This window comes from Dipodomys ordii, unplaced genomic scaffold (assembly GCF_000151885.1).
Source record: "Dipodomys ordii isolate 6190 unplaced genomic scaffold, Dord_2.0 Scaffold79, whole genome shotgun sequence".
NCBI lineage: Eukaryota > Metazoa > Chordata > Mammalia > Rodentia > Heteromyidae > Dipodomys > Dipodomys ordii.
The window spans coordinates 5,267,150-5,337,064 of NW_012267295.1; the positions used below are offsets into that span (position 1 = coordinate 5,267,150).

The 69,915-nt window shown below is 54.7% G+C and overlaps 2 protein-coding genes across 2 annotated transcripts; one reads left to right on the forward strand and one right to left on the reverse strand.

Moving 5' to 3' along the window:
- The first annotated feature begins 7,376 nt into the window (after window positions 1-7,376).
- On the forward strand, window positions 7,377-14,160 carry Mb (myoglobin). The gene is made up of 3 exons (XM_013024841.1): window positions 7,377-7,516; window positions 12,128-12,350; window positions 14,014-14,160. The coding sequence occupies exons 1-3, from the start codon at window positions 7,422-7,424 to the stop codon at window positions 14,158-14,160; spliced, it is 465 nt and encodes a 154-aa protein (XP_012880295.1). The 5' UTR covers window positions 7,377-7,421.
- A 30,671-nt stretch (window positions 14,161-44,831) lies between these two features.
- Rasd2 (RASD family, member 2) lies at window positions 44,832-53,713 on the reverse strand. The gene is made up of 3 exons (XM_013024847.1): window positions 53,612-53,713; window positions 49,445-49,724; window positions 44,832-45,432 (listed from the first exon to the last, which is right to left on the reverse strand). Exons 2-3 carry the CDS (start codon window positions 49,713-49,715, stop codon window positions 44,903-44,905), a joined length of 801 nt encoding a protein of 266 aa, XP_012880301.1. The 5' UTR covers window positions 49,716-49,724; window positions 53,612-53,713; the 3' UTR covers window positions 44,832-44,902.
- Between the last annotated feature and the right edge of the window lie 16,202 nt (window positions 53,714-69,915).

Below are 69,915 nucleotides of genomic sequence, written 5' to 3' on the forward strand. Positions count from 1 at the left end.
CGGGAAGGTAGGAGGGGGAAGAGAAAGGGGGAGGGGAAGGGGTGGAGGGGATGGCCCCTCCCTGTCCCCCAGGGGTTGGGGCTTCGAGGGGCTGGGCCTTCCGGGGCGGGGTGGGTGGGGCCTCCAGCCTCCCAGCTGCTGACTTTGGACCTGGATGATCCACCAGGCCCCTCCCTCCCAGCCTGACCCCCTCTTGCCCCTCACAGGTGCCTCCCCTCGTCCGCAGCTTCCTCTGCCTCTCCCCAAACCACCGCCCTGGCTGCGATCCCCACCACAGACTCTGATGTCTGCCTTCCCCAGACCATCTATGATTTACCAAAAAAAAACGCCACAAATTCTCTGGCTGGGTGTGGCTCTGTGGAGCCAACCCAAAGCGCTTGAGTTCCAGCACCCCCTACCTCCATCCCCCCCCAAAAAACCCAGTCCAGTGTTGATGGTCTCGGGGCAGTGGGTAGGGCCAGGGTTGAGGATCATGCAGGAATTGGGGTAGTACTACAATTTTGGGGGTATTTTTTTCTTGCGGGGAGGGAGAGGGTCTGGTTATGTAGTCCAGGCTGGCCTCAGACTCCCAATAATCCTGCCTCAGTCTCTCCAGTGCTGAGATTACAAGCGTGCATCATCACACCCTGCAGAGTGTCACAGACTTTCTTGCCCTGGCTAGCTCTGAACTGCAGTCCTCAGATCTCAGGCTCCTGAGTAGCTAGGATTACAGGCGTGAGCCACCGGCGCCCGGCTAGAAGGTCCTTATGTGGCATGTGATTGGACTTTGAAATACCACCGATAGATAAGGACAGATAGATGGATGGAGATAGATGGATAGAGGGGTGGATGGACAAATGAATGGATGGATAGACGGATGGATGGATGGATGGATGAGAAGATAGATGGATGATGGATGGATGAATGGACAGATGGACACATGGATGGATGGAAGCCATGTCTCATTGGAGAAAGAGTTCAAGAGGGGACCTGAGAAGGAGCAGATTTCTTATAGGCAAAGCTGGTCCTTGACAGAGCACTGTGCTGAGGGCATGCGGATGTGGGGTGTGGGCAGTCCTGGAAAGCAGGGTTGATGTGGCGTTAACTTCTGGAGGATAGGCTGTGTGTCACCAACTTCTCGTGTGTCAGGAGGGGCGATTGTGGCTTTAGATGGTCAGACCAGGGCTCTTGCTTGGCTTCTTTGGCTCCAGGCTGGCACTCTACCACTTGAACCACAGCTCTACTTTGGTAGTTAATTGGAGATAAACGTCTCAGGGACTTTCCTGTCCGGGCTGGCCTTAAATTGTAATCTTCATATCTCAGTCTCCTAAGTAGCCAGGATTACAGGTGTAATTAACATGGACTGCCCCCCCTCCCTCGAATCGCTTCCTAACGCAGGACCCCCAGAGACAGGCATGTACCCGGCCGCAGGCAGAGGTGTTTGAGGAACTGAAGGTCAGACCTGAGCCCCCACGAGCTTGTCCGGCTCATCCTGTCTTTCCCCATGGTCTCCCTTCTCACCCCCTTTCCCACATGTCTGCCCCTGGGCTTTAGCATAGGCTGCTTGTGACCTCAGCTCTGCAGCCCCTTGTATATTTAGTCACCCCAGCTGTCCCCTCTCTCATAGCCTCTCTATACAGCCAAGCTGCCTGCTAGCTCACCAGAACCTTTGTTCAGACCTCTGCTCCACGCGGCCTGGAACCTCCATTTGACAGGATCATAGCTCTCTCATCTTGTAATAGTTTAGAAAGCCATCTCCAGTCTTCTAAACAAGGTGCTATGAGCAGAGAGATCAGAAAGACCCCATCTAGCTTAGCTGGCAGAGAGGAAGGAAAGAACAAAGAAACCTGCAAGAGTTGGTGGTGCTTCTCCTTATCACCACTAGATGGCAGAAGCCTCCCCATTGCCAGCCACTGGGAAAACGGCCTTGCGGGCCCAGAAGCCAGGGAAGGCCCTGGACAAAATCCAGACAATAAAATAAACGTTGGAAGAGCCGATTGGCCTGGCCTTCGCTGGTGCTGTTGGGAGATGAGAGGCTGAAAGGGAAGGATCCCAAAATTAGACCACTCCTGAGCCATGAGGCTGGGGTGGTTGGGTCCCTGTCTCAGGCCTGGCATTTTCTAGCTGTGTGTGTTTAGAACAGGTGCTTAGAAACTTACTCTTGCTGGAAATCGGCCGACTCCTCAATTGGGCCTGCCAATGCCCCAGAGGTAACAAAAAGAAAGAAAGAGAAAAGCTCGGCACATCGGCCTCCCCTTTGTCTCTGTCTCCTCTCTCTGTGTTCCTGGACCCTGGGGTCCAGGAAGGGCAGGTCTGATGGATAACATATTCACAGAGGACCTAAATGACTTCCAAGGAGAGGGACAGACCACCCACCAAGCAGCAAGGACCTGGAGACAATGAACAACCCGCCACCTCTGATCAGATTTCCAATCATTACCTTTCACTCCTGCCAGGATTCTTTGTCTATTTCAATCTAAAGCCCACTTCTGGGTGGGGAGGAGGCCTGAAGTGCTCACTTTGTCTTCTCTGCAGCTGCCCGTGCCTGTAATAAATCTCCTTTCTCTGCCCTTCACCACGCTGGGCTCTTTATTTGGCATGTTGGCACGGTGGCCCGCGGCGGGGCATGTGAAAGCCAAGTTGCTGGGCCTCGGCCTCCAACTCCAGTTACGACTTTGGGCAGCTTTCTGGCCCTCCCAGTGCCTCCATTTCTTCCTGAGTAGGGTGGGGCTCCTAAATTGTTCATTCCACAGAAAGGGTGGTTTTGAGAAAACTTACTTGAGAGCACCTCACAGAGTAAGAAAGGGAGAAGCCGTCCCCCCTGGCCCTTCCCCGAAGCACAGAGATGGGAAGGTCATGCCTGTGAGAGCCTGGAGGACAAACAAGGCCCATGGGGCCATAAAGAGGGACCGCGAGGGTCTCGGGGTGGGACAGGCCTCCAAGTGGAGGGGGCCTGGCCCCCCAGTGACAGGTGCGGGGTGGGGCTGGGCTGGGGTGGGAGAGGGGGAGGAAGGCCGGCTTCTTCAGGCCACACCTGTTGCCCAGGGCATGTGGCTCCCATGTCCCTGCCAGCCCTTCTCCAATAAGGCCCCCTGGGCCTTCAGGGAAAGGAGGAGCCTGCGTGGAGACTGTATTTTTAGTTCTCCGTGCCTTTCCGCTGTCCTATAAGACGCCCCTCCCCGCCCCCAGCCCTGGCCGCCTGGCTGCGCTCCGGGAGGACAGCTGGGGAGAAGGGAGACGTGGTCAGTATGCTGCTGCTGAGGGGCTGGACAAAAGCAGCTGTGGGCGGTGGGCTTAGGTCGGGGGCTGGAGCGAGCTGGGGGGGTCCCCTGCCTGCTGAATGGAAGTCTTGGAAGGCCCTGCCACCTCCACGCCCGCCCCACACAAGTCCTGGCCGGGCCTGGTGCTGTCCCAGGAGGGAGGACTGAGCCAGGAGGCAGAGGCTGGGCAGGCATGGGGGGGAGGGGGAGACGGGGAGGGGGAGGGGAGGGGAGGGGGAGGGGAGACCTCTGGCAGGAACCCCCCCCCCACACACACACAGAAGAGGGCAGACCTCCTTTCCTAGGAAGACATGGGACAGGCGATCAAGATGGAAAACCTTGATCTTGGCTTTAGGCGCCAATGTTCTCTATGTGTCCCCATGTCCTTGGTCCCCCTCCGTGAAGTCCTATGGAAAAGTCTCCCAGATTTGCCGTAGGCCGCCTACCGGCTGCCCAGTTCACAGGTCAGCGAGACTGGACTCTTGGCCTTGGAGAAGACTGGCGTGGGGGACACAGCCCGGCTCACACCTGGGCAGCACGTGCGAGAAAGTCCCATGGGGATCCGCTGCCTCTTGGGCAGATGGGACAAGACCCCCAGCTAGCCTCGCTCCTTGGGGCTGGGGTGGGTATTCTATGGGGGCCTGTGGCGTTCCTTGTGTGACAGTCCTGGCTGGTCAGCCGGCAGCCCAGGCCAGGGTGTGGGGAGAAGGTACACATTTGCTCCGTATCACGAAGCGTTTGTCCAGCTGTGGGTGGCGAGCTCACTCTTCCTGGCAGCATTCAAGCAGATGCTGCGTGATGATCCACAGGGAGACAGACATTGATTTGACACTCGTTAGCTTTGAAGTGTGATGGCCCTACAGTTCTAGCTCTTTCCATCTCTAACTCTCCATGACCCTGGAATCCAGAACCCGTTTCAGGAGTACTGTCAAGGTTGGACACTCTAGAATTTTCATCCTGGGATCTCAGACCCAAGACCTTTGAAGACTTGGGGCTGAATTCAACAAGTCTCAGATTTGGGGATGAAAAGCATTCTGGGATATGAGGGGGGGTCTGATGGGGAGAATCTTAATTACCCTCCTTGGTGTCAAAGTAACGTGTGTGTGTGTGTGTGTGTGTGTGTGTGTGTGTACAGACATTTGGATCTAAGGTTGCAGTTTTACACACCAAGGCAGCCTGGCTTTTCTGGTACATCTGCAGCCTCCCTGCTCAGCAATGGCTGACAGCAAGAATGGCAGCCTCCACACAGAGCTGGGGGGGAGGAGGGGCAGGAACGCCAGGTCTCCATAGCAACCGTGAGGCAGGCGCCGTGTTGTGGTGATGTGTAAGTACACACAGATGTTGGCGACTCCCCACTAGCTTAAATGGGAGAACTTCAAAGGTTCATCAGCTTCGAAGCCACAGGTCTCCAGGAGCGCCCCCTCTCTCCCCCCCCCCCGCCTTCCCTGTTAATGGGGCGCCTGCCAAGCCGGTGATAGCGTCACATTAAACACTTGAGCATCACTAACGGGTTGATGAGATTTTCCATACTCAGACAACTGGGGAGGCTGGAGACCGAGAAGAGCTGGGGGTTGCAGACCTGAGCCGCCCTGCCCAGCTCACCCCTTGGTTGGGGTTGTTCAGTGTGGGGCTCACAGGAGGGCTCTTCAACAGCACACTGTGTCCCGGAGAGAAAGAACAGAGGAAATAAATCAGGACCTAGCGCTGCCAATCCTGGCAGGAAGCCGAGGAGGTGACCCGGCAGACTCAGAGCAGGTAGCCTCGGCCAGCCTGGGACAGCTGGCTGCACCTCCTTCCTTCTGTCCCCTCTCCCCACCCCCACCCTCCAGCCACTAGCCAGGAGCAGGTGCCAAACCCAGAGGCCAGGCCTCTGTGACAGTGAATTTGCCTTTCCCCACAAATGTTGGCATAGAGCAGACCCTCAGTCCAGAGCTGTGGAATAAATGCATGAACAAAGGCCCATGTGAATGAGTGTATTCCCCGGAACCCCCTGAAATCCACCTGACCTTTAGCTAGTGTGCCTTGTGCTGCTACGGCCGGGCAGGCGTTCGTGGCCTGTGGGCTCAGCAATGAGTGTCGGGAAGGGCAGCCTGAGATTCCTTAGGCCCTCTCACTCACTGGCCAGCATCTGATGCCCTGCAAGGGCATGCCAGGGTCATGGGGGAAGGGCCAGCCCGTGGCAATCCTCCCATGGTCATTGGCCAGCCTCACAGGGACCAGAGAGTGGGCCGGAGTCAGGGCTGTGCAGGGCAGCGCCGTCTGAGGCTCCTTGCCCAGCCCTAGCTGGCCGTGAATTTCATCAGTTTTCATGTCCCATTTCCACCACCTGGCCAATCCTTACCCCTGTGGCCCCTGGTCCCGATTTGAAGAGGTTATCTGATTGGCCGTTCAGACATTGGCTGCCCCTAGTCAGGTGTCAGCCTTGGTCCACAGCTACGATTGACCTCAGGTTTGGGGGTACAGCCGTGTGGTCCCTGAATGCGGCTGGCCCCATGCCTCAGGCCTCAGCAGGCCAGAGAAGGGTCATGTCTCTAAAAAGAGTCGTTTGGATGGGGCAGTGACTGTTGACACAGCCAGAGCAGCCCCAGGGTAGCCAGGGAGGCTCAGCCCTCGGAAATACAGATCTTTCCCCCAGGAGGCACTGAATAAATACTTAATAAATGCAAAAGCCTTGCTCAGAGACAAGGAAGCATCGGCAGCGCAAACATCAGCACTAACTGAACCCCACGGTTTTTTCACTCCCCCGACTTACCTCCCCCAGGACCTGGGGGAGTTTTCTTGAACACAAATGTTTGATTTTACTTTGTTATCCTCAGCACGTGGTCTGGTGGCTGACATATAGTAGATATGCTGTGGTGCTTGTGGGGTGGATGATAGGCAGGTGATAATGATGGATGGGGAACTGGAGGGAGGGAGACATGGAAAGATAGTAGCTGGATGGCAGATGGATGATGGATGGATGGATGATGGATGGATTGTGGATGGAACGGTGATGGATGGGTAAATGAATGGATGGGCAGATGCAGGTATGCATGGATATAAACTAAGTCCAATCACTGTCACCTTTCCTTCCTTGCAAGGGGCTTGAACTCTGGGCCTGGGCACTGTCCCTCAGCTCTTCAGCTCAAGGCTAGCGCTCTACCACTTGAGCCACAGCACCACTTCCAGTTTTCTGGTGGTTTATTGGGGATAAGAATTTCATGGACTTTCCTGCCTGGGCTGGCTTTGAACCGCGATCCTCAGATCTCAGCCTCCTGAGTAAGCTAGGATTATAGGTGCGACCCACCAGCACCTATCTTTTATTCAACATTTGTGTCATTCAAGTTTAGTACAGGGCTCTGTGTCAGGGCCCAAGAGACACATGAATAAAACAAATACGCAAGGTTTCAAGAGCATGGCCTTGGGGACCTGAGGTCCTGGGTTCAAACCTAGGATGTTGCGGGACTGCGGCATGACTCCCTGCCCTGGCTTTAGTGAAGCAGGGATGCTGTCTGTGTCCACCGCACGCGGCTCCTGGATTAGAGGAGCTGGCAGATGCTCCGTGCTGACACAGAGCGGGCAGAGACGGGAGCCCTGGCTGCCCTCGCCCCTCGCAGACACACAGACACACAAGGGTCGCTCTGTAGGTGCATGAATTTCAGAGGTCCAACACAGGCTCCTTCTCACCGCGTTTGTCTGAGGTCAGAAGCAGGAAGTAAGACAGAAGACTGGGGCCAGGACGGTCCTGGGCTAGCAGGGTGCCTGGGCCCAGGCTTAGAACACGACAGGTCTTTGGGATGGCTGACAGGAGGAGGGTTGAGTTTCAGGCTGCTTGGCCCCAGGCCCCGCAGTGCCCTTTCCCTTGGCTTGTGAGGATCCAGACAGTAGCCTGGTCCCCTGGGCCACGCCCCCAGCCCCCCCCCCCCCGTGGCCCAAGTTGTCTCCCACAATGGCACCTGCCCCGAAATAGCTGCCCACATGAGGACCGGAGAAAGGCAGAGATTAGAGCCTGGGGGAGGAGGGGGAGGGCAGGGGACACAAGGAGAAAGGGAGGGGAGTGTGCGGCATCAGGTGATCTGCCGCCGGCATCCAGGAGGGTATAAAAACACCTTTGGACGGGGCAGCTTCAAACCCTGGCTGCCTGGCCCGGACACCGCGCAGTCAACCCACACATCGCTCTTCTTGCCTTCCTCAGACGCCATCATGGGGCTCAGCGACGGGGAGTGGCAGCTGGTGCTGAACGTCTGGGGGAAGGTGGAGGCCGATCTGGCGGGCAATGGGCAGGAAGTCCTCATCAGGTAAAAGGAAGCGATCCCTGGGTCCCACTCACCTACAGTACCCCAAAGATCACAGATGCTCAATTGAAAGGTAGACCAGTTGTCCCAGGCAGAGGAAGCTCAAACTTCCTAGGCTGTGTTCCTTTTCTTGTGCACAAAGGGATTGGATTCAGGAAAGGAAAAGGATTCCACCCAGGCTAATAGCAACAGCTGGAAGAAACTTAAGGTTCAGACCCTGCAAGCCTGGAACCCACCAGGCTTGGAACTGTAGGTAATCTAGCCACCTAACTGAGGGTTCAGAGAGGAAATGACACCACCACCCCCCAACCACAAGCCCACTAAAGTCCATAAATGTCCAGGCTGAAAAGATATGGTCTTCAAAATGAGGCCCCTCTGTATCTAGGTTTGGCTCTATTTCTGAGCAGCTGTGTGACCTTGGGGAAGATTCTCAACCTCTCTGAGCCTCAGTTTCTTTCTTGTCTAATGAAGGGAAAATAGCTGTAGAAGTGAGCATTACAGGGCTGGGAAGGTGGCTCAGTGGTAGAGTGCTTGCCTTGCATGCATGAGGCCCTGGGTTCAATTCCCTAGAACCACATAAGCAAAAAGAAAAAAAAGCCAGAAGTGGCACTGTGGCTCAAGTGGTAGAGCGCTAGCCTTGAGCTGAAGAGCTGAGAGACAGCGCCCAGGCCCAGAGTTCAGGCCCCATGACCAGACCCCCCCAAAAAAGAATGAAGAAGTGAGCATTACATATGTTTGGTAGGAGCAGGTCTGGTTGCTGACATACAATGAATTCTAGAAATATTCATTAACTATTACAAATGCTGAGCCCTGTAAGGCCTATTTGCTACCTGCGGTATTGAGTATGTCTCCAATTTGAAAGCTTGAATGGTCTCCAAACTTCTTATAAAGGAGTTCTGCATAGTCTTCCCCCCACCCCAAATCCCAAATAGTGAGTAGAGGATGCTGGTGCGGGGTTCCCCCCCCACACCCCCAGCCTTCTCTCACATCTGGGCAGCTCAGAACGCAGATCGAGGGCCTACTGGACTGTGGCGGTCGGCAGCTCTGCTTCTGGGGGAAGCAGGCCCTGGCTTGCCCCGGTGTGTCCCTGAAGTTCACATTTGCAAAGCAGTGTCTCCCCATTTGTGAGCAGAGCAAGTCTCCATCCTGACTCCTGGTCCCTTCCACCCCGGGGCTGCTTGGGGGTGGCTGGGGGGCAAAGCGATCTGGAATCACAGCTCTCAGGGCTCCATGGCAGAATCCGGGAAGGAGAGCCAGCTTCCTGTTGTCTGGCTGGCTGGTGTCCTAGACGGCTCCCCTCCACCTTCTTCCCTGCCCTCCCTGTCAGAGGCCCCGGGGCCGGGACAGGCCCCACCAAGCAGCCCTCCGTGGGGCATTGTCCGAGATGTGAGATCCGGGCCGCCCCCCGTGCCTAGGCCCGGTGCGGGGCGGCTCATCCTCCGTGCTGCGGACGCAGTCAGGACTGCATGGGAGGGGAAGACGGACTGGGCCGAGCGGCAGCCCTGCCCGCCTCAAGGCCTCAGCTTGTGCAACCTCCGGGCACCGTTCCCTCCCTCCTGGGCAGAGCAGCGAGGCTGCCAGGGGCCTGTGACGCCCGCCCGAGACAGAGGGCTCCGGAAGGTTCCAAGGGGTGCCATGTATCTCAAGCTGTGGGGGGAGGTCTCCCCCCTCCAGGGCCCCCACTGGGGTCTACTCTTGGGTGCTAACTCCAGGCAGGAGCTGATCTCTTGGTTTTTTGTTTTGTTTTGTTTTTTCATTTTTGCCAGTCCTGGGGCTTGAACTCAGAGCCTGGGCGCTATCCCCGAACCTCTTTGTGCTCAAGGCTAGTGCTCTTCCCCTTGAACCACAGCGCAGAGCAACTTCCAGCTGTTTCTGAGTTATTTATTGGAGATAAGAGTCTCATGGACATTCCTGTCCAGGCTGGCTTTGAACCACGATCCTCAACTCTCAGCCTCCTGAGTAGATGGGATGACAGGCGTGAGCCAAGGGTGTCTGGCTCGGAGCTGCCCTCTTGGTCTGGTCTAGATGCTGAGCCTGGCCTTCGTGATGGTCTTGGCAAGGTCAATGCCCCAATGCCCTGCCTTTTAACAAAAGTGAGCGTTCTGCTACATGATGGTGAGTGTGAACTGCCGAAGTCTCACTACCAGGCACAGGCCACCAGGGCCCAGACGCTGGGCAGCGGCTGCAGCTCCTGACTAACTCCAGAGGAGAGGGTGAAGGGCGGGCAGAGGGCGGCTGTGGGGGAGGGGGCGGGCCCTGCCTCACAGTGCCTGCCCAGACCCTTTCCACTTTATTGGTTTGTGCATTTCTGTTGGGTCTAAAGGTTTCAAGGCTGAGGAAAGTTTGCAAACCGCCGCTGGTGGCCATAACCACCGAGCCCCACCATGATCAGCCAGCCCATGCCAGCTCCAGGTGTCTGCCTGATCTACCTTTGTTGTTGTTGTCAGTCATGGGGTTTGAACTCTGAGCCTGGGCACTATCCACGAGCTCTTCAGCTCAAGGTGAAGTGCTCTAAAACTTGAGCCATAGCACCACTTCCGGTTTTCTGGTGCTTAACTGGAGATAAGGGTCTCACAGACTTTCCTGCCCAGGCTGGCTTTGAACCCCCTTCCTCAGATCTTAGCCTCTTGAGTAGCTGGGATTTCAGGTGTGAGCCACCAGTGCCCAGCAAGGGTCCACTGGAACTCATTTAAACCTTAGGAGGTATTGTCATCATCATCATCATCATCATCACCACGCTGAACAGAGAGGTTAAGTCACACAGTGTGAGGGCGCTGGGGACTCAAGTTCAGGCCATGTGAATGGCGCCTCTCTGCTCCTGAGGGTTCTGTTACAGGCCCCAAGGGGACCTCCCTGGGGGTGGGCTTTTCCCAGAGAATCTAAAGGGTTTCTGTGGCTCTGTATCAGTGTCCAGGGTCCCACTGGGTGTCCCATTGGCCTCCATTCAGAAGTCGGCCCCCCTCCCCCCTAACCCCTTCCCCTCCCCAGTGTGGTACCACATCTATAGGGCTGGGGCCTCTGGGCCTCTGGCGGGGCTGGGACTCCATGGCTGGCCAGCGAGCCTGCGCTCCCTCTGGAGAAGCAGGGACAAGGCCTCCACCCCGGCCCTTTTGGTTTACTTATGTGTGAGTCAAGACCCAGAAAGGGCGTGTGATTTCTTCAGTGTCACACAGCACACAGAAGCCAGAGCTGGGCCCAGAACTTCATAACCCTAGACCCCAGGGAGCCTCGATCCCCCTGTGCCTCAGGCCTCTGATCCTTGGCCCTCCGTGCCTCTTTCTCCTTCCAGCTTCCTGACCTTGGGCCTCGCCCTGGGGTGCCAGGTCTCCCATCTGTCAGCACGCATCCAAGGATCATTGTCGCCCAATAATAATAGTCAGGAGCTCAGGGACCCTTGGATGAAGGTGGTGGAGACAAGCTGTCTGTGACGTACGCGGCTTTGGACGCGGCCCCGGTGTGACTCAGGGACACTGGCCACGGCTGTGGACGGCCCTGGCACTGCGTCCCCCTAGGAGCACAGAGCTCGTCCCCCAAGGGAGGCTCTGGACCCGTCACCCCGCGCCCTCCACGCACACGTGCATCTGCCTACGTGACTCTTCCCTCACGGCCGGACATGCTCGTGCAGCCATGCAGCACGCATGCGTACACTGGGGACTGCCCATTTCAGGTTGCACGTGAATGTCTCGCTGTGACCGTGATAAAGCCTGGAACTTGACAGCCTCCTGCCTGGGCCTCTGAGCACTGGCCTCAGGCTGCCCATCCCTCCCGGCTGCCCCGCAGATGCTCCATGCATGCTTTGCAGGGGTTCTGCCCGGCTGGTGAGCCAGCAGCGGGGGTGGGGGGGAGCCACAGAGTCTGCCAGGCTGGCAACAGGACAGGAGGACAGAGCAGTAGACAGACAGGAGCCTGGGATCCTGCTGATCATCTCCTGGGCACAGCAGCTCAGGGCACAGACAAGTGTGTTTGTCACTGAGGCTGAGGCTCATGGTGTCAGCCAGGCACACCTGTGGCTCCCAGGGGTCCCCCAGCAGGTGGCACGGGCCCGTCACAGGCACAGGCAGGAGGCAGGAGGCTGCAGCCCCATGCCTGCCCGCGGGCCAGGATTGCCTTTGGAGCTGCTCAGCTCTTCTCACACAGCCCTGACTCCTCTGGTGACGTCACACCTCTGAGCCCGGGCTTCCTGTAAAATGGGGACAAGCGAATGGTGCTAAAGGGAGATATAGAAGGCGGCCGAGCACAGCAGAGGGCGTTTGAGCAATGCAGGGCTGCACAGCCCCAGTGCCCCAAACACCATGATGCACTCCACAGATAAATGTGGATCAAACAGGGCAAGCCCAGGCCACCAGCAGAGACGCCTTCGTCTGCCCCTCAGAGGCCGTGACCACGAAGCCATGTGTCCCACCTCCAGACGGCACGCAGCGCACGCGATCTCACTTCATCTTCTAGGGAGGGACAATTCATCTTCATTTCTCAGATGAGGAAGCCCAGGCCCAGGAAGGTGCACGGTCACACAGCCAGAAGGAGGGGAAGCTGGCCCGGACCCCGAGTCTGGCCACCTGCAGACACCGCTGCACAATCCCCGCATCTCACGCCAGTCCCTCTTTTGTCCCCCAGGCTCTTTAAAAACCACTCTGAGACCCTGGAGAAGTTCGACAAGTTCAAGAACCTGAAGTCGGAGGATGAGATGAAGGCGTCCGAGGACCTGAAGAAGCACGGCACCACCGTGCTCACCGCCCTGGGTGGCATCCTGAAGAAGAAGGGGCAGCACGAGGCGGAGATCAAGCCCCTGGCCCAGTCCCATGCCACTAAGCACAAGATCCCCATGGCGTACCTGGAGGTAGGGGGCCGCAGGCAGGAGAGGGCGGGAAGGGCCTCAAGGGACTCAGGGTTCAAGTCTCAGCTTGCCTCCTCACGGCTCGGTGGGCTGGCCCCCTGTTTTGTCTCCTCCTGAGACCCCAGACCACAAACAGCAGGGCAGATGTCATGTCTTCTGTTCTCATGGGAACAAGGGATGGGAACTCCGGCATGCAACTTCCAACCTCTCCACAAATAGCAGCCTTTTCCTACCCACCCACTGCACAGATGAAGAGACTGTGGCCTAGCAAGGGTGGAGTGTTTTGTTTTGTAAGCCGTGGGGCTTGAACTCTGGGCCTGGGCGCTGTCCCTGTGCTCTTCAGCTCAAGGCGAGCACTCTACCACTTGAGCCACAGCACCATTTCCGGTTTTCTGGTGGTTCATTGGAGATAGGAGTCTCACAGACTTTCCTGCCCAGGCTGGCTTTGAACTGCGATCCTCAGATCTCAGCCTCCTGAGTAGCTAGGATGACAGGCGTGAGCCATGGGTGCCCAGTCCCTTCATTCTTTATGGAAGGCCCACACATGCCACCAGACACTGAAATGAGAGGGAGGCCCAGACAGAGGACGCAGAGGGAGGCAGGCGCGAGGCGGCTCCTGTTTCGGATGTCTGGACACCAGTGGCTCTGCTGCAGACATGGGGCAGACCCGGCGGTGGGGGGGGGGTGCGCTCCTCTCAGTCCCTGGTTTGCAGTGAAGTCACCCGGGGCAGGACAGAGCAGAGCCAGGAGACACCCCGCCCTCCAAGGGCAGTGCTCACCTCCACCCCCCAGTGAAATGGCTTTGACAGACTTCAGTGGCCTTCAGATGCCCACGCAGGATCCCACTGCATCCAGGGGACGCTGTGTGGCCATCCCCGGCGCTCACCCCACCCCCACCCCAGCCCTGGGACCGGTTCTGCCAGTTCCCTGCCATCCCCCTGCTCTGTGACCTCGGGCTGGCCACCTGCCTGTCCCCTCTGTGAAGTGTTGCTGCTTGGTGCGGCAGCCTGGGCTACAGTTGGGACCAAGTCCCTATTCAAGGTAGAGCAGCCCAGTGACCTTTTACATCCGGGTCTTTCACTGCAGTCCTAGGCTGTAGAGCTGTGGACCCGCCCCTACACTCCTGGTCATTCCAGAGGCCGCCCTTCCCCTCCTCTCCCCTCCCTTCCCCTTCACCCATCCTCTCCCGCCACCCGGATGTGTGTCACACATTGCTGCCCCAAGACAGAAAGGGTCCCTGTCCCACCCAGCCAAAGCCACAGAAAGAAAACACACACTAAAGCAAGTTTCCTTCTAGACTTCCTGACTGCAGAAGCCTGGGTAGAGCTGCATCTACAGCACCCCCTTCTGCAGCCCATGTTGGAGGCATGGCCCTTTCTTTTCCTCCATTCTCCACCCCCAGTGGCAGTTGGGCAACAAGGCAGGAGGACAGGGGACAAGAGCCAGTGCCAGAGTCACCCCCAGGTCCAGATGCCCCTTCCAGGCCTCATGACCTCAGCACACAGCTTCATTTCCCCGTGCCTCGGTTTCTCCACCTGCAAAGCAAGGGTGGCCGTGTCTGTGTCCCAGCGTGGTGGGGTTTGAAGGAGCTGAGCTGTGGAGACCACACTGCTGGCCCAAGCTTGTCCCTTATGCCGACCGTCCCCCTCTCGTCCCCTCCCTGCAGTTCATCTCTGAAGCCATCATCGAGGTCCTGAAATGCAAGTACCCCGGGGACTTCGGGGCCGATGCCCAGGGCGCCATGAGCAAGGCTCTGGAGCTGTTCCGGAACGACATCGCGGCCAAGTACAAGGAGCTGGGGTTCCAGGGCTAGGCCCGGCCATCCCCGGCCCGCTGGGGTCCCCAGGCCCAGGCCCAGGGGACTGAATGTCTTGTAGCCATGTAGTGTGTGCAGAGTGACCTAGCTTAGCAGAGGTGGGCAGAGGAGGAAGGCAGGGGGCTTCCGCCCCCCCCCCCCACGTCACCGCCCGGGGTGCATGGCCCTGACTCACTAAATCCAATCTGGGCCTTTCTGATCTTCAAAGCAGCCCCTCCCCCATCCTCACCTTTCACCCCCAACCCCAGCCACTCACCAGCGTCACTGACCCCTCGCCCCACCAGAGACAGCAGGACGTCCCTTTGGCAGAGGAGGCGGGCTGCAGGGCCGGCCGCAGGCAGAAGGGACAGCCAGCGGGAAGCAGCAAATACACTCGCAAGTCTTGGGGTGACTTGCCTGTTTTAATAAATGGCTCTGTGACTTCTCAGTCTCTGCCTGGCCTTTCTGTCCCTTACAGCAGGGAAGCGTCCACGCAGGGGGACGAGGCCAGAGCCTGAGGCCACCACCTAGCATCAGCACTCACTGGGCACTGGGACAGGGAGGGAGGAGCCTCCACCGGGGCCCCAGGGAGCATTGTGTTGGGGACAAATGACTTTGGCAACACAGAGACCAGTGCCCGGTGCCCAGGCTGTGGGAACTCAGAAGAGCGCAGCAGGTCAAGGGTGATGATGGCCAGGTGGTCACAGGGCCAGAAGATCAGGGCCAGCAAGTGGGTGGAATAGGGCGGAGCTGCTGGGTGGAGATGGCTCACACCCTAATACACTGTTTATGGGGCCCCTGCATTGGAGGGGCCATCTGCACCCCTTTACTCCAGCTTTGGGAGCCCTTCTGCTCCAGGAGGGGCCTGGGCAGGAGCGGGGAGGGGAAAGGGGGAAGAAGGGAGGGGAGGAGGAGAAGCCTAGGGAGGAAGGGAGGAGGGAGGGGAAGGAAGGGGAGAAGGCAGAGAAGCCCTGAGATCCTGGGTCCTGGAGATAAATTTCAGTTTTGTTTTTGTTTCTTTTTTTTTTTTTGTCACTCATAGGGCTTGAACTCTGAGCTTGGGCACTATCCCTGTGCTCTTCAGCTCAAGGCAAGTGCTCTACCACTTGAGCCACAGCACCACTTCCAGTTTTCTAGTGGTTTATTGGAGATAAGAGTCTCACAGATGTTCCTGCCGGGGCTGGCTTTGAACCGCCATCCTTAGATCTCAGCCTCCTGAATAGCTAGGATTACAGGCGTGAGCCACTGGCGCCCGGTGAAATTTCAGTTTTGTGCTTAGTTACCCGATTGGATGTCAGAGAAACTTCTAGACTTGGAGGATGCTCTGAAGAAGTGAGATTGGGTTTGTCCCTGGGCAGTTGGTATTTTTGTTGGGGGAACATGTGTGTGTGTGTGTGTGTGTGTGTGTGTGTGTGTGCACGTGCGCGTGCGGGCAGGCATGCATGCGCACATGAGAGACAGAGACAGAAGAAAATGAAGGGAAATGGGTTGCCGTTGCTTCCACATTGGCTGAACAAACCTGCGTGGTAGAGCCCGGCCTCTCCCTGGCTGTGAGCCTTTCGCGCTGCCCCTGCTTTGCACCTGGGCAGCCATAGTTAACTGAGCTCAGTTTTATCCAAGGTTTTCCTCAGTCCCGGTGGGCTTTGGAAAATTCTAGAGGTACCCTAGGGGACTTAGGGGTGTAGCAGTGTGAATGTTTGGTGTCCTGGGTGGACAGGGGAGGTGCCTCATCCCAGATCTTCTGGAGGGTTCCCGAGATTGAGGCACAGATTCCTCCTTGTTCCAATGCCTCTGAACCCATCTGAGCCTTGGCCCCTCCTCCAGGACTTGGCCTGGCTTATGCAGAGCTGCCCTGGACTGGTTGCGTGGGGTATACACTCTACAGCAATGCTTCACAGGGAGCGAATGAGGATGGATCTAGTGTGTTCCAAGCAACCGTGCAGCCTTTTACTTCATCCTAATCCACTTGACGGGAGCATTGTGGGAGCCAGTGGGTGCCCTTAGGGGTATTCTGAGAGCTGGTGGTTCGAAGGGTTTTCTTTGCTTAAGCATTACTCTTTCACCGCCTCCCACGGTGGGTTTGAGAAAAGCCTTCTCAAACCGGAGAAGCCAGGAAGCAATTTCCTCCCAGCCCTCCCGTCTCCTCCGTCCCTCCACCTCGCTGATGGTTTTCGCTCCCTCTGCTCTCTCAGGGCCCAGCTCTACTGCCCTGGGTTGTTTTGTTCCTTGAGGCTTGGGCACAGAAACACCTGCTAGTCTGGAAAGGTGAAGGCCAAAGGATGGGCGAAGTGGGAGGGAGGGAGGACAGATACAAGCTACTGATTTTTTTTTAATCATCCTGAATTGATCCTTCATTAATTTAGCAAATATTTGTTGATTGAAGATTAAGTGCCAGGCCCCACACTGACACACAGGTCACAGCTGTGAAAAAGCAGACATGGTCTCTGCCCTGCAGAAGCTTCCAGAAGCTTCCAGAGAATGGAGTGAAGAGGCAAAGAGCCTACTCTATGCTGGGGGGGGGCAGGGTGCAGAGGAGATTTGAGCAATGCAGAGGGGGGGTTTCCAGGACAGGGGAGGAGTTCTGAAATCTCACCCCTTGCTCCGTGAAGAATTCACACCTCACAGAACAGATCTCTACAAAGGGCAGCAGCCTTGGGGCACCCTAGAGAGCAGATGTACCTGAGGTACAGGGAGCCTGGAGACCGATGAAACTGAGGGCCCAGGTGTTTGGGGACTTGGGGACAAAGTTGGGGAGGCCTTTGAGGGCCCAGTCATGATGGCTTAACATCACCGAGTCAGGCAATGTGTGAGGGTTTGTGCTCATTGGCCTTCTGTTACTGTCACAAACACCTAAGAGAGAATCCGTTGGTAAACAGAAGTCGAGAGCAGGCTCACACCTGTAATCCTAGCTACTCAGGAGGCTGAGATCTGAGGCTTACTGTTCAAAGCTGACCTGGGCTGAAAAGTCCCAGAGAGACTCTTACCTCCAATGAACCCCCAGAAAACACTGGAAGTGGCGCTGTGGCTCAAAGTAGTAGAGTGCTGCTAGCCTTGAGCCAAAGAGCTCAGGGTCGGTACCCAGGCCCTGAGTTCAAACCCCACAACCAACAAAAGAAAGAGGGGGCGGGGGAGGGAGAAAGAGAAAGGCTGATTTTGCTTTAGCGCTCTGGAGCTTCAGGCCATGGTCACTGAGCCATGGTCACGCTTTGGGCCTGGGTCAAGGCAGCGCGTGGCGGACAGAGCTCATGGAGGAGGCAGCCACTCACCTCACAGCAAAAAGGAGCATGCGGGGGAATCCAGCATCCCACAGTCTGCTTGGAAGGCATGTCCCCACCAAACTACAACTCCCAGCAGGCTTCACCCCCAAGGGCTCCACCTCCTCCCTCCCAACAGCGCACACTGGGGACCAAGGTTTTAACCCTTGTACCTCTGAGGACATCCCAAGTCCAAACCATCACGGGTTCCCCAGAGAAATTACACACACACACACACACACCATCCATCCATCCATCCATGCAACATACACATGCCTAACATGTGCACATACATAAACACAGATGCACACATGTATACACATAAACACATGCTTGATGTGCATTGTGTGTGCACCATGCACTCCCATACATGCACAAATGCACACCTGTACTCACAAATCCATACAAGCAGGTGCACATGCATGTGTGCAGCCACAAAGTACACATTCTCAATGCAATGCGTCACACACGTGTACGTGCACACCACACAGGGCTGCGCTGCACTCACTGGACTGTCCCCTCCCATCACCTCTGTGATTGCCTCTCACGGCCCTCCACGACTCGGCACCCCTGCCCTCCAGGGCAAGAGTTCCTGGTTTGCTCAGTGGCCTATTTTTACTTTTTTTGTTGTTGTTGGTCATGAGGCTTGAACTCTGGGCCTGGGTGCTGTCCCTGAGCTCTTCAGCTCAAGGCTAGCGCTCTACCACTAGAGCCACAGCGCCACTTCCAGTTTTCTGGTGGTTCATTGGAGATAAAAGTCTCACAGACTACTTTCCTGTCTGGGCTGGCTTTGAACCATGATCCTCAGATCTCAACCTCCTGAGTAGCTAGGATGACAGGCGTGAGCCAGCGGCGCCCAGCACATTTTTACATTTTTAAGTGGTGTGATCCAGAATTATTATGGCCCTAGGAGTAGGGTGCATTGCATGACACCTTCATGAGACCATGACCATAATTTATAATGTGGGCTTATCTGATTTTGTGACTGATTTTCTTCCTGGTTGGACAGGGTAGGTGGGCTCCTCCTCTACACGTCATTCATCCCTGGGCCCCCAGCCCAAGGCCAGGCCTGTCCTCCAAGCCCCAGGGGGGTGGGCTGGGAGCTCATCTTGGGTGTTTGTAGACATAAATTCAGTGAGTTTTCTAGGTTCCAGCAGGATCTTGGTTCTGAAGTTCTAACTGACTGTACTTGATTGGACTGGGTGTGCATGGTGCACGCACTTAGATGTGTGCACACGTGTGTCACCATGTGTGTGCATATTTGCATGTGCACATGTGTTTGCATGTGTAGTTATGCATGTTTTCACATGGCCGCACATAGGTATGTGTGTCATAGATATACATTTACATGTGCATGTATGTCTGTATGAGGGGTGTGTGTGTGTGTGTGTGTGTGTGTGTGTGTGCGCGCGCGCGCGCACCAGTCTTGCAGCTTGAACTCAGAGCTGGGAGTTATCTCTGAGCTTTTGTGCTTAAGGCTGGCGCTCTATTATTTAGCCACAGTCCCACTTCCAAGTTTTTGGTGTTTAATTACAGATAAGAGTCTCATAGACTTTCCTGCCCAGGCTGGCTTTGAACCTTGATCCTTAGACTTCAGCCTCCTGAGTAGCCAGGATATCGGCATGAGGCGATTTTTATGCTTATCCACATGTGCAGGTATACTTAGGTGACATGTTTGCATGCGTGCCATGTGTTTATATGTGTGCACATGCGTGTGTGTGAGCGTGTATGGACATCTTCCTATGAGACCCCGTGACAGTGCCGAGTGTGAATGTCAGTGCGACCTCTCTCCTCGCAGGTGTGATCTCGGCTTCCTGCCCAGGTTCCCGTCACCCTGAAGGGCATGTGAGCCCCTGAGGCAGCGTGGGTGACTCAGCCTGGCCGTGGTGTCTGGGCAGAGCCAGAGTGAGGGTTGGCGAGGACTCAGAAGCCAGAGCCTGGGCACCCTCTGGGCTCTGCTGAGCCCCCAGTGGCTCACGGGAGAGTCTGACTTGACTTTACCGAGCAGAGCTGGGCAATCAGTGGTCTTGGAAACTGACAGGGCAGCAGCCCAGATCCGCTCCAGCCAGCACGCACGCACGCAGTCGCCTCAGCGGTCAGATCCTGCCTCACATTTGACACTTCATTATGTCCTCTCTCCCGCTCCTGCACACGCCGCTCTTCTTAGTAAAGGGGTGGGGGAAGCCCCAGCGTCTTGCCTGTGTTGACTCTCACCACGCCATTGCTTTTGTCTGCCACAGATCGACCACAAACACAAGCGCTCTTTCTTGCTGGCATTTTGCACAGACACACAAGCCAAGTGGCTTGTTCTGTGCCTCATCCGTCACACACACGGAGGGCAGAGGGCCGCTGTGCTGCTCGTGCTGGGGAGAGGCAGCCATGGCTGTGGACCCGCTGAGTTTTGAACCTGAGTTATTTGGGGCTTCAGGTTTTCATCACTGGAGACGCGAGGGCGCACTGACCGCCGGGGGGAGGGGAGGGTGTGGGTCAGGGCATGGGGGCTGTTCAGGGATTGGCGTGCTCAGGTGCTGCCTGGTATAGTCCATTAGAAAAAAAAAACTATCTGAGCCGGGCGCCGGTGGCTCACGCCTGTCATCCTAGCTAGTCAGGAGGCTGAGATCTGAGGATCGCAGTTCAAAGCCAGCCGGGAAGGAAAGACCATGAGACTCCTATCTCCAATAAACCACTAGAAAGACCGGAAGTGGTGCTGTGGCTCAAGTGGTAGAGTGCTCACCTTGAGCTGAAGAGCGCAGGGACAGCACTCAGGCCCAGAGTTCAAACCCCATGACCGACAAAAAAAAAAAAAGAAAAAAAAAAGAAAGAAAAAGGAAAAAGAAGAAAGAAAGAAACCATCTGGGCTAGCCTACCTGGGATGTATGCTGAAACTGTGGGTCTGCTGGTGGATGAGGGGCCTGGAACCCTGGAAAAGTCTCACACACACTCCACACTGCTGCGCCTTTCTACAGACCTGCAAGGGTTGTGTCATTGTCATTACTGTCGTCATCGTCACCATTTGTTTTATATGTCACCTTGGCCAGGCTACAATGCCCAGTTATGAAGTCAATAGGTTTAAAAGTTTCTATGAAGCGTTTTTGTTTTGTGTTGTTTGGCTGTGAGTAACATTGAAACCCAGGGACTGTGAGGAAAGCAGATCACCTCCAGAATACAGCAACTCCTCCTAGCCCGCAGGTCAGCTCTGCATATGTCACACTTGGCAGTTGCTAAGCTACAGGAGCCAATTCCTTCATAGAAACTTCTAGGCACACATCCATTTGGTTGTTTCTCTGAGGACCCTGACCCCTACAAGCCTCGTCTGCTTTATACATGAAGAAGCCAACACTGACAGTTAGAGAACCTGAACCTGCCCAAGTTCACCCACCTAGGAAGCAGCACCATTGAGATTTGAACCCAGAACCTTGGCTTTCAGCCTTGGGCAGACATTGGTGGACGTGCTCTACCAGCAGATGCAGACAGCCACGGAGCCCCACGCTGGATCCTGGGGCAGACACTCTGACCTCCTCGCTGTTCTCAGGGCAGGGCTCACTAATCTGTCAGCTGGAACCTTGAGACCAAATTCTACACGGAGCGCCTGTGTGCTGGCTAGCGGGGATCGTAAGCCTGGGCGACATCCAACTCTTCGGGTCATGAACCTCACACCTTACGTGTCTCGGTGAGCAGGGTGGACCGCTGCCACGGCAGCGTCTGAGGCCACTGCAGTCGGCAGAACTCTAAGACACTTCATACTGACAGCTGCCAAGTAGATAAGTATGCTTTCAAAACATTTCATCAGGCCAGCGTGGTAGTTTATTACAATCCTAGCAGTTGGAAGGCCAAGGTAGAAAGATCATGAGTTCAAGACCAGTTTGGCTGCACAGCAAGAACCTGTTCCAGAAGGAAGGGAGGGAGCAAGGGAGAGAAAGAGGGAGGAAGGGAAGGAGGGAGGGAGGAAACAGAAAGGAAGGGGAAAAAAGGAAGAAGGAAGGAAGGAAGGAAGGAAGGAAGGAAGGAAGGGAGGGAGGGAGGGAGGGAGGGAGGGAGGGAAGGAGGAAGAGGCTTGGTGCTGGTGGCTCACACCTGTAATCCTAGCTACTCAGGAGGCTGAGATCTGAAGATCGCAGTTCAAAGCCAGCCTGGGTAGGAAAGTTCATGAGACTCTTATCTCCAATAAGCCACTAGAAAACTGGAAAGTGGCACTGTGGCTCAAGTGGTAGAATGCTCGCTTTGAGCTGAAGAGCGTAGGGACAGTGCCCAGGCCCAGAGTTCAAGCCCCACTACCAACTAGAAAGAAAGAAGAAAGATAGAGAAAGAAAGAGAGAAAGAGAGAGAGGGAGGGAGGGAGGGAGGAAGGAAGGAAGGAAGGAAGGAAGGAAGGAAGGAAGGAAGGAAGGAAGAAAGGAAGGAAGGAAGGAAGGAAGAGGACTCTTACTATTGCCCTCTCTACCTACTGCTCTGTCAATACCCCACTTCTGCTGCTGCTACTGCTTCTTCTCTTCATGCTACAGGCTTAGGCATTCAAAAGTAAGCAAAGCCAACCATGGAGACTTGAGGACCGGCTGCTGCAACCTCGGGGAGGGGGAGCACAGGAAGGAGGGTCTCCCTGATACTCACAAAGTGAACTGAGCAACAGCGCCTGTAACCAGGATGTCTTTACCAACCCTGGTGGGCTCATGCAAATGAAGGATGGTATTTGCACCAATCATGGTAGGCCTGGCTCAAATGAAGGATGATGTTTGCAAAAATCACAGTAGCCTACTATGCAAATGAAAGACGGTATTTGCACCAATCACAGCACAGACCCTGTCTCTGAGCACACCTCTTCTGCTGGGCCAAGAGGAAGTACAAGGTCTCAAACTGGCCTGAGGGGAAGTAGCAGCTGTGTTGGCGAAAGTTGGGGGCAAGCTGTTTGCTGAAGGCAGTGACTTCAGTAGCTACAGGCAGGCTTCAGATGCTGGCATGAAGGCAGGCCAGCTTTGGGCTGGCAGACCCAGTAAAGGGTCTAGCAGCAGTCAGGAAGTTGTCTTCCTGGCATCTTGGCACATTTCAAGGAAAAATAAACACCAAGGGTATTTACCAGAGACGGTATCTAACACTGCTTTCCTCCTGCCCCGGTGTCCTGCAACTCTGCTTCACTGAGAGGCTCGGTGACCCACGGAAGGCACTCACAGGTAGGCAGTGATTTGAGCAGAATTGCTGTGGTTCACAGTGTGACTTTAGCACGAGAATTCTCAGGTTCAACTCAAGGTCCTGCAAATTCCTAACAGGTGAAGGTTCTGGCTGCTCATGAATCTCCGTTTTCTCTTAGTAAAATGGGCACGTTAGTAGCAGCCACCTCTTGAGCTGGAGACGAATTCGTCTTCTGAGAAGAAGCAGTCTGTTCTGTCAAACTAAAATGCCCCCACTTGTCGGCAGTCACCATTGTATATGGTTATTTCCCTGAGATTGGTATTTTCCTGGAATTCTTTGCTTCCTAGCTTCCATTGCAACTATCATCTATGCTTTTTGTGACCAGCCAACTCTCTCCGGTATATAAAACTTTGTCAACAGAGTTAAAGAACTTGAGGGGGAGTTTTCCCTGGGCTTTACTAACCTCTTCTAATAGTAATCCTATGCAGCCTCATTCTCAGCTCTGTTCCCAGCCTGCCATGACAAGATATACCTGTGCCCCAAAAAGACAGCGTTCCCCCCACCCCCGCCCAAGTAGAGACCTTTCACTGATGGTTAGTTTCTAACTTCCTTGTTATCACCCTGATAATCAGTTGTGAGGAAAATGGGAGCCTTAGCAACAAGAAGGGACAACATCACCCCCTGGGTTGGGAACAGATCACCCGCTCCCTGGGCACACTACGCTCTGGGGGGAGGGGGGTGGGCAGGGCAGTGCACCCCTCTGCACAAAAGTAAATTGCCTCCACAGGAATCGCCTCTGTCTCTTGTGTGTCTGTTTGTTTTCTGACACAGGAGGGTCGTCTATTTCCAACAGCCTCAACAAAAAAAAAATCTAATTTTTAAAAATGGGGAAATGTAGGCAGGTGCCGTGGCTCATGCCTGTAATCCAAACTACACAGAAAAGGGGAGGTTGTGAGGATGAGGATGGTTCAAGGCCAGCCTGAAGAAGGGTTTGTGAGACCCTGATCTCCACCAAGAAAATGCTAGACAAGGGGCTGTGTGCCTGTCATCCCAGCTATGCGGGAGATATTAATAGGAGGATTACAGTTTGGGCTAGCCTGGGCAAAAATGTCAAACCCTATTTGAAAAACAAAGCAAAAAAGGCTGGGAGTAGGACTTACAAGGTAGAGCACTTGCCTGACAGATGCAAAGCCCTGAGTTCAAACCACAGTACCATCAACAACAACAACAAAAGATGAAGGAAAAAAAAGAGTAAAAAATTGAGTATACTTAAAACCCTGGAGATAAGAGGGCTGCAGAGCGAGGGATTCATAACCCAGATGTATCAGGCTGCATGTCTACTCAATTCTCCTCAAGAGCACAAAATGGCTACCACAGTTCCAGACTTCACACACCATCACATTACCTCCAGAGGCAAGTCCCTGCTTTGTTTTCTTGTGAAAGCAAGAAAGAACTTCTCACAGACCCCTCTCTCTCCACCCTGGCAGATCTTTTGTAAGCCCCCATGATCCAGGGTGGTGTCACATGTCTGTGTATGAACTAGCTATGGAGACTATTACCCTGATTGTCTGAGAACATCGAAGCCTTACAACAGCCCTTTTCAGTACAAGAAACTGCGATTCCACAGTGGAAGGTTCTCGAGCAGCCAGGAAGGGCGCATTCTAACATGTGACTCCTTCGGGTTGATTTGAGATATGAACATCACAAGAGCCCAGGGGCCTTGAGATTCCAGAAGGACTTGTGGGAGGAGCGGGAGGTGGCCCAGCTGAAGGGCACCCGGGCCGGCTGAGGACACCAGGGGCTGTGCAAGAGCAGCCATTGGACAGTGGCCAGGCTGGTCTAGGCTCAGCCACCAGTGTGGAGTGTTGGTGATGGCTGCATCCTGGAAGGCCACCACAGCCAGACAGGGGCAGAGGGGCGGGAGGACAGCTGCCCGAGGGCCGGGGCCAACGTTATCCTTCCAGGGCCATTTCTGGAGGGAGACATAGACCTGGGTCCCCATCTGGAAATCTTTTGTTTTCTGTCGGTCGTAGGGCCTGAACTCTGGGCCTGGGCGCTGTCCCTCAGCTCTTCAGCTCAAGGCTAGCTCTCTACCACTGGAGCCACGGCACCATTTCTGGCCTTTTCTGTTTATGTGGTGCTGAGGAATCGAACCCAGGCCCTCATGCATGCGAGGCAAGCGCTCTACTGCTGAGCCACCTTCCCAGCCTTGTGTCTCCATCTTGAAAGCGGAGCACTGTTGCACTCTTCCATCACCCATCGTCCTCTCATTCCTTTTCTCCCTGTGGCTCTGACATCCAGGGAGGGCCCTCTGCCTGTCCAGCCCTGGAGGCCCCACACATCCGCCCCTGATCTTTCCCAAGGCCCCAGAATAGCCAGACAACCCAACTTGAGACCCAAGAAGGGCCATAGACACCAACCAAACCTTACCCACAGCGTCCGGGCTCAGATATCTCTGGAAAGTTACTCATCCATTCCGAGGTCTCAGCTCCCTCCTCTGCACAACTGAGAGGATGCCATCGCACTGAGAAAATGGTCAGCTCCAGCTGGGAGCTGTGGCTCCTGCCTGTAATCCTAGCTATGCAGGATGCTGAGATCTGAGGCTTGCCATTCAAAGCCTGCCAGGGCAGGCAAGTCTGTGAGACTCTTATCTCCAATGAGCCACCAGAAAACTGGAAGTGGCGCTGTGGCTCAAGTGGTAGAGCACTCGCCTTGAGCTGAAGAGCTCAAGAACAGCACCCACGCCCAGAGTTCAAACCCCATGACCAACACAAATAAAAATCTGTTAGCTCTGCTGCGGAGATAGCTGGGTGGTTTGCCTAGCATGAAGCAATGGAGTCCCTTGATCTCAGACTCTAGAACTATGAGCCAAGATAAACTTCTTTTCATTACAAAGTAGCCCACCTCCAGTATTTCATTATAGGAAAGCAAAACAGACTGAAACACTGCAGCACGCTGGTATAGGACCGAGTGGTGGCTGGGAAGCTCACTGCCAGGAGTGGAGGGAGGAAGCCTCACCAGGAGGCTTTCTTCCCCCCAAGCAGTCCCTGAGCAGAGAGGATTCCTAAATAAGCTCTGAGGGAGGGAGGTGGGAGCATGGGGCAGGGGGAGTCTGCACCTGTGGGGCAGGGGTGCAGGGGTGGAAGGGAAGGTCTGTGGAGGTATCATGCTGGGTGGCTTGCTGTGGTCTCCGTGGCTGCAGGGAGGAGCTGAGGGGGCTGGCTGAGGTGAGGAGGGGACCCACAGGGAGACGGGAAGGAGACAGAGGGTGTGGCAAGTGCTTCTCCTGAGCCGGTGGGTGGGGGAAGTTGAAGCAGTAGAAACACAAGCCAGGCGTGGTCAGGGAGGGCAAAGCAGAGAGAAGAGGGGGAGGACCTGCTACCCTTTCCAGGTCCTGGCCTTGCCTCCCCCAATCCTTTGGGGGGGGGTGCTGTATCATTATTCCTCTCAGACACAGTTGCACCCCACCCCAGTGTAAGCATGAGGTTCTAAGACCCTTCCAGCATCAATGTTAGAGCACACATTGCTTCAATGCTCCGCTGTATTCCAGACACCACACACACACACACACACACACACACACACACACCATTTTAAACCTCACAATAACCTAGCAACCGATTCTTCCCCCCCCCCCCCAGGGAGAATCTTGAGGATTAAAGAGGCTAGATATTTGCCCATACAGTAAAACAGAGTGGTAATTTAATCAGATGATCTAACACATGGAGAATGCTTATTCTAGATCTGAGCCCATAAGACACACTCAATAATGCCAGCTACCTCCACTGCTTCGAGTTGTATCTCTCTGGGCATGTCCGTCCACAGAGCCTGGGGACTGGGGACCAGAGAGCTGGTTGCCTACCACTGGCTCGCTCTGAAAATATTCAGAAGACAATGTCTGTAGCAAACAACTCCTAAGTTTTAACTTGCACACGTTACCATAGTAGTGTGGTACAATTTTTCCCCCTGTTCCACTCTGTCCTCCTCAGGATGTGACTCATCCCTTTGTCCAGCATATCTGCACCACATATGCTATCTTCCCATCACTCATTCGGTACCTATCTTGGTTATCAGATCAATGGTCACAGAAACACAGTGATTGTGTTCAAGCAATCCTTCTGCCAAATAATGGCCCCAGACTCAAGAGTAGCAGTGCTAGTTTTCTTATTGTTGTACATTGTCATAGTTGATTAGTTATTCTTATTCCTTTCTTACTGTACCTAATTCATAAAGTAAACATCCTCATATGAGAGAGAGAGAGTAGCATATGTGGAGCTTGGTACTCTCCACATTTTCAGGCCTTCATTAGAGGTCTTGGGATGCAGCTTCCACAGATACAGATGTACTGCTGAAATGTGTCCGTTTTTACGGTATCTTATCTATTTATGTGCTCTGCCGGACTATGTGATTGTGGCTCATGAGTGCATCTCATGGGTTATATGAGTACATTCTCAGGGAGTGTTTGTTGAACAAATGAATGCACAATCTATCAAGCTTAATACAGTCCTTGAGGGCAAAAACTATTTCTTTCAAAAGCATGGATTTCTCTAGGCATGTTTGTCCCTACAAAGCATGGAAATTCTCCAGCCATGCTCATGTCTGAGGATCATAGGATTTTTCCATCCGTTTGTCTCTAAGCATCAAGGGATTTACCCAGCTATCTTTGTCCCTACGAACCATGGGATCTCTCCAGCCATGTTTGTTTCTAAGGATCATGGGATCTCTCCAGCCATGTTTGACCCCAAGAATCATGGGATTTCTCTGCAGAGAAGCCTTAGTCATCACTTTAACCATGATAGTCTGTGTCTCCTGCCAGCCTCCTTCATCCCCCTCCTTATCGCCAGCCCATGACCTGGGTCCACGCTCTCCTCCTCGCCCGAGGGGCTGTCTCCACAGAGACTGTCAAAGTGTTCGTTCCGTAGCTCTAGCCTCCATAGCCACACAGGCTCCCTGCTTGGCTCGGGGCAAGCCCTACCTCCCTGAGCCATTCGGCTCTACCCCTGGCTCTAGGGCCTTGGTGGTTCCCTCACCCACTACCAGGAGGGTCATTTGGTCTTGTTTAGTTCACTGCTGTCAGCTGACTGAAGAGGCCAGCTACATAAAGGATGAGAACTTCCTGCCAGTGTATCTTCCAGTGTTTTGTGGGCCCCTAGGGCGTGGTACACCTCCTCCTGCCCACTAGATGGCGCTCACAGGCCACCCATCATTCTGAATGCTGCCCTCAGGAGGAAGTGTCTCCCACCCTCCCTCCCCTCCAACCCCCTAGGACCACAGCCCCTACATCCCACAGCTGATCCGTCCTGCCACGCAGAATGGCCCTGTGGAAGTGGGACTTACAGGGGCCTCAGGGGCCAAGCTAGGCCCTCTTCTTACTCAGGGCCCTGGATCTCTGTGTGGCAAAGTCTTGGCCTGGCCTAGACCTCAGGCTCTTTATCTGTGACACAGGCCACCAACCCTCTCCTCCCTCAGAATCATGGGAACTGAAGGATCCTGGTAAGTGTGGTATCCATGCTGTCTCCTGCACATCTTAAGCTTCACCCAGCACTGTCTCACACCAGTAGTACTTTGTAACTTAGTACTGTACCTCGGGGGTCTCCTCTAGGACAAACTCTGGGCAGAATGCCTAGTGCTCTGAATCCATATCTGGCTGTTCTCTTGCTGTGTGACCTTTGACAAGTCATTTCCCGTCTCTGGTCCTCTGCTTGGCTTTCACGAGCCTCAAGAGACTGGTAATGTCATGGAAAAACCAGGATCTTGGGAATTCAGCCGACTTGGGTGTGAATCTTGCCCGTTTCTCTTCTAGTGGTGATATGGGGCCTCTCTGGTGATTACCTTCTGTTTTGTGTGTCTGTCTTCCAGGCTGAATCAGAAGTTCCCCCAGGGAACTTCGGTCTGTGTGGTTTATCACATAAACTCAACACTCAGCTCACTGCAAGTCCTCAGCAACTCCATTCTCTCAGCCGTGGCCGCAGGTACCATGCTCCAAGATGCCCCTTGATGCTCCATCCCTCCTCGGCCTTAGCCACCATCTACAGAGAGGAAAGTGAGGACCAGAGAAGTGTGGTTCTCATTCAAGGTCACACAGCCACAAAGCGGGCCGAAGCTGGGGGACAAACTGAGCTTCATGGGAGATGAGATACATGTGTTGACAGAAGAGCAAGCTGATTGGATGAGGGCCTGCAGAGACGTCCACGTCCCAATCCCCCAGCGCCTGGAAGGGTTGCTTTATATGGCAAAGGGATCTCTGTCGATGTGACTATGTGAAGAATTTTGGGACAGGACGTGATCCTGGACTCCCTGGGAGGCACAGTATAATCTGCAGGATGCTGCTAAGACAGAGGGCCAGGGCGGAGAGGGAGGGAGGCAGGCGAACGAAGCAGGGGAGGCCCTGTTCAGGGTGCAGGAATGGAGTAGCATCCATTCTAGAAAGGTTGAAGAAAGGCAGCCCGGCCAGCCAGCAGCGTTAGCCTTGAGTCTGCTTCTGAACTCTTGGATTCAGACTATAAGGTATTGGGTGCATATTTTCAGCTCCCAAGTTTATAGTCTTTTATTTGTCTTTCTTTTGCTTACTTGCTCTTCCTTCCTTCCTTCCTTTTCTTTCTTTCCTTCCTTCCCTCCTTCCTTTTCTTTTTTTGGAGTACCAGTCCTGGGGCTTGAACTCAGGGCCTGGGCACTGTCCTTTAGTTTTTGCTCAAGGCTGGCACTCTACCACTCTGAGCCACAGTTCTACTTCCAGCTTTTTGGTGGTTCATTGGCCGTAAGAGTCTCACAGACTTTCTTGCTGGGCTGGCTTTGAACTGTGACCCTACTATCTCAGCCTCCTGAGTAGCTAGGATTTCAAGTATGACAGGCACCCAGTTTTGTAGGATTGTTTTCCTTTCTTTCTTTTTTAATAGTACTAGTTGGAAACATACATTGACCAAGGACATAATACCCACACAGTCCGGCCTCTCTTCCTGCTGGAGCAGATGGTAGGTGGGACTTCCGGAGCTCTTGGTGTCTTCCAGGCCCAGCACTGGGTAGCCCGGTGAGGTGCCTTATTTGTTTAAAGGCACCCGCCTATAATCCTAGCTACACAACAGGTTGAGATCTTAAGATCACAGTTCAAAGCCAGCCTCAGTAGAAAAGTCAGTGGGACTCATTTCCAATTCACCAGCAAAACGAATATCCAGACAGGGAAGAGGGGCCCGAGGGGTAGAGCTCCAGCCTTGAGTGAAAAAGCCAAGGGAGGGAGCCAGGCCCTGAGTTCCAGCCCCAGCCCCAACACCAAAAGAACCCTTTTTCCAAATGAGGAAACTAGAGGCTTAGCCTTGTCCTCAAGGCCTGAAACGTGTGGGCCCAGCTGGTGGGGGGGGGGGGTGCTGACCGCAAGAGCCTGGTAGGCCTCTTCTTCGAAAGGCCCTTCCCCTCCCCCTCTTGTGTTTGTCCCCAGCAGGCAGGGGCCAGGGAGGTCTGGGAAAGCCACACCAGGAGCAAAGCCCAGCTGTGTTGGGGGAAGGGAGAGCCATTCCTCAGTGACCTCCAGCCTGGGAAAACTCTGAGGCCTTCCGGTCCCTGCCCTGGCTCCTCCCAGGCTCTGTCCCACCAACAGTTGTGAGAAGCTCCCAGGAGGCTGCCTCCAGAGGAGAGAGACCCAGACAGCACAGGCCTGACCTCTGAGCCCCGGCTAGTTAGCAGCATTATCCTGGATTAGCCTAAGTCTCCAGGCTGGGAGGGGCTTGTCTGAGGACCAAGATGTCCACCGGTTCACCAGGCAGGGAGACACCCTGGGGCCCAGCCACAGCCCCTCCCATGACGTCCTCCGGGCTCATGGTAATGTTACAAAGGCAAGGCTGCTGCTGTCCCATTTCACAGATGGAGACACTGAGGCTCGTGGAGAAGGGACTTTAAGATCCAGGGCCCATGGTGAGTGGAATCCATGCATTGCACATTGTGCCAGCGTCCAAGCCAAGGCTCCTTCCTGCCAGAGCAGGTCCTCTCCGGCTGCAGAGGCCCCCGAACAGGATGTTTTGTTCTTGTGGGCCACATCCAGGCAGTCCCCAGGGGTGCGCTGTGCATCTCCCTGTGCTAACATCCTCTCCTCGGACAGGCCTTCCTTGCTGGGCCTCTGAGCCCAGGCTGGCAGAAGCCATACTACCTTCTTCCTCACAGTGCTCCCCGCTGGCCAAGGTGGACAGATAGAGGAGACAGACAGACAGACAGAGATGGAGACAGACAGACAGAGACAGCTTGAGAGTTCATATCTGTCCCCATCACCTTGTTCCACAGAGCCTCCATTCCAAGTGTGGAATTGGGACGTGGAGAGACTTCCTGCGGGAGGAGGAAGTTCCGCCCACCCTTTCTTATGAGTGTCTATGGCGGTCCTGTAGCTGCAGCGTGAGCCTCCAGTTTCAGTTCAGAGGGGAAGGAAGGAACCCCACCCCTTCCATCCATCCAACATCTGCGTACTAGGAGTCATCTCCCCATGCGCCTACCCATTGGCCATGCATTCATCTTTCCCTCTAGCCAGTGATTCCATTCACATGTTCACACACTGATCTGAACAACCACCAGCCTTTCAGTCTGGTTGTTATTGGTTCATCCATTCATCCATCCATCAACCACTCACCCATCCAACCATCCATCCATCCATCCATCCATTTACCCACCCACTTATCCATCCATCCATCTAACTACCTATCAACTTTCCATCCACCTACCCATCTACCCACGCATCCATCCACCCACCCATCCATCCATGCACCCACCCACTCACCCATCCATCCATTTGACCCACCCATCCATCATCCACCCTTCTATCCACCTATTTGTCCACCCACCCATCTGTCCATCCATCCACCAGCCCATCCATTTACCCATCAGACCATTCATCCATCTAGCTCACCTTCCACTGGTCTGTTAGTCAACAGACAGGTTGGCTGGTCTGTCATCTGTCTGCCCATTTGGACAACAGTCACAGAGGTATAATGCTTGGTACTGTCACAGTAAGATCAGTAGGAATTGCTAACAACTTGTGAGCGCTCACTTTTTGCCAGGTGCCTCACCTGCATTCTCCTTTAGCCTTCACACCAGCCCATCCCTCCTTGACACGTGCACATAGACAAGTGTCACCTTGCTGAGCTGTACAAGCAACTTTCCAAGGTAGACACCATCATCATTTCACAGATGTCATACATAGCTGGAGCCACGTGCTCTCAGCACTGAGTGACCTAGGACTTGGACTGGGTTCTGAATGCAAATTCAGCACTCTTTCCTCTAGCCAGCCCTGCAGAGCTCAAGCCTGGTTATCAGAAAACCTGCTTTCCCCCTCAGCCTCATGGTTGATTACAGGTAAGGCGGAAGTGGCTCTCAGCTCACCAGCACCCACTCTCTTTGTCCCTCTCATGAAGAAACACCGTGAGTGCCCAGGAATTTTCCACCAGATTCCACCAGAACCAGGAGTTTCATCAGAACCATGAGGGGGCTTTGATCTAGTTGCTAACATAGCACAAATAACACACGGAGGGCTAACCGTGAGTCTGAATGATGCTAAGCACTTAATTCATGTATCTCTTCCTCGGGAGACAGGACGTGGAACAGGGACTGAGTTCAGGGGCTCTGGAGTCAAATCCTGTCTCCATTATTTACAGCACTGTGTGACCTTGGACAGGCAACCTAAGCACTCTGGTCTTGATTTCTTCCAATCTAAGTCCAAAAGGCAACAGTGCTTGCTTCCTGTGGTGGCTTGGAGGCAGAGTACAGACAGATCTTATGCCTGTCACCAGCAAGCCACATTTGCCATCCCGGTGGTGGGGATTGAAAAGATGGGCTCAGGACCTGGTGGCTCTCTGCCACCATCCCCTGTGCTGGGTAGAGTAGTCTAGGACTTTATTCTTGTCTGAGCCACACAGTGTGAGCAGGAGGGCTGGCTAACCTCCAGGGTCCTCTCCCATTTCTGACTCCTCTGTGGGAGGCCCGGTCCTGGAGGCTGCAGGGATGGGGGAGATGGGGGGACTGAGGCGCCTCACAGAAGAGAAGCTGCAGGAGAGCGAGCACACGTGTGTCTCCAGCGTGTGCACCCTCGGCCCTCCCCTCCCCAGCCACCCACAGGAGCAGCTCCCAGGGTTCCCTGCACTGGGGGCCCCCCGCAGGCTCGGCTCCCTTAGGAGACATGTGACACTGGTGGGTGGTGTGGGAGGGAGGAGGAGCCGAGTTTGGGGTGACTGACAGCTCTCCCTCTGGGGCCAGCTCTCCCATGGCTGTCTACACACAGGCTTTGCTACGCTGTTTCCTTCCTTAGCACCGGCAGCCAGCGGCGTTGTTCTTCTCTTGGGCTGGCTGTTCTTCTCCATGGGATGGGGACTCTATCGGGTGTTGGGGTGAAGGTGGCCTGGCCAGAGGAGCATACATGCATGCAACGTGTCTCTCCCCCCTCCCCGCGACCCTGCCTCTTTCCACAAGCTTAGCAGTGGCAGTGGCTGGGGGTGGGGGGCCTGAGGTGGACTGGGTGGTCAGCTCCCAACATCCACCGGGGCACCTGCTCAGGTCACCTTGCTGAGCGGATGATCCCTTCACCTGCCCCGGACCAGCTGGGGCCATGGCAAAGCCTGCCGAGTCAGGGCTTGCTGGTTAGTTAGCTGCTGCAGGTTGGTGATGAGGGTTTGGGGGGGCAGGTGGGTGGGAGGCGGGCAGGCAGCCTCCGGTTTGTGGTGGGTGTCCTTAATCGAAAAATCAGAGACCCAAAATGCACCCAAATTGGAAACCTTCTCTCAGGTGTGGACGTGGTGCCACAGGTGAAACAATTTCACACCTGACCCCACAGGAGAGGTCACGGGTCACGGTCGGTGGCGCTGGTCTGTAATCCCAGCACTCAGGAGGCCTGGGTGCTGACTGTGAAGCAGGAGGCTGCTGGGAAGACCTGGAGGCGGGGGACTCAGAGCGCTTTGTTCATGGGGAGAGGTTTGAACAGGACCCCCCAAAGAAGTCAGGTGGGAGCTGTGTGTTCACCGGAACACGGACATAGGGGTGGAGGGCAGGGTGTGTGCAAAGTCTGGCTATACCCGCCCTGCAGGAGTGAGGCCCTGTGGGAAGGGGCTGGCCTGGAAGACAGCCAGCCAGGAGGGAAGGCCAGAGGGGAATCCTAGGGGCAGGGGAGGCGACAGAACCTGGCTAGGTATCCTGGACTGGAAGGGGGCTGGGGAGGAGACCCCCCAGGCCTAACCTCACCCCACTAGGTTCCAAAGAAGGAACACAGGCCCCCCCCCACGCACATCAGCAATTATAGATAGATAAGACTTTTAAGTTGGGCCTTAGAGCCTTAAAATAACCTGGGGACATCTGGTCCAGCCTCCTTGCAGACAGAGAAACTGAGGCTCAAAGAGGACATTCCCCACCCCCACCCCAGCCCCCAGGGTGGGTCCTGAGGTACACCTCCCCCAAGGGCATACTACGGCTCTTTTCCAAAACGATGTTTGTGAAAATGAGTCTTCATAATGACCGCTAAGAAGGACGGATTGGGGATGTTTTTAGCTCCCCGTGAGCCAGATGAAAGGCGGGCTGTTGGGGAAAAGGCTCTTTGTGTGCGCTGTGAGCACTCGCCCATTTCAGAAATGATCCAGACTCCTCGGGAGGAATGATGAGTGGCTTTTTTGAATCTGGACGAGGACGGGGGGTTGGCGTGTGCTGTTGCCTGCTTTACTCAGATCTTCCTGCCCCAGGCAACCTGGCAGAGTGGGAGGGACATTTACACTCCCAGGAGAGGAGAATCTTCCAGAAGGGCCAAGCAGGGACACAGGTGCCTGGGAAGGTAGCATGCTTATTTAGTGAATGGGTCCATTCAGGCCCCAAAAGGCAGCTGGGATCTCTGAGTTCGGGTAAGGAAGAGTATTTTTAGCATCAAATGAGGAAGAAACAGCCAGAAATTTAGCAAAAGGAATGGCAAGTTTGAGTTCCTGTTCTTTTTCTGGTGGTTCTAGGGTTTGAACTCAGAGCCTTGTGCTTGCTCGGAAAAGGACTCTCCATGGGACTCACACCTCCGGCCCACCCTCTTCCACTTTTTAAAATATTTTGTTGTTGTTGTTTAGATAGAGTATATTGCTTTTTATCTGGGCTGAGTTCAAACTGCAGTTTTCCTACCTCTATCTCTTGTATCTCTGGGATTATAGGTGATTTAAAGGACATGAGCATATAAAAGACAAGGCATTTTGGCTTCAGTGGACTTTTTTTTGGGGGGGCCGGGGAGCCTGGGGCTTGAACTCAGGATCTGGGTGCTATTCCTCAGCCTTTTTGTACACAAGGCTAGTACTCTGCCACTTAAGCCACGGTGCCACTTCTGGCTTTTTTCTGAGTAATTTATTGGAAATAAGATTCTCACAGACTTTTCTACCCAGGCTGGCTTTGAACCAAGGTCCTGAGGCACTAAGATTATAGGTGTGAGCCACCAGCACCCAGCTAGGCAATGGATTTTCAAGCTAATTGAAATCCCCATGGCTATGGCAGGAATATGATACAGAGCTTTCTTTCTTCCTGAGTAGAGGTTCAAGGCCCAGGCTGGCCTGCACCATGGAGGGAAGGAAGAGGCCCGGCCCTGCCCTGCTGGGGTCCCCTCACCCAAGGTTAGCTCCACAGGCCCATCCATGTGGCTTCCTGAGGCCACTGAGTGCCATCTGGCCACAGGAATCTGTGGCATGTGTGGGGTGTTTCCCGCACACCTGCTGGCTTGCTAACTTCTCTGTGGGCCTCTGTGCTCAGCTTGCCTTCACAGCCTCTCCAACTGCTCAGAGCCTTGCCCATTGCTCCTAAGCAGAGGTGTGTGTGTGTGAGAGAGAGGGGGGGGAGCCAACCTGCCTCCCCCAAAGTCAATAGATGCCACGGGTAGGCCTCTCACCCGGTATCTGCTGTGTGCACAGCTCAAGCAGGTGTGGAAGGAGGGCATGCATGAGTTCATACTGAACCCCTCACACTCCCCCCATTCCAACTCAGGACTCAGGCCCAGTCACCTTACAGGGGCCAACAGATGCGTCCATATTTCTTCTGGCTGAATCACCTGTAGAGTTGGTTTGTTTTGTTGTTTAAAAAAAAAAAAAACAACTAATGTGCGTTCTACCCCCAAAGAGATCCTGGCACAAATTAGTGGCACACGTGATATTGAAGTGACAAAACTTCCCTGCATCAAGCTTCGGAGCCACTGCTCAAGCCAGTGGGGAGACTGAGGCTTGGGAAGGCCCTCTTAGGGACTGGAGTTGGTGGGAGGGCCTGGCACTCTGGGGGTGTGGGTGCCACCTGCCTGAGTCTTGGGAGGGCTGAGTGAAGTCTTTGCTTGCCTTTCTCCATTCACCTAATCCTCAGAAGAATCTCTCGCCAGAAAGTGTTATTATCCTCATTTGGGGATACTGAGGCACGGAGCTGCCAATTAACTTGTCACACAGCCAGAAGCTGACAGAGCCGGGATTTGTACCCGGGCCCAGGTGTCAGCCCGCACCCCACATTACCAAGGACCATGGGGAGGGACCTCTACCTGGCCTCTAGCTTCCTGCCTGTGGGGAGCCTGCGGGTGGAGCTCCTGGTGCCTGTCTGTCTGTCTGTCCCTTTCTGAAAGGCCCCGATCCACCCAGACACCACGGGGCAGGGATTACGCAAATTTAGCTTGCCCCATTCCACCTTTCCTGGTGATGGGGCCGTCCTCAGCCTTGGATGGGGCATGTTGCTATGGAAACCCCAGGACTTTCAGGAAACCTGGTTCCCGCCTGGGCTCTGCTGTGAGGCCACCACCCTGGGCTCTGCTGTGAGGCCACCACCGAGGCGGGGCTCAAGCTGCTTGGGGGCCCCTCCATTGAGGTCATGGTGTCAGGTGAACTCTCCCCGCATCCCTGGCCGCCCTCCACACCGCCCGCACCCGCTGCAGCTCAGCGATGCCCTCCCGCCCTCCTGTGGGAGGTGTGATGGCGGGGGAGCCCTGCCAATGATGGATGTGTGGGGTTGAGGCTTTAATTAAGACATACATCAAGTGCCAATCAGGAGAAAAGAAAGTTCAACCTGGAGCCAGGGTCTTTATCCTGAGCTTTGTTCTCTGAGCTCTTTCCACCATGAGTGTGTGTATGTGTGTGTGTGTGTGCCCACGCACGTGCTTGTGTAACCGCTATACTGAGGTTTCTCTGCAGGTGAGCCCTGCACCTGTGTGCAGATCTAGCCACCAGACCTCCAGGCCTTGTCTGAGTCCACCTCCCCTACATGATCACCTGGGCAGGGGTTCGAAAATGTCCACCTCTGGGCCTCACCCAGTCCACTAGAATAAAAGTGCTAGTGGTGATAGTAGGCCACGTATTGGGCAAGAATCCTGCTCTGTGGCCCTGAGGGGCAGCCGAAGACATAGTCAGCCTCCTCTTGGTACAGATGGGGAAACTGGGGCTCCAAGAGGAGAGAGGCTCTGTCCCCCAGCCCTCAGGGAGTAAGAACTGTGAGAATCAGGTCACCTCTAGCCAACGGACAACCCCAGCTCCAAATGGCTCAGAAAAGGGGAGATGGGACTGGGGTACCCAGAGGCAAAGAGAAAGGGGAACCACTCAGAGAGACCACGACACCGTTCACCTCCACCTGGTACAGAAAAGCCAAGTGTAGCTACACTGGCCTTCAGTGTCAGAACTTTCTAGTAAAGGTATAGTTCACTTAGGAGCTTGCTAGACAGACTCTCAGGTTCACCCCATACCCTCCCTGAGCCAATCTGCATTTTGGCAAGATCCCAGGAGCCCCCACACAACCAGCTTTGAGAAGCGCATGTGTACGGGCCCAGAAGAGGCTTTGCCACATGGCTGTCGGGGCTGCTAGCCAGGAAGGCTCAGCAAATTCCCAGCCTCAGTTTCTCCATCTGCGGTCGTCTGAAAATGTCCACACGGGAGGGGACCTGAAACAAGGAGCAAACCACCCAAGTTCACCCAGTGGGCAAGGGCACAGCCACCGCCACCAGAAGAGGGCATGGCTTCTAGCCAGCGTGTGCCTGGCACCTTCTCCCGGCAGAGACGGGAGGGGGGAGGCTGCAGAAAAACAGGCCCACTGGAGGCCTGCGCATTCTTTCCGTGCGCCATTCTGTTCCCGGAGATCCGCTGCTAGAAACCACAAAGTCCAGCTGTAAAACGAGCATTTGTTCCAGTCCTGCCTGTTCAGGATCTAAAAGAATAACAAAAGATGCCAAAACAAAAGTCTGTGCCAAGGGCAAGAAATTGTTTGAAAGAAGAGGAGAGAACGATGTGTCTGTCTTCCTCCTCCCCTTGCTCCTCCTCTTTCTCTCGCACTGCTTCGCCCTCCTCCCCTTCCTTACCTTTTCTCCTCCTCCTCCTCCCCTTCCTCCTCCTCCTCCTCCTCCTCCTCTTGTTCCTCCTCCCCTTCCTCCTCCTCCTTCTCCTCCTGTTCTTCTTCTTCCTCCTCCTCCTCCTCCTCCTCTTGTTCCTCTTCCTCCTCCTCCTCCTTGGTAGTATGTGTACTCCTGGGCCTGCTGGCAATGTATACATGCATGTGTGTGCATGAATGTGTGTGCATATTTGTGTGTGTGTGATGTCCATTTCTGTGCAGGTGTAGTGGAAGATGGGTATGAACCCATTCACATGCCATGCACACATGTACTGTTCTTACGTGAGCATGTGTATAATTGTACATACATATGCTTGTGCACACGCCTCAGTGTGTGTGTGCTCCTGTAGACAGGTGCAAAGTGCCTGTAGGAGCATGTGCACCGAAGCCTTGGTGTTGTTTATATATTTATGTGTATACACATGTGTATACATATATACATATATCAGTGTGCACAGGTATATACCATTGTGTTGCATGTGCATGTATAAACATTTTGGCCTCTGTGTGTGCATGTGTGTACACACTTGTACCTCTGCGTGAGGTGTGTATGTGTGTACATCTGTGCGGGGTGTGCGTGTACCTCTGGAGGTACCTCTGTGTGTGCATGTGTGTACCTGCGTGTGGGTGTTTGCACACGCTTAGATGACTTACGGGCACAGAGGTGGGTTGGAGGACCCAGGACGAGGATGTGCTGGATTTATCAGGGAGCTTTGGGCCACGCGTCTCTGGGGTACGCGGCTGTGGTCACTGAGCCTGGGCACAAAGATGTCAGCGAAGAGCGAGTTAGGGAGTGAGCCTCACCAGCCATGTGGAATAGTTTCCTTCTGGAAACGAAGAATTCCAGCTGCTCTTGCTAACAATGGAAAAAAAAATATGATGACATGGGAAAATTGATTGGCTCTTGTTCAGGAAAAGAGAATCGGGAGTGGATTAAAGAGTGGAGAGTGGAATTCGGCCCTGGCTCAGGTTTACAGCTCTGAGGGAGCCCACAGTGCACACACACACACACACACACACACACACACACACACACACACTACACACCACCCAGGCAGCTTCAGGGAGGCAGAGCCAGGCAGGGCCAACCAACAATGGAGCACACGCACATGTGCAAGTGACCAAGTGAGCAGCATGGAAGCTTCATTCTTCCGCTGCTCTGCTCCTTTTTAAAACTAGGGTGTCTTTTTCCTCCAGCATTGAGGGTGGCATCTAAAGCCTCATCTACCACTGTAGGATTTATGGCCCAGCCCTTTGTTTTTCTGCTTTTGTAATTTTTTTTCCATTTCATTTTTCTTTTCTGTACCAGTACTAGGGCTTGAGCTCAGGGCCTGCCTGGATGCTAGTTGGCCCTTACGTTTTTGCTCAAGGCTGACACTTTACCACTTGAGCCACAGCTCTACTGTCAGCTTTTTGATGGTTAATTGGAAATAAGAGTCGCTATGGAGTTTCCGGCCTCATGTGGCTTTGAACCAAGAGCCTCAGGGCCTCAGATCTCAGCCTCTTGAGTAGGATTACAGGTATAGGCCACCAATGCCAATGCCTGTCTGTATTTCTAGTTTTGAGACAAGGTCTCACTAACTTTGCCCAGTCTGGCCTCTACCTCCAGATTAGCTGAGATTATAGACATGTACCACCACATCTGGCCACTTTGCTCCTTTTTCTTTTCTTTTTACTTTTTTCTCTTTTCTTGGTCCGTCGTGGGGCTTGAACTCTGGGCTTAGGTGCTGTCCTTCAGCTCTTCAGCTCAAGGCTAGTGCTCTACCACTTAAGCCACAGCACCACTTCCAGTTTTCTGGTGGATAATTGGAGATAAGAGTCTCGTGGACTTTCCTGCCTGGGCTGGCTTTGAACCATGATCCCCAGATCTCGGCCTCCTAAGTAGCTAGGATTATAGGCGTGAGCCACCAGCAACCACTCTCTTTGCTCCTTTTTACAGCAGATTTACACTGGAGAGAATATTTCATAGTGTGAGATTCTTACTGATCTCATCCTTACTTAGGGTGAATATCAAGTGCTTTTGGTAATTTTAAGTATCAGAAAAAGAGGGGGGGCAGTTAGAAAGAACTAAGCCTACAAACATATGAAATCTATGAATAATAGCATTTTAATGGCTCATCTATTTCGAAAATGACAATATGCCCCATGAGTAACTAAGATCTTTTTATTTGAAGTCTAATTACACTTGTGTTAAGCAGAACAATATGATTCTCTACGACCCAGGAAGGACTTCCGGTTAAAATTCTGCAAGTTTTCTTAAGAGACAAGACAGGAGGGTGACCTCCCCTTTCCTACCCAAATTTCTGGACCTGGGTGTCCCCACCTCCTGCCCCAGATTCTGTGAGAACTTTATTCACCCTGCCTGCCCAGCCCAGCAGCCTGCCTGCCCCACCGGGCAGAGAGAAGACAGAGCGGTGTGTCTGTGGGGTGCATATTAAACGCGGCCCGGCCTCTTCCTTCACTTCCAGGATCCTTCTCGCCTCGTTTTGGATAAATCATATTCAGGCCTTTTTTTTTTTTAACTTCAGGTTTAATTTCTTATGAAAACATTAGAAAGCTGAGTCTGCTCTCCCTTGGGAACCAGCCTCCTGTCCCCAGCAGGTACCACACTGGGAAGTCAGCGCCCTGGGGGAAGGGAGAGACTTTCTCAAAGCCCCTGCCTGCCTGGCTCAGCTTCCTCTGAGCCTGGATGCAAGTCATCATCTCTTGGTGGAAGCCAGACGCTTCAGGGATGAAGCCATGGAGACACAGTGACAGGTTGCCTGGAAAGAAGACATCGCCAGAGCCCACGACGGGGCCACGCAGGACCCCAGCTGAGCCCTGCACAGCGTGTGTATGTGTGTGTGTGTGTGTGTGTGTGTGTGTGTGTGAACGCACACAGTCCTGGGGCTTGAACTCAGGGTCTGGGCATTGTCTTTGAGCATTTCTGTTCATGCCTAACACTCTACCACTCGAACCACTCTACCACTTCCAGCTTTGGTGGTGAACTGGAGATAAGAGTCTCACAGACTCAACTCTGGAAGTGTGGCTCAGTGGGTAGAGTGCTAGCCAATGTCCAAAAGCATTAGGTACTGAGTTCTGGTCTCAGACCAGAAAGAAAAGACTTTCCTGCACAGGCTAGCTTTCAGCCTTTGTCCTCAGATCTCAGCCTCCTGAGTAGCTAGGATTACAGGCGTGAGGCACGGACACCTGGCCATTCTTAGCATTTTGAAAGCATCAATTCACGTAATCCTCATAACCTCCAGTGAACAGCAATATTCATTGTGTGTGCACACATGCGTGTGCCCCCCCCCACTGATATTGGGGCTTGAGCTCAGGGTCTGGTGATCTGGCTTAGCTTTGTTTCATTCAAGGCTGATTCTGGGGGAAGGAGGGGAACCTTGCCTCTCCGCCGCCTTGGCCCTGGAGTGACCAGCACAGTGGGACTCCACGTCACTGGTGTGGGAGCCGCCCATCTGGGCTCTTTCAAGGAGGCAGGAAAGTGGAGGCCTGGAGACTGTGGCTCTGAAAAGCAGGGGTGTGCCTCCACTCTCTCCCACGACCCCTCCAGCTAAGATGACCTCCTAGAGGTGGAGGATCCAGTTCTTCATGATCAAATATACTGCAGCAGCGACTTCTCCACACCCACCCCTCCCTCCAGACAGCAGCCCCTCAGCCGGCTCAGTTCTGAAAGCCCTGGAGCCCAAGCATGCTTTGGACACCCACAGATCTCTCGCTCCGTTGTCTTATTTGCTGTGCATGCTCCGGCAAAGGACTCTACTTCTCTGAGCCTTCTCATTTAAAAAGAGATTCCTATTCCTTCCTAATACCTACGTAGGGTGCTTGTTGTGCGGTAAGTTTTGTTACTGTTGTTTTTAAGCAAAGGTCAGCTCCATTTCCCTTCCCCCATTCCCAGCAGTCTTGGCCGCTGAGCCCATGGCAGGCCTCCCATCGGCCCCCACCAAGCTGTGACGCGGCTGAAGTTTCTCTCTTGAGTGAGTGACAGGTTCAGGGAGGCAGAACGGAGGAGCGAGGCCGGGAGCTCACAGGGCTGGACTGCGAGGCCGATTCCCAGGCTGGGGAGTCAGGCTGTGGTTCACTGATGTGGATTCTCTGGCCTTTCCCCGTCCCCCGGGGGGAGGCCCTCACTGGGGGAGTGGATCCTGCTGCCCCCCGCCCCCCCAGCACTCCCCTCCACTGCAGCCCCATGCTGGGGCAGGATTGCAGGGCAAGGGAGGGAAGCTGGGGTGGAATTACACAACTGGAATTCTTAATTCCTTCTCACAGAGGTCAGGGCCGGGAGGGGCTGTTCTGCGGGTGTCTGTCCAGCTGCCCCTTGTCCGCCGGCTTCACAGGTGGAGAAGCAGAAGCTGGGGGAGGGCCTCGTGGAGGGAGGGTGGGCGTGGCTGGCTGGACGTGGGCGGGGCCCACTCAGGTGTGACTGCCACCTGCTTCCTGCCCCCTCTGTCAACAGGTGCGGCTGGAACAGCAGTGTGCCACGCGACGGCCTCATCTCACACTACAAAAGACCTAGGGACATCCAGACAATGCGTGCCCCATGCGTGCCCCACAGATGGCCCACAGTGGAGAGTAACAAGAGCTCTCCCCGCCCCCTGGCCAGTCGCAGCAGCAACCCCCACCTGGCCTTATTGATTTATTTAGACACAGTCTCACTGTATTTCCCAGGTGTGTCTTGAACCCTTGGGCTTGAGCAATCCTGCTTCAGCCTCTGAAGTAGTGGGGGACTATAGGTGTACGCTACAGTGCTTGGCTTCCCTAACAAGTTGTTTCTTGGGGTTGTTTTTGCTTGTTTGTGTGACAGGGATTTGTTAAAGACCCAGACTGGTCTTTAACTTGGTATGTACCAGCACACCCAAACCCCAATTACTCTGTGTGTGTGTGTGTGTGTGTGTGTGTGTGTGTGTACCAGTACTAGGGCTTGAACTCAGGACCTCAAACAAGTGGGTTTTTTTCACTCAAGGTTGGCACTCTACTGCTTAAGGTACACATTCACATCTAGCTTTCGGCTGGTCCATCGGAGACAAGTCTCTCAAATGTGGCTCAGACCTCAGCCTCCTGATCAGCTAGGATTAGAGGCGTGAGCCACCATGCCTGGCTCACAAATCAGTCGGAAGAATTGAAAACCTTTCCACCTGAGAACTCAGACCCAGGGAGCCTGGCGGAGCCAGCTGGCCGTGTCTGTGACCTGGCCGTTCTTCCAGAAAGACACACAGCTCGGGACACTCTGCGAGGAGGGCCGGGCTGGGGGCAGTGCCACCCCCTCCGGGCTTTCCACGGGAAGCCCGTGCGCCCCGCGCCGGTGAGGGGTCTGCGGGGGCACGGAGGCGGGGTGCTGGCCGGGAAAACCACAGGGAGGACGCGGCTTCGTAACAAACCCACTTTAATGGCGAGTGTACAGAGTTCCGGGCAGTGGGGGGGTGACCGTGGGGCCGGGCTGCGGGGTCCGGCGGTCAGGGGGTGGCTGGGGGCTGCTGGGGGCGCACACACGGGTGGGGCAGGCTGGGGCGCAGAGCTGGGCCGGGAAGTGTGTGTGCTGGCGTGTGCAGACATACGGACACGTCCATACCCAGAGAGACCCTCAGCAGCCCACTCGGGGGAGAGGGCGGGGGTGGGTGCCTTGAATCCCAGCAGGCCTGGGGGGCTGAGGACGCCCTCTGGAGAGCTGCCCAACACAGCCCACACTGAAGGTCCGGGCTGGTCCCTGCTTCTGCTGCTTCCAGGCTTGCGGTGTGACCCAGGGGGAGTAACTGACCCTCTCTGGGCTTTGGCAAAACCCCAGAGGACTACTATGGTTTCTTGTGATCTTAAACATCCATTTATTTTTCATTTTCATTGTTGGTGCTGGCCGTGGGGCTTGAACTCAGGGCCTGCTTAGGTTGTTTTCATCAAGGCTGGCACTCTACCACTTGAGCCACAGCTCCATTGCTGGCATTTTGCTGGTCAACTGGAGAGTCTCGGGGGCTTTCCTGCCCAGGCTGTGCTGTGAGCCTTAGATCTCAGCCTCCTGAGTAGCTGGATGACAGGTGTGAGACACCAGTGCTAGCAAACTTCATTATATTGAAGGAGATTAGATGTATTTATTCGGAACTGGGAACAGGGGGAGTGTGGGGGGCTTTGGTTAGCAGGTTCAAAGCCCAGCACAACCAGCTGGGTGTGTGGGGCCCACCAGTGGGAGCTTTCCTCCACCCTCCCTCGTCTCCCTGAACTAACTGGGCTTGTCTCCTTCCCCCCTGATCCTCAGTCATCCTGTCTGAGAAATGGGAGCAGGAGAGGCCCCCAGCACAGCTGTTGGTAACTGTGCTGCGCAGTATGGGCTCAGCATCCAGCCCCAGACGGCCCCAGCACCCTGCCTGGGACAGACAGTGGCTCAGAACTGGAATGGGGCTGCAGAAAGGTGGTAAGGTGGGTCACTAGGCTCTAGGGGTTACAAACAACCTGGGTCTATGGCTAACACAACCAGGAACAGCTTCAAAACAACAAGCACACATCGCGTGGGCAGGATGGCAGAAGACTGGCGCAGGACCAGTCACAGTCTCAGAGATGCAGCACACAGGCCACCGGCTCCATATTGGGGCAGCCCAGGGGCCAAGCAGGAGGGATGAGTGGACGTGACTGAGCAGAGGGGGGAGCTGCAGGCCGGGAGGGACCCTCTCCCCATCCATGTCCACGCCAACCCCACCAGGGGAGGAGGAGGCCGCTCGTGTCTGGATGTCCGGTGGTTTTGTCCGGATCGGTATCAGGAGGCTCCGTGTGACACATGGCTCCTGGCCTTCTGGCATCCACGTTTCTTCCAACTTGAGCCTCTGGGTCAGCGCTGACTTTTCCTCAACTGGCCTCCTGTCCTCGAAGATCAGGCCTCCCGTGGAGGCCAGGGCCACAGGGAGCCAGGGACAAGAGGCCTCAGGGAAGAGACACGAAGGCAGGAGGGTGGACGGAGCATCTTGGGGCCCCTCTGGGCTGGTCCCCCAGGGCGCCCATGGCTGGGGGAACGTGGGCAGCGGGCATCTGGGGCCACCTCCCTGAAGGCACCGCCCCGAGGCCCTCCCCAGCGTCCCTGCCGCTCACTGGATGGCACACTTGTCCCTCTCTCGGGCCTGGCCCTCTCGCAGGACCTTGGCCTTGATGTACTTGAGGTCACTGTTGACGCTGGGGCGGCGGGCAAAGGGCGACACCATGCCGTAGGCATCCATGTCCTTGACGCGGCGGATGCAGAACGGCCGGGGGTGGAAGGCGTCGCCGTACTGCACGGAGATCTTGCGGTGCAGCGCGGGGCTCATCTCGTGCGGCAGCTTGGCCATGCTGAACAGCACGTAGAACATCTCGTCCACGTTCGTGTTCTTCTTGGCCGACACCTCGAAGTAGGCACAATTCTCATCTCCAGACACCAGCAGCTCGGCCTCGGTGCTGGGCACCTGGCGGCACAGCTCGCTGTGGTCGCTCTTGTTGCCGCAGATGACCATGGGCAGCTCTGCCGCCTCCTTCGTCTTGTTCTTCAGGCAGGACTTGACCTCCAGGATCTGCTTCTGGAGGCGCTTGACCTCGTCAAAGGACTCCCGGCTATCCAGGCTGAACACCAGGATGAAGACGTCACCTACAGAGAGAGCCCAGCGGGTGAGTGACAAGCGGGGCCCGCCCCTGGGCAGTTCCTGGGCCAATAAACGGCCGTGATTGCCCCCAGCTGTCAGAGCAGGAAGTTGAGGCTCCAAGGGGTTCAAACCCTCATTCGTGGCTCATGCACAGAGCAGCCCAGCTCAAATAGGATCAGCCCACCTGTGGACTTTCACAGACTATGAGACTATTAGCCACGCATGGGGGCTCACGCCTATACTCCTAGCTACTCAGGAGGCTGAGATCTGAGGATCATGGCTTGAAGCGAGCCTGGGCAGGAAAGTCCTTGAGACTCTCATCTCCAATTAACCACCAAAAAGCCGGAAGTAGAGGTGTAGAGCTCAAGTGATAGAGCACCAGCCTTAAGCTAAAGAGCTAGGAGAGTGGCACCCTGGCCCTGAGTTCAAGCCCCAGAACTGGTGCACACCTGTGCACAACCACACCCCCACCCTATGAGGAGAACAATGATCGGCCAGCTGTGCAAGCTGGGGTCTTGCCCAGCGCACATGCCCGGGGCCTGCTGAATACCTGACACAGTGGAATCCGGCCAATACCAGTGGCCGCAGTGTGGTAGCACGTGTTGGGCCGGGGGGAGGTGTGGCTCACATCTGGAATTTCTGTTTACCAGCCATGCAGCCTTGAGCAGGGCCCTACCAACTCCCTAGCCCTCGGTGTCCCCATCTGCACCAGCTGCATGCAACATGGCCTAGCGGGGCTCTTTGAGGGCTGTCACAGATAACAAAGGCAGGGTGGCTCCCTGCCTTCCCAGGCACCTGGCACCTACTGGGCACCCAGCACCCGTTCCACCCCTGATGTTCTCCTGATACTGCATAACACCTCCACGGGGAGATGTTCTTGCTTTCCTGTGAAAGGTGAGCAAAACCAGACTCAGAAGGGGCAAGCAACCTGCCCAAGGTCACACAGCTTCACTGTGGCTAGGACAGGGCTACAACTCCGCCCAGTGCTGGCTTCATGCTGGCACACAGGCCGTGTTCTGGGGCTTCTGGAGCAGATCATGGGATGAACAAGAGCATGTGGCCCTCAGTACCCATGCTACCCCCCTCCAAGCCCACCTACATCCACCGGAGCTTACGGCCTCCCTCAGACCCGGCTCTTACTGCACAGCCGGGACTGGGGAGGGGCGGGGAGAGGGGAGGGCAGGGTGGTCAATGGCTTCACCTCTATGATCTCATTTGCTAGCCTCTCCCTCACTTTTGCTTCCATTCTTTTCTGGGGGGATGAGGGATACTGGGGTTTGAACTCAACACCTCACACTTGCTAGGCAGGTGTTTCTACCACTAGACCCTCACACTCAGCCCCTTAGCTTTAGTTATTTTTTGGATAAACGATCCATGTTTCTTTTCCCTTGCTTCTCCTAACCAGCTCCTGAGTACCTGGCATTACAGATCCACACCACCACAACTGCCCCCATTACTTAACTTTCAACAACCCCACGTGTATAGATCCAAAGCTGCTTGGGGGGTGGGGGACAGGCAAGCAAAGCGGGGCCTGGGACTCGGGTACCAGTCTGCACCCCCAGGGAGAGAGCAACACCCTAATTTCTGGGCCCCAGAGCTGCTTCTGAAAGGCACACACCACACTCAGACCAGTGTTCTAGTCAAGGGCAAGCTCTGGACAGCAGGAGCCGGGGACTGGCCCCTGCCGCCCGTCTCCCGGAGCCTGCCTGCGGCGGCCGAAGCTGTTCTCAAAGGCACCAGTAAGGTAGCTTCAGCCTGCCAACCCCAACAAGGCCAGGCTGATCTCGGGGTCTCTGAAGACTCAATATTCAAACACGAGGTTGCAGGTGCCAGGCAGCAGGGCCTGCCCCGGCCTCACGGCCAGCCCGCAGCCGGAGGGCGAGCTTGGCCATGAATGGCTCTCAGTCCTGGGCTCCAGGTTGGGAAAAGAGGCCCAGGTTTGGGAGTGAGCAGAGCAGCGGCAGTCCTATGTGCTCAGAATGTTGCTGCGGGCTCTGGCTGCTGCCACGAGGCAGAGGGGAATGGCGACATGGTTGCAGAAGGCCCACACCACACCGAGGGAGCCCCACTTCTAGGAAGGTAGGAGCTGGGGAAGGGGCCCTGGCCCAGGGCTCTGGCCTAACATAAAATATAGACTAATGTCTCTTTATATCAGAGGCCACCCAGACCCCTCCCAACGGCTGGGAGAGCTACCCCCATGCAACACTGAGCTTGTGCTGGGTGCTGCTGTCCCCCAACCCTCCTGGACCCTTTATCCTCACAGCTCTACCAGGAAGTGAGGCCAGGCCCACTGATAGGACACACAGCTGTCTCCAAGTGACAGATCCAAGATTTGAACCCAGGCCCAGCCAGCGATCCTCTACTTGTATATTCCATCTTCAAAATCTGAGGACAACCGGGAACACAAAGAGAGGTGTGGCAAGGAAGGCCTGGAGGAGGGAGCCCGCCCATCAGCCTCTTTCCTGGCTAGAGTATAAAGAGAGGGTTAGGCAGGGCACAGCTCTGTTTTGTTTTAAGGTACTGGGATTTGAACACAGGGTTTCACACCTGCTAGGCAGGTGCTTAACTAACCACATCCCCAGTCCACTTCCCCTTTTGTTAATTTTAAAGTAGGCAAGCTCTCTCATTTTTTCTTTATAGTCCAGGTCTGCCCTTAGACCAAGTTCTCCTACCTCTAGCCTTCCTCATAACTAGGATGATAGGAATGCTCTACCATACCCAGCTCGTTGGTTGAGGTGGGGGAAATCTCTCAAGCTTTTTTTCCCAAGCTGGCCTCAAACTATTATCCTCTAGATCTCGGCCTCCAGGGGAGCTGAGGATACAGGTAGGTGTGAATGATCACACTTGCATGGCAAGCATTTCTTGTGGGACTTTCTAAGTTGGCAGTTGTCTGGATGATGGTTAGCGAGGTACTTGCCCTAGGGAGAAAGGACATGATTGTGTGCCCACATCAAGCACACTACAAATGCCAGCTCCATTTAAGACCAACGATTACGGAGCACTTAGCTTCTGCTCATCAAGCACCTGAAAGATTCCTCAGCTACTTTTACCAGCACTGTTGAGCTTCTGTCTAATGCAATGAAAAACAGGCCTGGGGGGACAGGGTCACTAGCCCCAGGGCCCCAGGAGGCAGTTGACCCAAGACTAGGCCCCGGGCAGCGGGGCATAGGGACCCACTCTCTCACCTACCACATTCAACCACCTGAAAGAATAAAAGCAATAGCCTTGCCGGGCGCCGGTGGCTCATGCCTGTCATCCTAGCTACTCAGGAGGCTGAGATCTGAGGATCATGGTTCAAAAGCCAGAGGGGCAGGAAAGTCCATGAGACTCTGATCTCTAATAAACCACCAGAAAACCAAAAGTGGCGCTGTGGCTCAAGTGGTAGAGCACTAGCTTTGAAGTGAAGAGCTGAGGGACGGCGCCCAGGCCCAGAGTTCAAGCCCCAGGACAAAAAAAAAAAAAAGGAACAGTCAAGGCCATGTCACCAGGAGCCCCTGGGCCCCACCGTGGCCCCCACCTTCCCCTGTGGTGACCCCCAGCAGGGCAGAGGCCATGGGGGCTAGCTCAGTGGTGGCCCCCAGAGCCTGGCCACGCTTCTACCTGGAGCAAGTTCCATAACCTCCCTGCCTCGGGCTCCCTGCTTGTGGAATAATGGTAGATCACACAGGGAAGCTTCCAAGTGGCAGGGCCAGGATTTGAACTCACCTTCTAAGTGGGCTATGAGGAGTCAGCAAAGCCATATAAGTGCAGGGGAGCACCAGCCACTGCGTCTCAGCTCTGCCAACACCCCCAGCCCCTGCCTCTGCCCGGCCCCCAGATCACTCTGGGAGGACAGCAGGCCACCATCCCCTGGTATAAAGCCAGTGCAGCTTCCACTAACCTGACCAGCACCACAAGGACCAGCAGGAAGGCCTCAAGCCTCCACAAAGCTGCCCAGCCCACAGGCCCACGCCTTGCCCTGCAGCCACCCCACGCACGTGCGCGTGCGCGCAGACACACACACGCACGCGCGCGCACCTGTGAGGATGGACAGCCTGCGCATGGCAGGGAAGGGGTGGTTGCCCGAGGTGTCCAGGATGTCCAGCTGGTACATGTCGCCCCGGATGTTGTAGACCTTGCGGTGGAAGTCCTCGATGGTGGGCGTGTACTGGTCGTCGAAGCGGCCGTTCAGGAAGCGAGAGACGATGGAGCTCTTGCCCACCCTGGAGGCGCCCAGCACCACCATGCGGTACGAGTTCTTGGCAGGCACGCTGAGCGTGCAGCTCCCGCTGGACAAGGTCTTCATCATGGCTCGGGGCTGCAACAAGAATGGGGGGGAGGTGTCAAGAAGCTTTGTCCTGGCCCTGCCCCTACTGCCCCCTGTGCAGGCCCCATCTAGGGCTCAGGCTTCTGCCTGTAAACCGGAGACGTAAAGCCCCTGTTCTCTAGAGACCCCAGCTTCCAGCCACTGGTCCATTCATTCATGCGTTAATCCCCTCCTCTTTCTTTCTCTCTCTCCCACGACAACCGTCCTCACAACCCCAAGGACTTCTGCTTCTGGGGAAATCCAGAACTTTCTCTGAGAGCTTCTTTTGGCTTTGTGGAAGAGGCAAAAACAAACCCAAACTCGAGATGCAAAGTGGGGCTCAGCAAACCACCCCGGCTCCGTCAAGCCCAGGCTCAGGCCCACCAAAGGCCATCCACCCCCCAGCCAGGCCTCTGCTCGCTCAGCACTGAGACCCCCAGACCCTCCAGGAAGTCACCCAGGCAACCAAGCTAGGCTGAGATCTAAAGGGCAGCGTGCCACCCTCAGGACTGCACAGAACACAGTCCAGCTGACACAGCGACCCCTTGGGAGGTCGACACAGGTTGAGCAGGTTGGTCCCCGCACAAGGTGCCCAGCTGAGTGCATCCCAGAGGAAGGAAGGGGTTTCTCTAGGTAGCCCCCTCTCTCAGAGAAGGCCCTGCTCCTTAATTGATACCAAGGGCCCTACTGCTAAATCTGGTCCCCACCCTGGGAGGCCCCAGGTGAGCCTCCAGAGCCTCTTCCGGCATTGTCCAACATCATAATTGTCTGTCTACCCTGCGGCTGAGTGTGAGGCAGCTACGGGGTAGGAGACATCCTGGGCACATCTCCCATCCTGCGTCCACATCTGCTCATGGCAGCCCAGGACCCTGGTGCAGCGAAATGCTCTCAAAAAATACCACTCAGAGGCTGGGGGCCAGGGGCTCACGCCTGTAATCCTAGCTACTCAGGAGGCTGAGACCTGAGGATCAAGGTTCAAAGCCAGTCTGGGCAGGAAAGTCCGTGAGACTCTTATCTTCAATAAGCCACCAGAAAACCAGAAGTGGCGCTGTGGCTCAAGTGGTAGAGCACTAGCCTTGAGCTGAAGAGCTGAGGGACAGCGCCCAGGCCCAGAGTTCAAGCCCCACGACCGACCAAAAAAACAAAACAAAATACCTCTCAGAAATGCCCTCACCATGGCCTTTCTCAATGGCATAAAAAAAAAAAAATACTCCCATCCTAGCCAACACTTGGCTAAAACTTGACCTCAGTGAATGAACTGCGAAGAGACTGCACCCCACACAGACCCCAGGCCTGGAGCCATAATGATGCTTCCTCAGGCCAAGTCCAGATGTGTGCCAAGCACAAAGCAGCAACACTGGCTGGGAAGAAGAAAAAAAAATCAACTGTTTGTTTTGCAGTGAATCTCTGTCGAGTGTCGCAGGCGCCTGCGCCTCAGCCCCCAGGAAGCCCAGGGGGCAGGGGGCAGAATGCCGAGGCTCAGGGAGGTTGAGCTGCTTTGCTCCAGGTCCTCAGCCAGCAAAAGCAGCCCAGAGGGCTCTGACCCCAGGTAGTCACCCTGTGGAATCCCACCTGCCCCGTGAAGCACAGGATATTTTCTAACAGGTCCACACGGCCTCTGAATTCATGCCAAAAGCCAACTCACATAAAGCCCGTGGGACTGTACCCAGAAGGTGCCCAAGAGACCATTCTTGATGAATGAAAAGGCAAGTCGACTCTGCCTCTCCCATCACCTCTACCCACCTGGCTGGCCTGGGGCTATCCTAAAAAGCCACCACCTTACACACACACACACACCAAGAATGGCCCTGCTGTGGAACCAGTGACTGAGTTCACTTAGGAATCAAGACAGAAAGCAGACAAGGGAGAGAGAGAAGCCAGACAGATTAACAATAAGAAGCAAGAGTTACAGAGGGCAGAGGGAGGCTTTCTTATCTGAGAGGATTGGGTCTTCACATGGCCCCAGCCACGTGGGGCCGAGCGAAACACCACACACCTGCCTGCCAGGTGACAGCCAGCATGTCGGTGGCTCTGCCCCCTGCTCCTCTTTCCTTCTCCTTCCCCACAGGAGTGCTGAGTGGAGGGGAAGCCTGGGGGGCAAATGTCTCCCCACATCTTCCTGCTCCTAGGCCTCTGATCCCACAGTGAGAGGCAAGCGGGACCAGTCTGGGGCTGGGGAAAAGGGGGAGCTTTAGAAGCTCAGTGGAATGTTGAAGGAGGGATGTAAATGCAAAGCCAGACGCTGCCACCCGGACCCCAGGACCGTTCCCAGGGCAGCTGGGCAGCAGAATCTTGAGGCTGGCTTAGGCCGTGCAGGGGAGAGGGCCTCCCACCGGCAGACACGGCCACAGGTGTGCGCATGCCTTATTCCTGCAACTTCACAGCAGTCTGGGCCCTCCTGACTCCTAGGGACACTGGTGCTCAGAGATGTTGAGCCGCTTGTCCCAGTTCACACAGCACATGCCTGGCTGGGCTGGGACTAGAACCAGGAGGCTGAGCGCCAGAGCCTGGTCTTACCTCTATGAGAAGCCACCCCAGGCCAAAACTGGAGTCTTTTTCCCAACAGTGTCTGACTCAGTGAAATCTCAGCTGGAGCCAGCGGGGCCTGACCCCTGAGGCATACTCTGTCCTCCTCGCCATTCTCCCTACAGGCAGCTGGGGGCAGGCAGCTTGCCCAAGACTCTTTGAGACCCTGCCAGCCTGCTCCTGGCCAGTGCCTCTGTGGCTCATTCACCTTCACCTTCCTCCTTCTCTCTGTGTCCCTGCTGGAGGCTGGGAGGATCCAATGGACAAGGACATGGCCCTTGGTGTGTAACGCACAGCCTGGTTCACTGCCCTGCCCCCCCAGTCCCTTGTGGGGCCCATCCAGCCTCTGTGCACATGCAATGCAGTCTCTGGCCTCCACGGAAGAGTCCTGGGGACTTTTAAAACCCATCCTCACCACCCTGGGCAGCAGACACCGGCTCTAACTGACCAATTCTGCCACTGGCCAGCTGTGAGCTAGCCTAGTGGCCCGAGACACAATAGGAAGTCCAGATGGGAGGTCCAGAGACTCCCCTGGGCCTTCTCAAGTGTGGGCTTCCTTTCTTTGGGGTACTCTCTGGGCAGCTGTGGGCTGCCTGGCTGTTCCAGGAAGAATAGGAGAGCAGGTAGAGGCCTTTTGAGAACCCCATCTTGTCACTCTGATACCAGGGAAAGCCTGAATCAGAGACTCTCAGGAGTTGGTCATCCCAGCCCTGTTTCCCTTCCATAAGGTCCTGGACAATGTCCTCTGTCACCCTCCCAGGGCTGAAGGTAAAGGGAAGAGAGAAGGGGTGCAGGAACACCTCCCCAGAGCTGCAGGGGGTGGGATGGGGGTGTCCAGCTGGGTACAGAAGCCTTTCCCAGGAACAGAATTATCCAGCAAACTCACTCTCCCATGCAGAAACCTAGAAAAAAAGCTCAAGGGACTGTGGGTAAAAAGTCTTGACTTCCTTCTGGGGGGTGGGACCACCAAATCATCCCAACAGCCCTCCATCTAGGTACATTGATACATCTCAGACATATCAATGTGTTTGGCGAAGGTTCGGTGCCTCTTTCCCCTGAGCCTCGGTTTCCCCTTTTTAAAACAGGCTTCCTCTCTGAAAAGCTCCTAGACAGAACTCAACCCAGTACAGTGTGCAAGAGCAATGAATCTCTTTCCCAGCGCAATAAGGGGTCCTGCGCCCTGCCTGGTAGACTAGTTTAACTCTCTCTACATGGGGCAAGAGGGATGCAACCCCTGCACACAGTAGGCTCACAATTCAAGTTTTCCTAGTAAGAGCATCTCAGAGCTCTCCCTTCCTCCTCCTGGCGAGTCCGGGGCTGCCCCAACTTTACCCAGCTCCCCAGATCTGTCGGGGGGGGGGGGTCTCTCCTACCTGGGACCGGCGGGCCGGGCCCCTCGCACGGCTCGGAGGGCTGCCGGAAAGCGCCTGCAGGTGCGGGGAGCCGCCGGTAGCCCCGGCTGCCGAGCCGCCGGGCGTCTGCGCCGTCCGCGCCGCGGGCTCCCGGGTCACTGCGCACAGATCCGGATCCTCCTCCTCTGCGCAGCTCGGGGCGCCGGGCTGGGCTCGGCTGGGAGAGGGGGAGCGCGAATTCGGGGCCCCATGGGTGGGCTCCGAGGGCTCAGCAGGGCTCGGGCGCTGGGCGGGCTCCGGCTCACCGTCGCCGGCCCTGCCCTGCCCGGACCCCGGGGCCTCCGGTTGAGCCAGGTGCCCGGAGGCTTGGGGACGTTGGATACGGAGATTCCCCACCTGGGGCTCAGGCGCCAGGGCGGGGGAGGGAGGGTGGGAGGCCGGGGATTGAAGAGCCGTCCGCGGAGCCTCCGGAGTCCTTTGCGGGTGGGGTGGGGGGTGGCTGGGGTGCGAGACCTGGGATGGCGAAGCCGCCTGGCGGCCTACGCGACCTTCTCCTCGGGTCCCCGAGGGGGGCGCCCGGGTGGGGGACAGGGGCGCTGCGCGCCGGGCCCCGGAGCCCGGCCTCCTCCGCTGATCGCAGCTGCCGTAGCCGGCTCTGCGCAAGAGGGACGGCTCCCTTCTCCTCGCCCGGCGATGCCAGCCGCCGAAAGCGGAGCAGGCGTGTGGGAGGGGGCCTCGAACGCCGCCCCGGGGCTCCGCAGCTCCCAGCTCGCTTCGAGCCGGCGCCGCCCCCCACTTCACCCTCCCGGGCCCCCCAGGGAGGAGAACTTTCTGCCGGCCCCGTTCCTCTCTCTCTCTCTCCCCCGCAGACGACGCCCCTCTTTCCCCGCGCTGGGAAGTGGAGGTGGCGGAGATGCTCCCTAAAGTGACTGCAGCCTGCACAGCCCGGGGCGATGGCAGCGCCCGGCCGATCCGTCCGGCGCCCACCTGCCCGGGTCACCCGCCAGCCGCCGGTCCCGCCCCGGAGCCGCGCCCGCCCCGCCCCCGGACCGCCCCCGCAGCGCGCAGCCAATCACCGGTGAGACCCTTGCGCCGACCACGCCCCCCGGGGCCACGCCCCTCCCGCCCCTGCCGGGCGGCAGGCTGCTGCTCCGCGTGCCACGGCGCGTGGGGCCGGGGCGAAGGGGGAACGGCCCGAGGCCTGGGGCGCGCGTGCACCGTGACCGGAAGGCGGCCCGCCCGCGCCTACGCCAGCGCTCACCCGCACGCCCACCGGAGCGGGAGGGGGCCCGCCAGGGGTCCCCAGCCGCCAGTGCCCCGCCCACTTGGCTCCCAGATGCCCAGCCAGTCCCCGAACCGGAGCTTCCTTCCCCGGACGCGGTGCCCGCGGGACCCCGTGGACCCGCACATGGGCAGCACACGTGCAGCCGCGAGGGGCGCGGGAGTCACCTAGGCCTCGCAGCCTGTGGATCTGCCGTGGCCTCCAGGGGTGTCCCTGGGCCCGGCCTGCAGACGATGCAACCCAAGGCTGCAACGCTGAGCTGCACCCACATCCCTTTCTTCTCAGGCCAATGTCCAGGCCGGGCCAGGCATCCGTTCCTACTGGGCCCCGTCCACATGCCACTTACCGACTTGGAGTTCTATTTAATTCCAAGACTCCTGGCGGGGCACGGGCGGCTCAAGCTGGTCATCCTAGCTACTCAGGAGGCTGAGATCCAAGGATGGTGATTTATCTCCAGATCAGCAAAAAGCTGGAAGTGTGGCTCAAATGGGAAAGAGCCAATCACGAGTGAAAAAACTAAGGGACAGCACTCAGGCCTGAATGTTAAGCCCTAGTACTGGCGCACACACACACACACACACACACACACACACACACACACACACACACACTATCCAAGACTCACTCTCCCTAGCACATTTTTCAGTCTCCTTGATTTTTGCCTCAAGCATCAGATATGCCTGTGAATAAGCACAAGGAAAACAAAGCAAGATTGTCACACTTGCACTGGAAACTGGCTGGCCTATATAGGCCCCCCATGCCTGGTAAATTGGACATGGTTTGGCAAGATGTTAAAGGCTATTAGCACCCAATTGAGACTCTTCCCTGTAATCAGGAGGCTTCACTGTGTAGAACAGTGAGGGAGTACAATGCTATTTACCTCTCTTCCACAACCCTCTCATCCTCACCCCACCCCTACCTCCTGAGAAGAACTGGGAGCTTTGGAGACCCAAGCTGAGGGGCCGTCTCCACTGGATCAGAGATTGGGACTCTTGCCTCTGTAACCCATCAAGAATTTAGCCCTGGGTCCATCATGGGACATTTCAGATGTTGGTGGTTATCTATAAAATGGGTCTATTAACGCTTGGGATGTTGGGATGTCGCATTGAAATAAGGACACCAACTTGAAAGAAACTCAGCAAGGCAAAGTTAACTTCTGCAGACACCCTGGGCCAAATAATCTGGCAAGCAAGCATGTAGAGCTGGCAAGCTGTTCCCTAATCCAGCAGTCCCTGCTCACATAGGCTAAGCTCAGGTTCACAATCTGCAAAATGATGTGGCTTAATCAACCGCATGCAACTAAAATTCAAGGGGCTTCTAACAGGATGCTTTAAAGTACCCAGGAAAAGGATGTATGTAACTAAAATTTAATTAACAAGGGCCAAGTCACCTGGCCAAAGCAGGAACCCTTCAGAAAAACAATTCTCTCAAGATTAACAGAAAGGAAAACAAAGTACTTTGATAGAAAAGGTGCTTTTCTCACATGGGTTTGGAGCTGAGCGCCAGTGGCTCATACTTGTCATCCTAACCCCTCAAGAAGCTGAGATCTGAGGATCCTGGTTCAAAGCTAGCCCAGGCAGGAAAATCCATGAGACTCCTAATCTCCAATTAACCATCAAAAAAGTCAGATATGGAGCTGTAGCACAAGTAGTAGGGTGCTAGTCCTATTGTTGCAACAAAAAAGCAACACATCCGGGCACAGGTGGCTCACACTTGTAATCCTAGCTACTCAGGAGGCTGAGATCTGAGGATCGTGGTTCAAAGCCAGCTTGGGCAGGAAAGTCCATGAAACTCTTATCTCCAATAAACCACCAGAAGACTGGAAGCAGCGCTGTGGCTCACGGGGTAGAGCACTAGCCTTGAGCTGAAGAGCACAGGGACAGACTCCTCCCTCCCCCCCCCAAAAAAAGAAGCAACAACATGAGACACTGAGTTCAAGCCCCGGTCCTTATGCACACACACACACACACACACACACACACATACACACAGGGACACGGTGCTTGGGACTGCTAGGTCCACAGAGCTATAAAATCACTAAAGTAGCCTTGGATTTACAAAGTGGCTTGCGCTGTTCATCCTTGGGTTACCTTGAGATTCTCCGGGGAAGATGCCGCAGGCACAAGTGGAGGACTAGAGTGACAGCGCACCCAGGCTTCAGCTACTGTGTAATACCGCAGACCAGGCCTCACAGGGGCCACGGGACATGCCCAAGGTCGCCCGCTGGCAAGTGGCAAGGATACCAGCCTGTGTGATTCCAGAAGCCAGATTGACTTCTAGGAACTGGCCTCAGCCCAGAGGGTTCCAGCTCGGCTTGACTCAGAGCCTTGAACTGACTGTGGATTTGGCAAGGTTTACCTGGAAGGCTGGGGCCAGGAGGACTCAGGCTATTGCCACCGTCCCCCCCCCCCCGCCAGCCAATCGTAGTCACAGGAATGTGGCACATGGCTAGCTCGGAGCTGCTGCTTCCTCCTGCTTCAGAAGTGTCCTCCACTTGGGTAGGTCTTACCCTGATGACTCCATCCCTACCAGGAGGTCGCTGTGTGTGGCGCTGAAAGGCCCTGGGAGCCCTGCCCAGCCCTGCCTTTGCCACCGCTGAGAGGAGTGATTCCAATTCAATGGGCAGGTGCCACGGCTGGTCCACGCCCGAGGACACTTCGCAGGTAACAGTGCACCTCCCGTGTTGCACTCATTTTCCCACCGTCCCCATTTGAAGCACTTGTGGCAGCTCACTGGCACCCCTGGGGACCTCTCTAGGTCATCCACCAACACCACTTCAACCTCTTCTAAAAGGGCCACCCTGTGCAAGAATTTTGTTGTTGTTGTTCAGTTGTAGGGCTTGAACTCTGGGCCTGGGCGCTGTCCTTCAGCTCTTCAGCTCAAGGCTAGCGCTCTACCACTAGAGCCACAGCGCCACTTCCGGTTTTCAGAGTGGTTTATTGGAGATAAGAGTCTCACGGACTTTCCTGCCTGGGCTGGCTCTGAACTGTGATCCTCAGATCTCAGTCTCCTAAATAGCTAGGATTACAGGTGTGAGCTACCAGTGCCTGGCTACTCTGTGTAAGAATTTTTAAGGGCTTCTCATTGCTTAAGATATAAAGTCTAATGCCAAGCACCAGTCGTTCACGCCTATAATCCTAGCTTCTCAGGAGGTTGAGATCTGAGGATCATGGTTTGAAGCCAGCCCAGGGAGAAAAGTTCAGGAGACTCTAATTAACCAGTTTTGTTTTTGTTTTTTTTAAGAAAGGGAAATGTGGCTTAAGTGGTAGAGTACTAGCCTTGAGTGGATAAGCTAAGGGACTGTGTCCTGGCCCTGAGTTCAAGCCCTGGTACACAGAGAAAGATGGAGGGAGGAGGAAGAGAAAAGGAGAGGAGAGAAGAGAAAAAGAAATAAAGTCTAAACTTCTTAGCTGGCACAGAAAGCCTCCCGCCGGGATTGTCCCCATGCCCTATCACCAGCCTGAATTTTGGCCAAATCAAACTCCTTTCAACTTCACCCCTTCCAAGGAAGTTGGACTTCCCTTCCTCTAGGTTTCATGTATACTGCTCCATCGCTCCTCTCTGAGATACGCTTTTTCTCTATTTCTACCCATTAAACTCCTATATATGCTTTAAAGTACAGTGCTCACACATGGCCTCACAAAGCTTTCCCCCAGCTAATCTGATGGCATAAGCCCCATTATCACTTACACTACAGTGTGGCTCTTAAAGTCCCATTTCTTTAGCTGTAAAGTAGGTATTAAAACAGTATAACTCAGCTGGGCGCCAGGGGCTCACACTATAATCCTAGCTACTCAGGAGACTGAGATCTGAGGATCACCCTTCAAAGCCAGCCCAGGTAGGAAAGTCCATGAAATTCATCCCAATTAATCCCCAGAAAACTGAAAGTAGTGCTGTAGCTCAACGTAGCAGAGCACTAGTCTTGAGCAAAAGAGCTCAAGGACAGCGCCCAGGCCCTGAGTTCAAGCTCCATGACCAACCAAAAACAAACAACAAGTCTAACTTGAGTCTGGCTTCTAGTTGAGTTCTTCTGTGTGTTGCCCCATGCAAACCTCACCTTCTCTGAGCCTCAGTCTCCCTTCCCATGGGAGAAGGGGAGTGGACTCCATGTTGCAGGACTCTGAGGAGGGAGCCTCTGGACGACACACATAGGGAGGACTCTGAAGGCCCCACCGGGCCCTGGGAATGAGTGAGCAGGTAGCCACAGTTCCAGACCCTCAGCTCAAGATGTCCTGGCTCCAGTTCACCCAGGGCTGTCCATGTGACTTAGACTCCAAGCCCAGAGCCGGGAGAGGCATTCTGGCCTCCAGTGGGAGCAGTCGCTGCTAACATCACCCCTCAGTCGAATGACAGAGGAACATGGGGACACATGGGTAGTGTGTAGTGAGCCGGGTTGCCGGTGGCTTACGCCTGTAATTCTAGCTACTCAGGAGGTTGAGATCTGAGGATCACAGTTCAAAGCCAACCCCGGCAGATAAGTCCAAGTTACCACCAGAAAGGCCAGAAGTGGAGGTGTGGCTCAAGTGGTAAAGAACCAGCCTCAAGTAGGAGAACCTAAAGTGAGAGCACAAGGCCCTGAGTTCAAATCCCAGAACCAGCACAAGAGAAACATAGTACAACCCTCAGGGGTAGTTGGGAGGAGTCATATAAACTGTAAATGATGCCTGCATCATCAGCATCAGCACCATGTCCTTTGTAGCCTGTCTTCCATCTGGCCTCATCCCCCCCCACACCCTCCATCGGCATGTGAGCTCTTTGAAGTACAGGCTGAGCCTAATTCATCTTCATCCTTCCGAGGGCAGCCTCTTGCACACTGTAAGTTTTTAATAAATAGTTATTGACTTGCCTTCAGCTGAACAGCCTCAGCACAGAAGAAACCACCAGCTCTCCTTAGAAACAGCAGGGAGGAGGGAGGGACGTGGTGAGTTTGAGTCTCACCTGGTCCCGCCAATATCTCCACTTACAGAAGGGGAAAATCGAGGCCTCGAGGAGACCGGTAAAACCAGGCAGCAAATAAGAGGTTGAGCTGAGAGGCAAGATAAATGTCTCCTACGGGAAATAAAGCATTTGCTCAATGCACGGTCACCTCCTGATTGCTTTTCTGGAACACTGGCTTCAAACCCTGGCAGAGTATTACAAGCACCTCAGGGAGCTTTAAAATGAAACCAAGCCCCGGCTCCCCGCTCCACAATGCTGATTTAATTGCTCTGGGGTTGGATCTGGGAGCCACATGTTTAAAACTTCCCCAAGTGATGCCGGAGCAGAGGCTCTCAACGTGCGGCCCCTTGCTGAGCAGCTGCTCTGAGTCTCATTACAGGGGCTGAATGGTGGCCCACCCACCCTCTCTCTGCGTCTAAGGCTCCCGTCTCATCCCTCCTGGTTTACAGACAAAGAAACTGCTTTGTGGCTTGAGCAAGTTCAACAGATGTGAACAAGAGGCCAGAGCCAGAACCCAGGGCTGACTCCTTTCCTGCCCATACAGAAAGTGCTTCCTGATCATTGCCTAACTGAAGCCCTGGACTTGGCAGCACGGGCATCAATGCAAAGAACATCTGTCTGGGTATCATAGCCACACTTGGCATTACAGGCTTCTCCAAACGTCCCTGGAACAGAGGGACAAGGACAGAGGGGTACCCAGCCTTAGGGGTCAGTAGAAGTAAGATCAAGCCCGTCAGAGCCTCCTCTGATCAATTCTCCCCCTACTGACTGCCCCCCCAAACCAACCCCTGTTGTCCCCTGAGTTACATGGTCCCAGCAAGCCCAGAAAATTAGGCCACAAGACTGCTGTGTGCCCCCTGAACAGGCTGCTTCTCCCTTCTGATCTTTTTCGCCACTTTGCTCCTTCTCTTTTTTTTTTTTTTTGTCGGTCATGGGGCGTGAACTCTGGGCCTGGGCGCTGTCCCTCAGCTCTTCAGCTCAAGGCTAGCACTCTACCGCTTGAGCCACAGCTCCACTTGCAGTTTTCTGGTGGTTTATTAGCGATAAGAGCCTCATGGACTTTCCTGCCCAGGCTGGCTTTGAACCGCGATCCTCAGACTTCAGCCTCCTGAGTAGCTAGGATGACAGGCGTGAGCCACCGGCGCCCGGCTATGAACTCTACCCCTGGCCTTTGCACAAGTGGAGCCTCTGCCCAGAGGCCTCTCCTCTCCCCGGCTTCTTGAGACCACAGTGTTCCTTTCCTCCTCAAATCCTGGGCTGTTCTCTCTCAGGGGTCCGTGGGGCCATGCTGTGCTTTGGAATCACCCTCCCTGTGTGAACTTGCGCTGTACATGCCTGAAACGTAAGGTCCAGATGGATGGGGCTGGCTCTCTGTGGTCAGTCTCCTCCTCTGTCCAACAGGCTTGTTGGGTCAGACCCTCTCTAACTCCCCTCACCCACAGCTCACCCACCCACCCACCCCATCCCCATCAGTCACTGTTCCTAAGCTGGTGAATCCTACTGCCACCGACTCCAATGCTTGCAGCCCGTGTGGCTCTTCTGCACGTTAGGGAAAGGTACCTTTCCCAGGCAGAGGCAGCCATCTTCAGGGCTCCCAGCTTTGGGAGGAAAAGCACAGGCTGTTTTGGCTGAGCGCCCTTGAGCCGTAAATAACCTGCACACCCATACAGGGCAGCCTTTCACCATCTTGTCTAGTCCTTGAAATGCACACAGGACAGGCATGCAAGAAACGAGGTTGACCGGTAGGTTTATTCAGTTACACTAGGTTGCGCCAAGATCATCAGGCTGCCAAAGAGGGCTTGGAGCCCCCACTCCTCACAGGCTCTGGGTTGGTTTCTATAGCTCTAGGAGCCCATGTTCATCAGATCATGACTCTGTGTGAAATGGGGGCATTACTGGCCTACTTTGTAAAGGAAAATGAGGCTGAGAGATACCCAACTGCAGTCAACACACAGGCAGAGAAGCCACGGAGTTCGCGCTGGAGCGGGCTGCTGGCTACGCGCTGGGGGCACAGCTGTGTGGTGAGACCACGCAGGGCCGCCATGATGCTCCGCAACGCAGGTGGACAGGACTGGTTCCCATTTCATAGGTGGCAGAGGAGGCTCAGAGCACTGTGCAGCAGTTCCCAGTCACCAGTAGAAGTGAGGACCAGTGAGAGACAGCCTGAGCTGAAGCATTCTCATCTCCAAATAACTAGTCCTCTGATCTCTTGTGATACTGTTCATCTTTCAGGATTATCCTGAACATGCTGCTTGAGGTTTCATCATCCATCATCCATCCACGTACCCATCTGTCCATCAGCCATCTGTCTGCACATCATCCATCCATCCACACACCCATCTATCCCTCATCCACCCATCTATATACACACCCATCTATTCATCACTCATCCATCCACACCCTCATCTATCCATCTATCCACACACCCTTCCACCTATACACACATTCATCTATCCATTTATCCATCCATCATTCATCCATCTGTCCATCCATCATCTACCATCACCTGTCTACCTATCCACCCACAAGCCCATCTATCCATCATTCATCCACATATCCATCCATCCATCCATCCATCTACCCACCCATTGTCCATTAATTATCCATCCATCCACACATTCCTCCATACATTTGTACATATATCATATATCCACCCATCATCCATTCATTATCTGTCTATCCATTTATACACACATCTATCTATTCATCTATACATCATCCATCCATCTGCTCATCCATCCACCCATCCATCCATTATCTGACCATAAACATCAACATCTCCAGCATTGTTCCCATCTTCCCCTTGATTGTCATTGCCATCATGATTTTTTCTTTTTTTTGGATCCAGTCGTGGGGCCTGAACTCTGGGCCTGGGCGCTGTCCCTCAGCTCTTCAGCTCAAGGCTAGCATTCTACCACTTGAGCCACAGTACCACTTCCAGCTTTTTTTTTTGCTTATGTGGTGCTGAGGAATCGAACCCAGGGCCTCATGCATGCAAGGCAAGCGCTCTACCACTGAGCCACCTTCCCAGCCCGCCATCATGATTATCAGCATCACCATCTCCATTATCATCTTCTCTGTGTCCTCCAGTGTCATGTCAGTATCATCACTGTCCTCACAGTCATCACCACCACCACCACCATCATCATCATCTCCTAGATCAGCATCTCATGATCTCCTTCATCTCCTCTATGGGCATCTCCATCAACTTCGCCATTATCACTGTCATTCCCATCACCTTTTCCATCACTGTCATTAGCAGCAGCATCTCCTTCACCTCTATCATCATTGTAACTACCATCTTCTCCCTTACCTCCTCCCTCACCACCCCTCATCATCATCATCATCATCATCATCTCTCCAGCCCATGGAACCCCTGCTTCCTCTCCATGCATTTATCAGGCAAAACCAAACCAGGTCAAAATGAAGCACTACCCATTGGGTTCCACCAGGCTAAGGGAGCAAAGAGTGTGGGGAGCAGTGGGAGCAACAGGATTAGAAGAGAAAGATGGGACCATTACATATATCAAAACACAAGCAAAATGCCTCCATATTGGTTGGAAGGCAGAGGCAGGATGTTGTGTGTGATGAGACCCAGAGGAAAGCAGCAGCCAGATGTGCCCAGCAACTCATCTCTTGGCACACAGTAGGCACTCAATAAATAAGTAGTCTTCCCTGATCCACAGTGAGTTTAAGCCCTGGTGCAGCTGGTCATAGCGGCCTGTGGTGAGCCCATCTCCTCTCACCGCCCCAGCATTTCTGTGAATGAAATCACAGAGAGATGGTCACCGGGACCAGAGGCAAGCGCTGGGCTGGGCCAGGAGCGGGTCGAGGCCTGCCAGCAGCCTCAGATGCTCCAGAAATAGAATCCAATGTTCTAGGATGCTAATGACTGTGGCCTTGGTGTATTTTCTTTAGTGGTCTCCAGCTACTGGAGTGGTTTGACAAAGAGGAAGGCAGACTAATGGAAAGCAAGGCAGAGCCAGCTGAGCTGGCTCAACCCCATTCAGCTGCATGGGGAGCCTGGCTTTCCACACTGGTGTGCTTCCGTGAAACTGCGTCCTGGTTGAATTTGTGTAAATCACATCTTATTTTCCTTCTAGTTTACACAATTCCATCAACTTCCTGCAGAAGTTTAACTACAAATTTGGCCACCCATGATTCCTCCCAATAGAAAATAGAGCTTATTGGAGCAATAATAATCCCAGACACTCAGGGGACAGAGATTTGGAGGATTAAGGTTCAAGGCCAGCCAGTGGGAAAGGGAGTTCTTAGTGAGACCCTATCTCAACAAACAACTGTGGTGGTAGTGTGCGTCTGTGATCCCAGCTATGAGGGAAGCATAAATAGGAGGATTGTAAGCTAGCCAGGCAAAACCACAAGACCCTATGGAGAAAATAACTAAAACGTTAAAGGCCTAGGAGCATGGCTTAAATGGTAAGGCACCTGCCTAGCAAGTGCGAGGTTCTGAGTTCAAACCCAGTACCTCCAAAATAATAATACTAATGGAGTTTATGACATCTGCGTTGGAGTCTTAGAGTCATGTGACTTGGTTGACCAATGGAATGTGTCAAAAGCAATATGAAGCCTCAAGAAACTGGAAAGCTCAGAATCTAGCTACCTAGAAATAAGCAAGTCTAGTCCTGGAGGGAAAAACAATCTTTCTAGAATCTTCCAGCCAGCATCTGACTAGAGTCGCATATGTATTCAGCCATGGTCATATGAAGCAGAAGTCTTTCCTGGTCCCTGCCAGAAGCATGGAAAGTCATAAAACAAACTGAGCTTACACCAGCAAAATTTTGGGGATGGTTCGTGCTATAATTTGGGTCTTAAATGTCCCCAGAAGACCCGTCTGTGAGAGACTCGGTCCCAAAGTGGGAGGTTGTGAGGTCTTTAGGTCACTGGAGGTGCTCCAAACGGGATTGTGGACCCCGGCCAGAACTCTCATGTTTAATTTGTGACAAAAGTGTTGTGACCGGCTAGACACTTTAGCAATGATGTCCTGCCCTTGCCTTGGCTCAAAGCCATGAGTTCACCCAGTCTTAAATAGAAACTCCCAAAACCATGAGTACATGAAACCTTTTTGCTCCACAAGTCAATGGTCTTGGGCATCTCATCTTAGTAACACAGAACTGACCAACACAACCTGTTATACCACAAAAGACACAGACATGCACCCATTGATTTGATGCTGTCCTGTAGCCTTCAGTCTGGACTTCATTGTTCACAAATACATCAGGTTCCACAGATGCCCAGAAGGAAATGCACCAGCCACAAACATGAGCCAGGTGTGGTGGCTCATATCTATAGCTCCAGCTACTCTAGAGGCAGAGATGAGGAGGATTGCCATTTGAAGCCAACCTAGGCCAAAAAGTTAGTAAGCTTCCCTCAGCTCAAAAACAATCTGTGGCGGGCACTGGTGGCTCACACCTGTAATCCTAGCTACTTAGGAGGCTGAGGATTGCGGTTCAAAGCCAGCCCAGGCAGGAAAATCCATGAGACTCTTATCTCCAATAAACCACTAGAAAACCAGAAGTGGCATTGTGGCTCAAGTGGTAGAGCGCTCGCCTTGAGCTGAAGAGCACAGAGACAGGGCCCAAGCCCAGAGTTCAAGCCCCACGACTGACAAAAAAAAAATCTGTGGTCAAGCACCAGTGGCTCATGCCTGTAATTCTAGCTAGTCAGGAGGCTGAAATCTGAGGATCACAGTTCAAAGCCAGCCCAGGGATGAAAGTCCATGAGGCTCTTATCTCCAATTAACCAGCAGAAAACTGGGAGTGGCGCTGTGGTAGAGCATTAGCCTTGAGCTGAAGAGCTCAGGGACAGCACCCAGGCCCAGAATTCAAGTCCCACAACTGACAAAAAATAAAACAGATAGCCTATCCATGGCTTTGCAACTCCTTTGTGCAGGTTTGCCCTGGAAAGATTCGAGAAGGAAAGAGAGGACCAAACACCATGGCAGGCTTGGCATGGTGGTCAAGGCCTGTGATGAACCATTCTACAACTGGATACTGGACACAGTATGACAGCCAGCTCAGAACCTGCAACAGCCGTGTCCCTGCAGAGGCTGGGGGAAGGGGAGGGGAAAGGAGGGGAGGGGAGGGCTGGGCGGAGCTATCCGTAGGGTTGCATAGGGATGGCATCTGGGTAATCACACTTTCAGCTCTCCTAGGCCAAATCTGTATATCCAACTATCTGACCTTGGGCCTCTCCTGGCCTTGATTTCGCCATCTGTGAAGGACTGCCAGGGAACTCAAGCGGGCAGGAATAATATGAGTCGGGGCTGGGCACAGCAGCCCCCACCCCTGCCCCCCGCCCCCCCTCAGCAACTGGGCCTGTTTGGTCACAGAAGAGAATTCACCCTCTTCCCTGCTGGCATGGCTAAGCCTGGAGGGGGCATCTGCCCATCCTCATCTTCAAAGTGGTGCCCAACCTAGTCCCCCCTCCGTCTCCTACCCCTTCTCCTCCTTAGCCCAGGAGTCACTCCTGGCCCCGCCTCCCCAGGAGGCCTTCTATGTCTCCCTCTGTATCCTAAACACAAAGCAAGCGTGTAAGCGTCTGGCTCTCAGACAGTCTGGGAAGCAGGGCAACTCTTACATAAAGATCAGACAAAGCCCACACATGCCAGGGCACCATCTGGGTGCTGTGGTGCCAGCTTCCCCGTCCCCTCCACTGGAGAACTGCTGTGAGTTCATAATTAAGGGTCCTAATTTGAAGCAGGAGGCAGCGCTGTTGTGGAAAGCCTGAGGCAGATGACTGGCCTCGATGCCCCAGCGATGGATGGCCCCTGCTCCTGTCCACCTCCCGAGTCCATGGGCCTGCCAACAGGGGTTCTGACAGTGGAAGAGGAGCCTGTGGGCAGAGAAAGCTGGAGAAGAGCATCAGGCTAGTCTCCCAGGGGCTGAAGACAGATGGTCTGGGGGTGGATCTGTGCACCACCATTTCCTGTCATTGTACATAAGGGAGGGGCTCATTAAACCTTAGCTTCCTCATCTGAAAAATGGGAGCAATACTTTGTAGGCTTGTTGTCTCAATGTATTGAGACCCTGTTTGTAAACTGCATACCCTAGGGCCTTTACTTCCGTAATCCTAGCTCCTGAGAAGGCTGAGAACTGAGGCTCATGATTCAAAGCCAGCCTGGGCAGGAAAGTCCATGAGACCCTTATCTCCAATTAACCACCAAAAAGCAGAAAGTGGCGGTATGGCTCAAGAAGCAGGGAGCAAGTCAGGGGACAGTGCCCATACCCTGAGTTCGAGTCCCAGTATTGACACAAATAATAAAATAAAATCCTTAGGGAAAGTGATGTGGTAAGAACAGAAATTTCATTTAGCACAACGTCCACATAGCTGTCCTTCACCTCTACCAGCTGCTGAGTCCCTAGCTTCAACCAAATAAAAGCAATTCATAAGCAAAACTCTCACTAAATTAGCAATGTTCAAAACTGCCAGGGCAGGCTGAGCTGTGTGTAACACACCTGTGTCTCAGCAGACGAGGAGGCTCAGTCTTCAGGCCACACTAGAAGCATAGCTTCTCCTTGCTCCGGCTTCTCCCTAATCCTGGGTGACCATTCTCAGGGTCCCTAAACCTGCCCTCCGCATCTCACAGAGTATGGATGGGAGAGGCAGAAGAGAAGTGTGTCTTGAGATGCAAATGCCAGCTGTGCTTTTCAGGAACACACTCTGTCTACCCATTCTTAGCCTGGTCCTGGTGCAGATGAGCGCTACATGGCCCTCTGGGGTACAAGTCCTGCCTGGGGTCACCTGGAGAACAGGGACCATGTGGCAAGCCTAGGGCAACTCTGGCATTAGGATTTGGGGCTAGGAGGACCTTTCTGGCACTCCTGGAGCAGGAAGGACACACATGTACCAGCGGTTCAGGCAAGGGCTGGTCCCCACCTTTGTCTAAGCAGCTAAGGTGGGGGGGTGGGCGATCTCCACTCTGTATACCCCAAATACATTCCAGATTGTGGCCAGGGCCAGTGCCTGCCTCTGGGTGCAGGTGTCTGAGACCACTGAATAAATCATGCTAGAACCCAGCCAAGCTTCTCCGCATCACACACCGCGGCCCCCCAGACCAGATCGCTGGGTCTCCCAGATGCTATCTGCCCGCAGGAAGCCGGTTCTTAACAGATGGCAAGCAGGAGCCAGTCCTCCACCTGGTCAGGCTTACATTTCCCAAGCTGAAGCCTCCTCCACGGGCTCCCCACAATCCCAGGCTGGCGTGGCCCCACCACAGCATCACATACCCTCCACCCAAACCACTGGCCCTGCTGGTGTCTCCAAAACCCAAGCTCAGGAAGCCAGGGACATGTCTCCTCTCCGGTCTCCATCTCCGTTCCATCCCCTAGGCCTCCTAGCCTCCTGAGAAGAGCATGAACCATCAGTGCTGGGTGAAAGAAAGAAGGAAGGAATGGATGGATATGTTCTTGGCAAAGATGGAAGATAGAAAATTCTAGACCTTTCTATTTCCTTATGTCTCTTCCTAGGACACTCACAAGCCAGCCCATCTTCCTAGGACTAGCTCTTCCTCTACCCTCTGGGCCAGGATTCAAAGCTAGACTGCTGTGTGTACAGTTTTCCTCATTCCCAGGGAAGGCAAGTAGCTGAATGTTCAGTCTAGATGGGTAAACCACTTCTGACGGCCTCTTTTCCCGCTTCCTTGTGCTGGCAGAGAACCCAGTCCGAGTGGCCTTGTGCTGTGGGTGGCTCCTTGGATAAGACCACTTCAGGCCTGGCACTGGAAGCTCACACCTGTAATCCTAGCTATTCAAGAGGCTGAGATCTGACTATCACAGTTCAAACCCAACCCGGGCAGGCAAATCCCAGAGACACTTCTCTCTAATTAACCATCAGAAAACTGGAAGAGGAAGTGTAGCTCAAGTAGTAGAGTGCCAGCTTTGAGTGAAAAAGCTAAATGAGAGTGCAAGGCCCTGAGTTTAAGCCCTACTTTTAGTGCACGTATGCATGTGCAAGTGTGTGTGCGCGTGCGCACGCACACACACACACACACACACACTTCAGAATGCAACATGGCGCTGCGTGCAGGCCCCCAGTTCAATGCTGTAACTCATTCTGGACATGAAATCTTTGAATATTCTCCAGCCAAAAGTAACAGAATCTGAGAGGACCAGATAAGGACAGAACTGTAGGATTCATTACTCATCTTGGTTGAGTGCTCCTAGGCATGGGGCCCAACTCATTTGAGAAACACACCTCAGGCAGCAGAAAAAAAAACCATGGTGCCTGTGACACTAGGGGTTTCTATGAGCTTAAACTGCTTTCAACCAGCTGGCACCTGGGCTTCTGGAGATCATCCACCTGGCTCGAGATCATCCAAAGCAACCAGAATGTGCAAGCTCACCTGTCTCACACATGCAAGGGAGGTTGTTTCTATTTTTGTTCTGTTTTGCTTTTGTGTTGCTGATACTGGGGCTTGAACTCAGAGCCAAGGGGCTCTCACTTAGCTTTTGGGCTCAGGTCTAGCTAGCGCTCTATCACTTGAGCCACAGCCTCACTTCCAGCTTTTTGGTGGTTATTTGGACATGAGAGTCTCAGGGACTTTTCTGCCTGAGCAGATCCTCAGATCTCAGCATCCTGAGTGGCTAGGGTTATAGGTGTGAGCCACCAGTGCCTGGCAAGGTGCACGGAGTCTTTACTCTCTGGAGGGCTGTGCATTTGTCACCTCAGCTGATGGTGTCAGTGGGGCTGCTGGAGAGCACCAAGGTGCCCAGTCCCCTCATGAATATTAGCACCCCCCTCTGGCCCAGGGCTTTTTGTGCTCTAGTCAGTTCATCTGGTCTGGGATGGGCACAGATGCCAGTCAGGTGAGAGCCGTGGAAAGCACTGTGGACACTGAAGGTAAACCAGGGTCCTTCCTCAGCTCCATGTCACTGAGCCTGCCCTGCCTTCTAGGGGCTGTGGCCACACAGCAGGGAAATAGGGCACAGTGGGTTTTCCTGAGTGGGTTTTCCTGAGTGGACTACATGAGTATCACACAGTGGCTGGGGTGCTGGCTCCACTGTGAAAATGAAGCTGGTGTTCTGGTGCCGCCAGATAGGTGATTTGGGGCACATCATGCAAACTGGCTGGGCCTTAGTTTCCACAA

Coding starts and splice junctions, on each gene's coding strand:
- Mb (XM_013024841.1), top strand. CDS start 7,422: ATGGGGCTCAGCGACGGGGAGTGGCAGCTGGTGCTGAACGTCTGGGGG. Junction 7,517..12,127: donor GGGCAGGAAGTCCTCATCAG/GTAAAAGGAAGC, acceptor TTTGTCCCCCAG/GCTCTTTAAAAACCACTCTG. Junction 12,351..14,013: donor TCCCCATGGCGTACCTGGAG/GTAGGGGGCCGC, acceptor CCCTCCCTGCAG/TTCATCTCTGAAGCCATCAT.
- Rasd2 (XM_013024847.1), bottom strand. CDS start 49,715: ATGATGAAGACCTTGTCCAGCGGGAGCTGCACGCTCAGCGTGCCTGCC. Junction 45,433..49,444: donor CAGGCTGTCCATCCTCACAG/GTGCGCGCGCGT, acceptor CTCTCTCTGTAG/GTGACGTCTTCATCCTGGTG.